Consider the following 72,089-nt stretch of genomic DNA (forward strand, 5'->3'; position numbering starts at 1 on the left):
TAGTGTGTTTCACCAGAGCAGGGAGGAAACCAGCTGAGCTCCTTTGAAAATGCTTATGAAAGTGATATTTTTAGGGATGTTGTGACAAGAGGTTATTAAAAATTAGATTTTTTTTAAATTTAATTTCTTTTCAGATAAAGAATATACTTGGGAGACAATACAACTAAATGTTCTGACCTTTGAGCTAAGGTTAATTAATGCTAATTTCAGAGGAGTTGCAGTAGTGAAGGTAACATTAGTATGTCTGTTGGAGGTCTTAAGGGGAGAAAACAGCCTTCAGATTGGCGAGTGGCCACCGAGCTGCCTCTCTCCTCTTCAACATCACCTGCTTTTTTCTGCAACAACACAAAAGACGTCCACAAAAAAAGACAAAGGTAGAGAAAAGAGAGGAGGAAGATGATATTATTCTGTTCAAATTTAGTTTAACTTGCAGCAACACAAACTAACACACTGCTTTTCAGTCAATAAACCTACATAATATTGTTGTTTGGCGTGCAGTGGCTGTCAAAAAAAAGTCCTTCAATACTAATGACAGAAAAGCCATTACAAGCATGGAGCACTAGAAACCTAACACCTGCAGGGTCTCCAGTTACACGTCCAGCACCCACCAGGTGGATGAGATGACACTACCTGCTGTTGTGCCCTATATTCATCTTTCTTACAAACATAAAACCGATCTGTTGGGGAAAGCAGCACGCACACTAACTGCAAGCATAATCACAAGCCGTTTGTAAACCAGAGGAGAAGCATCATGTCCTCTCTGCAAAGTCTACACACAAACCACGGACAATAAAACCTTCAACGCAATACCACTCGATCACAACAAATCAAAGAGAAGAGATGAGAATATTCTGCCTGAAAAAGAAATAAACTGGGTTGTTTTCAATGCTGGATCATATTCAGACCATCTAATAAAGTCAAAACAAGGAATCTCTGTATTTTCTTGCCAAGGGCATTGAAACGTTGTGTGCATTCAAATGACAAAATCAGGCAGTACTGTCTGTCAGGATTGTGTGCTTGCTTTCAACAAATGTTTTTTTTAAATGTGCCCTTTATTAAAATCCCAACAAAGGGAGAGGAATAATTTCAAGCTGTGGTACTTTCTGTTACCCATGTGTGTGTTTTTGTGTCACACCATCCTGGCTCTTGAATTTCTGATGCTGGGATTTCATTGGAATTCAGCAGCTTACCGACAGGCCCCTCAGGATCTCGGCATGCTTCTCATGCGTACACCATCTTAGTTTTCGTGATCACCATGCATAATCCTCACCGAGATCGACTCATTACAGACAAATCAAATGCTGATTTTCCTGTCTGCACCTGAGTGTAGTGTGGGATGATTCAGACAAAAGAATGAGGGACAATCATGGAGGAATGGCAGAAAAAAAAGGAGAAAGAGAGACAAAGCCAGCAGAGGATGAGGGCAGAGAGATGGGAAGGCACAAGTTCAGCTCCACACAGTCGGAGAACCTAAAGGTCAAACTGTGATTTATATCAGAGTCACAGCACCGCAAGTTTGCATTATCTGGGAACATCCATCATATATCACAGGACCCTGAAGCCCTGTCAAAATATAACCTCTTCAAAATAAATCTCCTTTAAATGACAAAGACAAAACGCACCATTTACTCAGTAAAAAGACGAGCAGAACAAGTCATTTGCCTCCTGACCTATATACGAGTGCTGTCACAGATGTTGTTGATGCCTTCTGCTTCCAAACAAGCCCTGAGGAGGAGAGAGCACAGCAGGTCAGGGAGTGTTTTCATCCCTGGAAACTATCAAGGAAGGAGGCTTACCATCTCCATGCCAATGCACAGACAGCGCTTTAGTGATAAATCTGCTAGGTTTCCATTGTGTGGCACCGACCACTAATGCCCTCCCCCCCTCACCTCAAACTGTGTCTTCTTCTCTGCAGCAATAGCCAGAAGCCATTCATATGCCTGAGCACCCTGACAGTTTTATTTGCCAGGCCGTCTTGTTAACACAGTGAATAGCAGGGCCGCCCTGTGTTATGCAGAACAGACTGGGTTACTGAGGGGACAGACGTCAGCAAGCCATTCAGGGTCGGGTTAAAACTCAACCCCAGTCTCTGTTGTTCTTCTGGAGCCATCCTCTCTTCTCCTTCGTCTGCTCTTCTCTCCTCCTTTTCTACCTCCTCAGCACTGCTTTTAGCCAACTACAGTTTCAGCTGAAGCCCTGTTGCACACAAGGAAAGGCTTTGTCCAGCGCTGGTCAACTTTGGCAAAACCTGAAGTAAACCTACTGCCTTAAATTAAGTTTTATGTTGTGCTGCTGGGTGTAGGTAATGCACAACTGTTAGGATGTCACTGCCTTTGTCGTTTGATCCATGTCTGGACTGACCTCAGTCAACAAAACAGGTTAAGTGAAACTTTTTAAAGGCACATTAGATGCAGCGCTTAAAACACACTGACATCGTGCAGAAAAGAGAGCGTCATGTGATCAGGCCGATCAGATAGCACATTCACACTCAGTGCTCATGTTAATAAGGCTGGTAATGAGTCTCATTAGCAAAAGGAAAATCAAACAAGCCAAAGGCAAACTTTAATAATTCAGCATTAGCATGTTGTGCAAGGAGAGTCTTCTTTTATTGCTAACCTGCCCAGAGCAGCCAACTCGGTTACCGAGTTACATACTGACACATGAGCAGCCAGAAAGCTGAAACTCTTCCTTTACCTGTCCCTTTTATACCCACGTCAGGGCATGCAGAGAAGGCCACAACAATGTCTACCACTTTAAGGATCCAAAAGGATGCTGGGATGTCCTGCATCTTCCACAAGACATTTAAAGTTTGCTTACAGGGAGTGTTTGGTTTAAAACTCACATTCGAGTCAAACCACATCGACAGAAAATTCTTGAGGGCAATGTTTGGTTTTGGCCAGGGTGATTTTAAATGCCCAACATTAGACTGGATCCTCTCTTCTTCAACATGAATGGGAAATGCTTGAACACACTCAGTCAGCTTACGATAAAAGAGCAGTCTGAAACACACTTAGGAGGTTAGCTTAGTGGAAGTCTTCTACAGAGGCAGTACAGAAGAGGAAGAAGAGGAGGGAGAGAAAAAGGGAAAAGAAGAAAGAGAAGGGGAGAAAAACAGCACCTGTACTTTATATTCAGTTATTGAATATTTAGAGAATCATTAATATTTCAGTGAATTCTGAGACAAACACATGCTAAAAGTATGGAGTATGGTATGAGGCTGTGTTTCATCACACCCGTCTGCAACTTATTCATTCTGAAAGAGCTCATGTCTCCCGGCTATGTATCAACAAACAATGCACGTCGACCAAATTTGCATGGGCCTACATGTGGGAAAAATGATATATGGTCCTCTGAAACTAATAGTTTCAGAAATCATCTGGAGGCGAGCTTAATCTGATGACCGAAGGGGACAGAAACAACAAGTTGTAGCTCAAATCCATTCAAGTAAAACAATCAGAGAGCATTAAATATCAGCTGAACGGTTCATGATTCATGTCAATACTCAGGTGATACTGGAGTATAAGGGGTCATTTGTTTTAGGTTTGTTATGAGGTACCACAGCACTGCTACTATGTGTCAGCAGCTACTGTTGGTCATGTCTTTATGTGGTGCAAAAGATCATGATGGCCAAATGGTGACAGGAATCAAAATGTCTCAACCCCAATGTTTAATTTGAATTCAGGAAAAAAAGATATATTTAAAACTAAAATATATCAACCTCCCGTTGGTGCTTTATGAAAAGTCAGTGGACCACACGAGTCACTGGGATTAATCCTTTATGGGACTATGAATATTCAAACCAAATTGATGGCAGTTTTTACAGTAGTTTGTGAGACAGATCAACATCCAAAGACATCAAGGCTCAAACCTCCAATGCTGATTTAGAGATTGCCAGTAAGAGCCCCACATTTGAATTACAAAAGATAAATCCTGTTTGGATGTGTAAAGGTGAGTTTCAGAAAATCCAACAATCCACATGCACCATTAAATATATTCCTAAGAGAACCAAAACTATTTTAGTTTTGCCTTGGTGAACTGAGCAACAGACAAGCATCTAGTATGTGACCAGAAGAGATTGTATGTACACACCTGCCACCTTCATCTCCCCATCAAAGACCTCAGGGTCACTTAAAGTCCACTGCATTCCAAAACACACCATTACTACCAGCATGGAAACACATTTAATTATGCTTGAGAAAGAAGCAGGAAATTCTGTGTGAAATTGGCAAGTTTTCTCCTCAGAAACAAAGACTTGTCGGAGCTATAAAACTGCCTTTTGCCCCAGCGCACAGTCCGTGTCCTCTGACAACGTTTTATTCCAGCTTGTTGGAGGGGAAAAAGTTTACTTTTTATTGTAAGGCTGCAGAGGCAAGCAATTTAAAGGCTGCATTCCTGAATCCGCTGTTGCCCCTGTAATGGTTTACTTTACAGCAAAGGAGACTGGATGGTCTTTACAGCATAGACCCTCCCCTTCTATTGTGGATCCCTATCAGAGGACAAAATGCCTGACAAATCCATGGCTGCAATGTTATCTTTGAAAAAGGTGGCTTCAAACCCAACTGACTTTTCTAACGCCAAAATACTTTAAGATTTATTTAATAAGGAAAAAACAGCATCAAGGAAAATTCTGGTGTGCTGCAGAATGATGTCACATCGTAAGGGTTGTCCAGGGGGCAAATTAAGTTAAAACTATTATACATTCCTCACACTTTTCAGTGTTGTTAAACTTATAATTTTTAACCTCTCTTTCTTAAATAATCCTCACTCAACCAGGCAAAGCAGCTTATTTCATTCCACAATTACAATGTGGGGTTTGTAATCGCCACATAATGTACTTCGGGGTTTTGTCGTTTCCACAAACTGAGCTTCAGCATGCAGCTCACACCATCGCTATTAAGTCAGCACTGTTATGAGAGTCACTTTGTTACTGAGGTTATAAGAATCAGCTGATACTGATGAACTAACAGTGTTCAACACACTCTACGTGATGTGTTTTGTATTGCATTCCTGTGACCGAGTTGCACACATTAGTCACACTCTTTCACGCACTAACCCAAACCACCTGTACTTCACAGCACGATCGCTTCTTCTTACAATATACAGTTTGTTTCGCAGCTTTATGTAGTCTCAGCTGTGAACGTGGGACTGTGGAAGAAGCAGGCTTGACTCCTTCGTGCTGCATGAATGGTCTCTACAGTAAAAACTATTATCTTAGAGCACACAGGGACAGAACAATTGCCTCCTCACAGTAGTGTGCATGGCCGACTCTATTCAAAGTACCAGGCATCTGAAAGAGTTCCTCCTGAATGCTACTCGGCTTGATGAAGAAGCACAAGAGATTTTGTTTGGAGAATGGGTACTTTTGCTAAATTGGTAGCTGCATAATCAGCTGGCTGCAGTGCAGAGTAAATTATTTTGTGGTTGTATCTCTCTCTGTGAATGAATGAAGTGGTGTGTAGACATGTTAAAAAAAAACATTATACATTCAATGCTTTCCTATCCACAGCATGACACCAGGGAATTTATGATGCATGAAGTGAAGCAATGCTGTACCTCCATTTGTGCAGGGCAAAGCCAGGACACTGTTCTCCACAGGTGAGACAGGGCTGTCCTCTCTGTGGCTCATCTGCAGCGTTCAGCTTAGGACAGACAGAAACAGAAAGTGGTTGGTTACAGTTTGCAGTAACAATACAGTAGAGAAAACACTACCTTGGGCATTAATGGTCCCACTGGTCACTGGTAGTTTCTGTGAGAGTTGTGTCACTTACTCCTTGTATCACTACAAAAACCGTATACTAAAAGTTGTTTAATGCAACACACCACACTGTATATCAGTAATGGGAAGTTCTTCATGTAACCTTTATTAACTACAGACAACAAGTAAGGCCTACATTACAAAATCAGCATTTAAAGCAATAAAATATGCAGTTTATTCTGGAAAGTGTAAAACAGAACTCATTGCTTTTCCTTCAAAAACCGCTGACAGTAACAGAGAAAACAGACATTTCATCACCCTGTGCTTTTAATGAGACTTGTGCCGGTGAGTTATTTTAACCGCTCATATGATACGTGATCTCCCTAGCAACGTGACAGAGCAAAAACGGCAACAAAACTCACAACAAACAAGAAAAAGTCGCTTGCATAATTTGGGGGAAAAGCAGGTTAAGACGTGCGCCACGGAAACCTTAAAACCTATCAAGTTTGTTCTCGCCTACCTACCGATCTGCTGGAATCTCTCCTCTTGGAACCGCGACTGAACATGACCGGCTGAAGTCAGGACAGTAAGCACACAATCACCTACTACGGAGACAAATGGCGCACAGAGGAAACTGGAGACCAGTGTGCGTTCGTAAAACAGAAAAAACAAAAAAAAAAAAAACACAGAGTCCAGGCTGCAGTCCTGTCCTATTAACCCCCGTCATTAATGAATGGAGCTGCCCTGCTCCAGATAACAGCTCCACCCTGTTTTCTCACAGCCAATAGAAGACTGGTGAAATACTTTATTTAAAAAAGGACAAACTATAATTACGTTTGGTTAAAACCACCAGTGATGCAGAGGAAAATGACGTAGTGGATGAGTTCTGTGGATGACAACAGCTCAAGGCAAATAAAAGGCCCATAATTAAGGAAATAAATGTTTTATGTCTGTATTCTCCCTCAAACACAGTTTTCAAGTGTTTTGCACCAGTTCCCTGCAAAATGTCCTTCTGCTAAAAGATTAGAAACAGTTTACATATATGAATAAACTCCAAAAACACTATAAGGTTTTTATGTCATTAAAGTCACAACATAACATAATGCTGCCATTTCTCAGATTCCTACTCCCACTCACGACTTTATGCCACCACCCCTAATTCACATTTGATCAGAAAAGATTCCTTCCTAACTTTGTTTTCCTCTCTGCTGGATCTTGTGCCATGAGTCCCTCTGGGTGTTTTTCTTCCCTGTGGTCCGACAGCATTGACTCTCTCCAGCAAGTTGCTTTTTATTTATCACCAGAGAAAAGGCTTTTGACCACAAGTGGCACAGCATTGGTGTAAGAGTGCTCTGACTCACAGGCAGCTTCTCCAATAATTACTTAGACGCTATCATTATTATTTCTAGACACACATTTAGCTTATTCAATATCCAATTATGTGGCTCTGTCAGCTACTTTAAAGTTCAGGCATGGAAAATAGTGTGGAAAGGTTTCCCGGCACAAAGGTGGGTAGTAATTCATATTTCTTTTGACACAGAGTATCTATTTGCTTTTTCTTTGCTTGAAATGAAGTGGCACGACAGCACAAATGTCAGTGCTGCCAAAAAGAGCTTTACTCACAATGTGGAGACACATAGCAATCCTGCTGCTGTGCACAGCTATTGAATGAAGTCAAATAAAAGGAGGTCTACATTCTACATTTGTTTGGCCAACATGAGACTGTATCTAAAAGTGATGTTTTAAAACAAAATGTTTCCTGTTTTTTTGTCCTTGATTAATAAAAACTCTTCTATCTCAAACTTTTCTACAGTATATTCTTTACATTTATTATGAAGAGTTGCTGCCAGCACAAATCTATATCACTTGTCAGGAGTGAGAAGAAAAACAGCACTACTGATATTGCTGCATTAAAACCATGAGGATGAGTTGAAATGAGAAAAAGTCAGTGAAACTGTGAGAATATTTCTGTTTCCTGTCAAGGACAGTCAGGCAGCCTTGATATATTCAGTTGCACCAGTGAATGAAGACAATGAAGGGAAAAACCATGTGAGACATTAGAAGTCTGGAGTCAAATGATGGCAGCGTGACAAAAAACAAAGGAATGAACAGAAGACAAATCCACACACACTATTTCCGCATGGAGATAAACACATACATTACTGTATCTGGACATCCAAATTATTTGTATGTGTGCATGCGGGCCTGAGGCTTACTGCTCAGCCTCAGTTCAAAGTCACCCCAGATTACCATTAGGAATGATGATGATAATGATGGCAGGGGGAGATGACCCTGGGGACTCATGACTATAAAAACTTCCCTCATTAAGTCTAAAGTTAAGAGTCTAAACACTCATGGCAGAATCAAAAACAGCTTTCATGCTACTTCCAGGAGCAAAACCTTGGGGGAAGTTGAATTTTTTTTTTTTTTAAATCCCCTTATTTGGTTGTATAATCAACAGTGTACAATAAGTGTTAGTACAGTGAGCTTTTATTGGTCTTTCTTTTGCTGCCGCGTGCATCAGTTCAATAAAGTGAAAAGAAAAGGTGTCTTTAGCTCCAAGACTTCTAATTTCGTGCCTTTTACCCCGCATTATCTCAAATATCTTGCCTGTGAACTCTCAACCTGCGGAGGGCTGTCAGGGCTGGTTTGGGTTCAATTGGCAGTTGCTTGTGAGGTGGTGGACATGACGTTCTGAAATGTTGGGAACATCTAGTACAGCCTCGAGCTCACAGCAGCTTAGGTCACTGGTCTAATCCTTGTGGGAAGGTCTGCGAGAGCAGTGTGAAAATAGTGTACTCATTAGAATATAGACATGGAGATACACAAAGAAGTGAAGTCAAGTCTGAGTATGGGTAATGAATGTTTGTTCATGGTATGATATTATATGGTATGATTTATTTTCCTAATAGTGGACAAATCTGATATCTGCTGTTCTAGTTTGCGGGGCTACTGTTTGAAACACTTCTGTCAAATATTGCCTACTCTGTGTTATTCACACACTTGCAAACACCTCCAAAGATAACCTCTTGCACCATTAAAAGCTGCACAACTGAGAGTGTGGTTAAAATGTTGGCAGCATTTGGCGCCCTTCAGCTACAGGAGCGCAGCTGATCACTGACCCAGAAGACAAGAGAGAAAAAACTACAGGCCGAGAAAGGATACCACCAAGGAAGCAGCTAAGATCCCAATTCTGCTGCCGGAGGTGAAAGACCACTGCAACAGTGTGAGCAGATGTTAGCCAGAGATTGCGCCAAATAAAGGATATGAAGATTTGAATCTTATGAGGAAATGAATGGCTGATTGTGAAAATTAGTCATTGAATCAGGGCAGACAGACATACCGGGAGTGAGTGTCAGATTCATTCAACATGCTTGGAGGAATTCATCTGAACGTTATGCACTGATTAAACTCTGAGCAGTGGTGCAGAGCTCTTTACATCTGGCTACATCTGCTGAGGAAAGAAGACTTGCCGTTTCTTTTTCAGGAACATTTTATGTAATCCCAAGCTGCTGACACACTGCTGTCGTCTATCTGCTCCATTGTATTGGCTGTCACAGTTGTTGTTTTTTCTGAAAACTGCCCCCTGGGATGTTTGCAAATCTACATCTGAATCACGTACTTGAGTTTAGACAAGCCCTCTGTAGCTGTTGAAAGCTCCTCTCACCCCCAAACCCTCCTTCCCTCTCTTTTCCTTTTCTCACTTTTTCCTTATCCCTGCAAGCAGCCGCTCACTCCAACTGTTGACAGACATTAGAGGAGTCAGTCTCAAAATGACTGGCTGGGTCTCCTGTTGCTACAGCTCACCTGAGATGACCAAAACAGCATGAAATGTATATCATGTAAGCTTGAAGTTAGTCACTGCTGCGTGGATGCATATTCATCCTGCCACACAGTTGGTGTTTTATTCCCCACCCCATTTAACATTGATATTAAGTTACATACAGGATGACAGGAGTCTGCTGAAGCCAAAACGTTTTACAGTTAAAGCTACAGTACAGTGTTACATTGACGCTACAAAATAGTGGTAAATGCTGCAGCAAAGTCAGTGAACTAACTCAGAAATCTGTTTTGCAGTAACATCTATCTTAAGTTTGCATGTATTAGTTACTTCTCATACCAGGCCAGGTTAAATTGAAGAAGCAACTTTGGTCAAGAATCAATTTTTAATTTGTAAGACCGAGGATGTTTAGTTATTTAAATTTAAAATGGCACAGTTTTGGTGGGTATGTGTATCATATTTTTTCTAATAGTTCCACTCACAGATGTGTTTTGCTTATTTTCACTTTGTTGGGATGGTTGACTCTGAGCAGAAAGATGGATGTGCATCTAATGAAGAGGGACTGTTTCTCTGTGCTCCTTTTAAATCTGAGTTTAAGAGCACCAGGAGATTTTGTGATTTACAACTGATGTAGAAGCAAATCATAGTTCAATATGCAACTAAAACAAGCGTGATGGAGAAACCCAGAGAATGCGTAACTTGACAATGGACTTTTTAATTTTTTGTTGTTGTTGTTGAAAAAACAGACAGAAATGACTGATGCAGACTATTTTGATAATTGTCGGGAGTAGGTCTTTAAACTACATCAAAACTGGAACGCAGATCTGACCCAATAAAGTTCAACTCGACTTCTTCATCTGAAATCTGCCCACCAGTGAATAATATTTATTAAGGAGGACCTGAGCCGACACCTGGTAGACGACCTGATAATTCACTATTATGAGCACAGACAGAGATTAGATTAGTTCCATAAAACACATCTGTCAAGTCGAGAGCCGGACTGCTGTGATAGTGTACAGCATGTAATATAATTAAGCAGAGGTATTATGGAGCGATAGTTTTATGGCCCAAACATTAACCAGACTATCATCTTTCCATGATTTGTACAGCCGGTTGTACACTCAGACGACACATCAAGGAAAAACTAGAATGAAAATGATAAATTAGTGTGAAACTCAGACAGACAAGTGTGGTGCGTGTCAGGCATTTTATTACTCTCCAATCACTGCTTTATTTGGTCTCATACATAAATCATGCTTTTCATGTGGCAGCACCAAACTCTGCTTATACAATTTATGCAGATATGACACATATATAAAAAAATAATTCATGAAAAAGGGAATATGCTGCCAGACGATTCATGTTATGGCGATATTGCGTAATAATTCATAGTCATTTATGGTCAAGGTCTATGTACATTCACAAAAAAAGGTAAAATAAATATTTGCATATAAAATAAAGAATACATAAGGACATTTTACATAGTTAAATGCCAATCATACATGTTCAGTTGACTGGTAAACATGTGGCAAATGTGTAAAAAAAAGATAAATACATTTAAATATTTAAAAAAAATCCCTTCATTTATGACACCTGAGAACTGCACTAACTGAACTGTATTCTGACATTCACAATGAGAAGTGCATTTTTTTATTTATGACCATCAGTATGACACAAACTGTTTCCTTCCCCATGTCTCTTGAACGTTGTTTGGTTGAATATTAAAACTGTGTTGAATTCCCTTTGGTTGAAGTGTGCACATGATCACTTAAGGCATTTAAATAGCACCATACAACGGCTTACAAAAACAAATATGGCTTTTTAATCAGATGTACATACATACTGTACCCTAAAAAACCTCAAATTAAAGAATATAAAGAAACATTTCTTACCTATTCTGCATAAAATTATAAAAAGAAGAATCAGCTCACAATAACATAACATAACAGATACAAAAACTTACACAAAATAAAAAGTACCCTGATATCTTCACAAAAAAGTCAGAATGCTCTCAACAGGAGCATTTAGAAATATGTACAGTTTGGACAGACAAAGATGAAGAAATGAATGTGAGGTACAGGAGGCAACGGTTTACAAGCAGCATCTGGACAGAAGTGGTGCTGCAGGGCCTGTGAGCTCAGCAGTTTGAGAGGTGTCTCCAGAGTCGGACGTTTGCATTACATCTCTACTGGAATTTCATTAGCCTGAGGTGAGGTTTTCTTTTTCTTTCAAGCTTCTCCAGATAAAATAACTGGACTGTTCTGTAAAAGCTAAAGGCTAATAGCTCTCCCTGGTCACTGCACACTACCTGAGAGATATACAGGAACACAGAGGAATATGTCTCTCTCTCTCTGATGTCTGGCAGCAAATCTCTATGGTTCTTGTAACCTATGCTTTTCTCCTGAGGATCCATGTGTTTATTATGCCTCTGTGTGTTTGTGTACGGGTGAACTTCCTCCATAGATCCAGGGTGCACATTTTAAACTGTTTCATCTCTTTATTTAAACGGACTGAACTGACTTTATCCACAGGATGTTAACATTCAGTAAAAGTACTTCCAATTGAGAAAGAAACATGGCAGCGAGGCAGCAACACAGGGCCTTTTTTTCCATTGTGTAATTGTTACAACTAACCTTGGTGCTCACCACCTAATGAGAATGTACTACAGGTCACGAGTAAACCGAGAGGAAGTGTAAGGGAAGCAGTGAAATTTTTAGTTTGCCACAGAGAGCAGCAGCTCAGTAAGTGGAAGCAGCAGTGCACACAGTCTGATAAACTTACTGTAAGAGTTGCTCACAATTTAGGAAGGCCCAAACTGTCATATCTGACACACACACACACACACACACACACACACACACACACACACACACACACACACACACACACACACACACACACACACACACACACACACACACACACACACACACACACACGAGGAACACATTCAAAGTAGTAAAATGGACACTTCACTGAATGAGAAAAATCTTTTTAAGAAATTGCTCTGTGGTCAACAGTGGCGAGCCTGGGCATCCGTACATGTGTTCATGAACCCTGCTTGGGGCAATAAAAGGTTTAAAAAAAATTAAAAGAAAGATTCATTGCCAGTGGAGCACTGATTTTAAAAGTGTCGGAATTCTCGTGGTCGATAATGAGCACTGCAACCCCCCGCCTTTCGGCCCTAACCCTAATATGTCCGCAGCGTTAACTCTAAGATGAAACCTTAAAACTAATTTAATTTGACTGCTCGCTTGTGTAATTGTAGCTTCATCCTCTCTCTTTGTATTTTTATTCAAAAAGGTTTTAAGCTTTAACAAATAACTTCAAATTAACTTTAACTTTAAGTGAAGGGAGTTGCAAAGTGTTGCAAAGTGCAGGTGTTGCAAACAACTGACCCCCGCGGCTGCGACGCTCGTCCCCACTGCTTGGAGACACCTCACTGCATTTAAACCACAGGACCGGTGACCATGACAACAATAACATAATTAGATTAAACACAAGTTATGAATCCATGGCTATAACACATGCAATGTGAAGTTCACTAAGAAAGTATCCACAATGGAAGGCACATTCTGGCAAAAATCTGAAAAATGGCAACTGTGTGGTGTTTGCTATTGACAATGAAACCTTTAAATTACAATAGAAAAATAAACTGCGAGTACAATAAATAAGACCATTTATCCTGCTATTTACAGTACTTACACCAGGTTAATTTATACTATGGAAAAAGATTCTTAAAAACATTCAGTCATTAAAGAACATACACCAGCAGAGTGGTGTAAACACAGATAGGTATTGTTAATCACACTTTTAAAGCATCCCACACCCAATGGATGGCTGCAGATCTAGTCCACTGTTATAGGCAGACTGCGGCCAGAGGACGGTGAACATTTACCACAGTAGCCTCCACACATTCCTGAAATTGTGCTGCCATCCTGCGGACACAAGAGGAATAACATGAGCTCCGTGAAATTATGCTGCTTCAGGGATTCAATTTTACTTTAAGAAAATAAGAGGAAAAACTTTAGTTAAATATAGCTTGACAGAAGCTAAATGTAAAATAATACTTCATCAGGACTACTGCTACTTATGAGTAGCCTGACAGTTTTACCAGTTTAAAACTTGTTTGTCATCAGGTTGTTTTGGTGTCTTTGAAATTAGCTTTTTCCTTTTCAAAAGGCAAACAAAGACTGAAGCCCACCAAGCAGGCTGTCATCAAGTAGGGATTGAATTAATCACCCTCAGCAACAAGCAAAACATACAAACTAATTAATCACGAGCACTTCACTAGCATCATTTGCATGTAACATAATCGCTGTTTCATACAAACATTTCAAACCGAAAAGGAAATTGCATCAGACAAGTACGCTAAAATCATTATCCCACGACATGAAAGCCGCAGTGTGCAGTAAATGTTTTGTCTGATCTTCTCTGGAGTGCTGTCTCCATCCCACTGTCACAACCGGGCTTTATTTAAACTGCCTGGAGTGCCCGAAGTGGGCCAGCTGGGTTTGGATACTGTGAACACTTTTTGGCATCTCCGCTGCACTCATTTTACCTTGCCAAAAAGCACTCTCCGGCTGGATCTCCATTTCAAAAGTGAAGAGTGGGCTGGGGTGGGGGTGGTGGCATGGGGAGGCACTTGAGAGAGCAGCTGACCAATAAAGGCCCTTTCTCTGCTAGTTTATGAGGAGAAACATCGAACCCACTTGGGCGATGCCCACTTCTGAAGTCCAGAGGACACGAAGAAGATGACGGAGGGATGAAGTATAAGAAGTAACAGGACTGAAAAGATCTGATCATCTCATCATCATTGAACAGGGATGAACTCTTTACTCTCATATTTTCCTCCTTCTGTCATATAAAGTATTTGCAAAATATATAAATGGGATTTTTGTATTTAATGTTTGTGATTGTGTGAGTTTTCCTTTTTCCTTGAACACAGTGGACATGTATGTGAGTTACCTGGGATTTTTGTATATTAGCAACTGCATAGTTTCCCTGGGAGACCCATGAGGTATCCTCCGCCACCTTGAAACCTGTTCCTGACAGGTTGATCCCAAACCGGCCCTAATAGAAGAGAGAGGGAGAGAACAATTTAAAGATTTAGAAGTATTTAAAAACACATTCAAAATGGCTTAATCTTGCCATGTGCTTTGATACAGATACTTTTCAGACTCTAATTTCCAATGTGAAACAGAAATACTATGAAGTATTCAACCATTTCCACCCTGCAGGTCCCTTTGAAAACCACAACTGGTGCCATTTTTCAAAGGCGACCAAGTACTTCTACTTATAGGGTGGTCGTTGAGACTTTTCAGAACAGGTTCAATAACATCAGTGTTCCCTGACTCATTGTTATGAAGCTGATATTTACTTACTAATTTACAGTTTTGATTAGGCTGAATAAAAATGACAGTTTTTTGCTGAAGGATATCAATATTCTTATTTCAAAGTTCTCGTAAAACTCTCATTTTCCAGCTGTTACCAACTGAATTTAACACAACCATATAAACCATCTGACCTAAGCAGCAGCAGTGATGTTACGATTCAAACAACGCAGAAGACTAGCCTCGTTATAAATTGCTAACTTTTTTTGGAAGCTTTCAAAGAACATGTTCCAAATTTATAGGAGTGGCATGAATGATAACAGCATTTTATCCAAACTAGATGTTTTGACATGTCATAGCAGGAAAAGCAAAAGGATAATTAATAACTCTGAAAAAGACCACATTCCTGTCTAGTTCCTTTTCAGGGCTCTAGTTTTATGGCTTATTTGACACTGGAAGGAACTGAGCCATCATTGATGTTATTTGCTGTACTTTTCCTGTTATGAAAAGTAAAATAATTCTCAGAACTGTTTTCATTCTCACCTGTGGGCAGCGGGCGGCACTGTAGCAGTCTCCAGCTGTAGCAAATGGAACGCTCTTGCCTTCACGGGTGAAAGCAAACTGCCAGTCTGTAGCTAAATATCAAGATAAAGCAACAAGCTAATCACTTAGAATGTGGCAAATATTCTTGAGAATTTCTGTCCTGAAATTTGTTCCTATATGTCCTCAGATGAACCTTCATAATGATAGCTTGCATCTGCCATGCTATTTACCAATAAATCCAGCCTTCGTTTTAGGGTCAGCCAAATGGCAATATCAGTGTAATCCCATCTAGTTAGAGCAGTTTCATTTAATCCCCTCAAGCCTTGTAATTGTATGTTTGCTTAAATGAACCTTAAAGACATCTTGAGTCCATTAACCCTGGTGAGCATGGACATAATTAAATAGTAAAGGAAGTTCTCATTTGAGAGTAATGTAGAGTTAACGTTGGCACAGGATGCCAGTGCGTGTGTGTGTCATCAGGGTCAGTGAGAGTGTGGGCAACTCACTGATGATGTTCATCTTGCTGAGGTCCAAGCGCACTTTGGAGAAGGTGGTGATGCCGGCAGCAGCGTAGTCTCTGCGACAGTCACAGTCTTCTCTTCTGGAGCCATTGGCAGGACACTGGGTGGGGTCATTGAGCCTGGAAAACATGCAAACAAACAAACACACACACACACACACACACACACACACACACACACACACACACACACACACACACACACACACACACACACACACACACACACACACACACACACACACACACACACACACACACACACACCAAAGATACCTTGGCTCAACTTTACACTTCCAAGGAATTTCTTCATTTACAAAGACAAAAAAAAAAAAACGCTGCCAAGAGTCAGCTGGATTTTTTGTAATAAAACCAGCTGTTATCCAGTTGGCTGTTTACCTGAAGCCAAAGATCTCTGAAAAATTCTCCCCTTCGCTGGTCGTCAAGGTGATGTACTCCTGTGGAGTCTCTGTCTGCATTCCTGCACAGTAGACCTGCAGAAAATAAAAGGGCAAAGGAGCAGTAAGAGGGGAAGTAGAGGAAGGAGACCATGCAGAGGAGGAGTGGGGAAGCAAAGGGGTGATGGAAAGGTAGAAAAAAGATGGCAGAGGAGGTGCAGAAAAGGAAAGAAAAGAGGAAAGAAAGGATAGAAAAGGAAAGAAAAATAATGGTGCAATGAAGGAAAAACTAAAACAGAAGATGGTGCGATCGCAATTACAAGCTAAAAAAAAAAAACCCACAGAAACCAAATACATCCAATCCCTAAAAAAGACCTTTTTGAAGACCAAAGAATTTATCTGAATGTGTGTTCTGAAATGTGCTGCATCTGTTTGCAACCTTGTACACTGAGCCGCAGTGCCAAAAGTATGCCTAAACACTTGCTAGTAGAGATGGATTCGAAGCACTTTGTTCAGTAATGTAGGTGCATACACAGAGAAACGTGTAAACAGTGAGCAAAATATTCTGTTAGTGTTTAAGTCACTTGAAATGTCAAGAGGGAAACCTACTTTTCAAGTGTCTTCTCCCTGTTATGGCTTCACAAACTGTGCTTTCTGTACTTGCAAGGTAAGAAGACGATACTATCTTACCTTGAATGCTTTTCCTTGAATACTGAGGATGTGTTCGCTGTCTGGGACGGGGCCGTTCGTGTTCCGGACGTCAAGACAGCTAGAAGGCAAATGGCCTTGAGGCACAAAAGAAATAAGTGACTATTCAGTAGTGTATTATTCAAAGATTTAACACGGGACAGGCACTCGGGCTGTATATACAGATGTGCACACATGCACGCACAAATTTCAGCAGTTAAGTCAAGTGTGGCAAATCACTTCATCGAATCAAAGAAAATGAAAAGCCACTCAGTCTTTGATGTCCTACGGTACCGCAGGGAAGTAAATACACTGCACAGTCAATCTTTGATGTTTGCCTCAGATCATAAATAATTCACGAAAGCCCAAATCTCTGAGATGACCGGGTCATGTTGAGCCATACCTAATACTGGAATTTTAGATGCTTTCATTTGGCTTTTATCTAACTCCCGGTAGCCTTGACCTTTGTAAAGAGAACAAGCGTTTTCTTGCAAGCACTCACAGCTCGGATTTCTGCAGATTTTTCTGGCCTCTGGCACTGTGTCTCCAGAACACCGATTGCTTTCCTGACCATCTGCCGACATGCACCGCATCGTCCTCTCCATCACTCCATCTCCACAGCTTGCTGAACACTGAAGGGGAGAAAAGAACCACAACAGTGTGATAGTAGCACTTGTAGATGACAGTCTGTCAGCAGTTTTTTATCTCCAAATTGTCAAAAAAAGAAAATAAAAAAAAGCTGTTTAGCCTTTGGCTTTGGCACAGGAAGAAGACAAAGGTACAATAGTTTTAACACAATCAGACAAATGTGGCCTCATTTTGGTAAAATACAACTGTTAAACCTCATGTATGAAAATGAGATGATCCATACTCCAAAAATTGTAGCACTTAATGTTCACTAATTCAATGCATTGTACAGGTGGAAGTTTGGGGAATAATAAAACATTGTTTAATCTTTTAATTAGCTGTAAAAAACTGGGGGAAACTAAGACAACAAACATGCATGTCCCATCTTGACAAAATACTGATAAATGACTGGACAACATGTAGGAGCACAGATTTGGCTCACCGGTCCCCAGATTCCAACCCTCCACTCCTGCGTTGGCAGGCACAGGTCCAGATTACAAGGTATGTAGCTCTCAGGGGGGGTCCCAGGGCAGTTGGACAAAGACTGATGGCCGTACTCATAGTTGTCATTCTCTACATGCACCTCGCTGCAGGAGATTAGACGCTGGCGGTAGCCCTGGCCACAGCTGGCTGAGCACTGGAGGAGAGAATAAATCGGCAGCATGAAATAACAACAGTGGACCTCACTGGAAACACGGGCAATTTCTGTCATTTCTGCATCACTGGATTTAAAGATCGTGATTTACATGAATGGCCACTAAAGCCGTAAAGTATCGCCTGTTGGAACCAAACACACTTTTTTATTAAGACTACATACTGTATTGTAGATGGCTCACAGGTTGTCTGCTCGTTTCTCACCTGAGTCCATTCCCCTGTGATCCAGATGGATTCACAAGCATGGGAGTTGCAGCTCTCTATTTCTGGTGGTCTGATCTGGTTCACACAGTACATCTCATGGACCTCCTGCTGGTTGTGGTCCACACACTGCAAGGCTCGCCGGCGGTGGCCCGATCTGCACGACTTACTGCACTGTAGGGGAGGCCAGACAGAGAATGGTGATTTAAAGTGATGCTGACTCAAATATGAGAAACACTGAGACATACCAAACTTACATAGATGCAACATAATTGCCATTTAAAAGGATTTGTTTATCACTGGTCAGTAAATTAAAGGTATTAATGCACTTCAGCAATAAGAAGGGAGAATAATCAAGCAGTACTTTTGCCACACTGGACTATGGAGCAAAATGTCAAAACAGTAGATAATAAATAAGAGGGAAGCAATGTGTTGTTGAAAGAAAGAACCTGAGCTGAGGACATGGCCAAGTCCTGAGAAGAGGTTACACAACTTGTAACTCCTAAAACTGTTTACACCACATCCAAACATTGTGTTTGATGAAAGGTCTAACCTGAAATTCAATAGAAGTGACTGACTTTAGTTTAGAAGGCTGGAGATAGACATATATGTTAGAGGGTAAAATAATCCAATAGTAATTGCAGAAATATGGGTTCAGACTGTCATTGAACTATGTCAGATTCATTTTAAACCCAAAGGTTGAAATAACAACAGGATGAAAGCCAGTTAGCCGAATCTTTCTCACTATTTTCTCAGCCAACCAGTGGTTCTATAAAAGTGGTATCCTTAGTTCAAAGCCATAGAACCACCGTAACAATGTCTTATTACATCCAGGCTTGTGTGGTAACTCAAATACAAGTACAAGTATACAACGTACAAGACATACAAGTCTCTAAAAGTCATAATCCAAACACTTTACATTTCAGTGAAGGCTCAGAGTGGTTTCCACTTGCGTCAGAGACACTCACTGGTGGACACTGTGGTGTTACGACTACAGCTCCAGCTGGCCTTCATCAAAGTTTAATATGTTGAAAACTGTCAAACAACTGAGGAACCTGGAACTCCTGTATGAGTTGTGTTGTGCTGACTGGTACAATAGTTTTTGTTTGTTTTGGTGAAACTGGTGGTGGACACGATGAAATATTCCATTTTCACATGTAGCTCGGATCTATAGGAACTAGATACATTTGCAAAAGAAATAATGTTGGTGTAAGACGTAACTACCTGATTTGTGGCATCAATGTAAGTGCATAAAACACATGGCCATGTTAACCCTTGCCAGTTAAACTGTTTTAATTACATCCAGCTGTTAATTGGGACACTAAAGCAGGGACCTCCAAACACTTCTCTAGACTAATTAGACTCTCCTTTCAGAAAGGCATTTGTTGCTGCTCACTGACCCAGATTCAACATCACATTAAGACAGTATAGAAGAAACTCCTGCAGCTACGTGCTCTAATAACCAGAAAGTATCTGTAGCCTCCAGCCTCCAGGAACAGTAAATGCAACAATGGCTGAAACTCTTGACAAAACAGATGGAAAACAAGAGTTAACTTTGGTGTTGCTTTCCACCACTGGAGACAGCTCGTAAAATAATGAAGTTTGATACTAAACTAACATTGTACAATTGTACAACATTAGTGACCGTGTTAGGTTTGTTTTTTAGCTGTCTGTTAATATGCAGTTTAGACCATATAGAATAGCTGCATGTAACGCGCTGGAGCTCATCATTGCGCTATCTACCAAACTGCGGTAATTTATTGTAGCAAACAAACCAGAGGTGCTGACCTTAGGCGAACAATTCAAAACAGATCTTGATTGCAGCTAATGACAACAAAAACAAAAAATATTACAAATGTCGTCAATAACTAACTTTAGGCTTAACCGATCACCATAATGCTGCTGGAGCGAACCAAAATGATGCATCAATACGTTTTTACTTCAAGTAAGGAAATAAAAGGTTCACAGTGCTCTTGATCTAGCTAAACTGTAGGCCTATTTATGTTTTTTTTGAGTGCTTGAAAATCCAATAATCTTTAAATTAAATTATTCAAGAGAGCCAATAAAAACAAACGGAAAAGTTGTTATATTGACATTTAAAGCGTATCGATTGATCCACGTTGGCAACTAGAAGGCTCTTTTCGAATGCTACTGTTTCCCCTGTTGAAGTTACAGCATCATGTTTTAATACAAACTCAGCACTTCCTGTGGGCTTTTATTGTAAAATATTTGCAGGAACGTGTTGTGTAGTAATCCAGAACAAATGTTCAAAATAGACATTGTTTACTTTATTAAATTAAAGCGATTAAAAAGTCAAGGCTACTTCACTGACAAATGTATGTAAACTTTCCTCCACAGTGGTTACACAGTCTTACAAACAAGCCACAACTATGTGTGCGGTTGTTTGCGTGTCACAGATGTGCTCCACTCCTTTATAAAATGGTACTACACACCTGATGATTGCCATTTTTAACTGAGCCCCACTACTAGGTCTGCACACTCTAACAATCTTTTCTATCTTTTAAACAAAAAAGCAAACTACTAAACTCAAGGCAGAATGAAAATATTCAATATTGAACCAAAGTACCGAAACTCTGAGTGCAGACTGACACTACAGACTCACAGTTGCCTCTTAACATACAAAGTGGTGTTACAAGAGGGGTCTTAAATCTCACATTATGCACCTTTAGCTCTGGCTTCACTTGCTTTAAGTTGCAACATATAGGCTAGTGTGCTCATAAATGTTTTGGATAATGAACAATTATACCACACAGGTGTGAATTTTCCAACATTTCAACCAGACTCATCCAGATTCTAATGTCAGGAAGTAGGCTTCGGCTTGATTGGGGGGGGGGGGAAGGCATCATCTGATTTTCATCAGAGGCGTGCAGCCCCCCCACACCCCTCCCATCCCGCGCCCTGCTTACAGACAGCAGCGCCTCCGACGGAAACAGCGACTCTCATACTTCACCAGATATGACAGAGCAAATTTATCCACGGCCGAGTGAGGCAGACAGAGCACACAAAAAAACTACTTGTCTCAGCACACACGTTGCAGTGTTTATCCGTGCAGGCAGACAGAGCCTCCTCGGGCTTACCGTCTGCCAGTCCCCTTCTCTCCACCGGTAACGGGAGGGACAGTCAGCGAGCCGGCAGCTCTGGCTGGACGCCGGGCGGGAGCGCTGAGGACAGCCGGTCCCCTGCGGGCTCCGTCGGTCTCCAACCTGGCAGAACACCTCCCGTCGCTGGACGCCGTCGCCGCATGATGCTGAACACTGAAAGCAGGGCAGGTAAGAGCTTTGAAAAGTCCACTCAAACTTTATTACTCCGTTTATTGTTTTACTTTGTGTCTAACACTGTAACAAAGAAGCGTAGTGAGTTTAATGACCTTAATCTTTTAACTATTTTATTTTTATGTGGGCTACTTGACAAAAACTAATACCTGTTCCATTCTATTCTATTATAATTCATACTGGCCTCTGAGTTGTATTTTAGAGGTCACTTTGTCCCCCTTTGTCTTTGATTTTTTTTTTGACTTATCATTGATTATTTGAATATATAGTCAATCGCTACTAAATAAAATGTTTATAAAATAAGTGTTTTTTTTTTCATTTAACTGACAAAAGAATGATGTCTATTGGCATTTCATTTGTTTGTTTTTTAATGTATAACTTTAGGGTAACTGCAACCAGGTCTCACTGTTCATATTTTAGCTGTATGGTTCATATTTAATAACGGTTTTACAGAGATGTGAAGAAATTGAAGTTGGAGCCTGGAAAAGCAGCCGGTTTGTCAGTCTGTTTCTACTTTACTACAGAAATGTTTGAAATGAAAGCATGTCTTTTATGCTGTAATCCAGAACACATTTCTACGGAGAACCAAAAGAAAGAGCGAGGGCTGAAGAATGTGTTTTATAATCTGTCAGGTCTATTCAGGCCGTTAACCCATGACTGAAACAATCACACGAAATAACGCACATAATTTTACTGATTCAGCTTTAAGCTTTGTATTTGATGCTTTTTGAGGTGATATTTTACAATCATGTTTGACTTGTCTTCTTTCAAACAGATACTGTTACCTCAAAATAAACTCACACTGCACTGATGTTAATGTAAGGCTGTTGGATTGCATGAAATAATCACACATTATTCATATACAAATGAGGTGAAGGAGGGATTTTTGTGGTGCATTGTGATAAAAAAAATAAGACGGATTAATTATTTTTTTCTGTGTCCTGGAGTTTCTACATGAATCCATAAAAACACATGATCTGCAACATTTGACATTTCCATTTCCATTCATATGTAACCTGAAGCTGTTGAACCCCTCAGGCAGCCTGATGCATCATGCTGTACTTGACTAAGAGCCTCGTGTTGAGTATGTTTTTACTCGTGGCATGCGTCCTTCTCCACAGCTGTTTAGAGTCGACACACATCCTCTCTGACGTATATGGAGCATAGATGTGTCTCTGTGCTTGGATCGGTGGGATGAGATAAAAAAAAAAAGAAGAGAGCAAGAGACAGACACCAGGAGGAAAAGAAAAAAAGAGAGAAGCACAAGGCAGGTTGTCCAGCAGCCCAGGTGCACTTTGTGAGTACGTCTGGCATGATGACGTGAGAGAATTGCCTCTGGTAGCGCATTCACAGAAGATGGCCAACATGTGGTTCCCATTGGAGGCAAAAGACAGAGACAAAAAAAACAGAAGATAGTGTGGTTGGAAGAAAAAGTGATCAATTAGGAAAGGCAACAATGAGGGAGAGGATAAAAGAGACAAAGAGGAGAGGAAGGTGAGGGCCAGAGGAAGAGAGATGAGAGGGGTTGATTTATTCTGGAGGAGCAGGGTGCACATTCCTCCTGCTGTCCCACTTACTGTACTGTGTTACAGCTCCGGCATACACCAACTCTGTTTTTTGCTGCCTCAAGCCAGAGCTGCAACGCCGTCAAACCGCCATGTGTTGTGTAAAAGCACCGTGCCTTAGTTAGTGGAGTGGCATGGTGCATAAACACAGTGAGGTTCAGCTGCACATTTTTCACACATATGGAGTCATTTGGCAACAAGCTGGTAAGCATTAAAGTGGAATGAGAGAAAAGAAGCCAACATGTCTGGCAGCGTGAGAACAATCAAAAACAAAACATGAAGGAGTGTTTTATGGCAGGGCCACAGGGTCCTACCTCTCCCCAGATGCCAGTCTTCCACTTGGGGCATCGTCCACCTCGGCAGCGCCTCTGCCTGCTGGGTTTGGGGGACAGGTGCTGGCAGTTTTCCTCCGTGACAGGACGGCCGGACCCGGTCACGCAGCTCACATTACGGGATTTGACACCTCTCCCACAGGAGGCTGAGCACTGCAAGATGGAAAGAAGGCGGTAAAGAGAAGATATAAAGTTATGTTTTGTGTTAAAAAGTCTCAACCGATGAAATTCAGATGTGTTTGTTTCTTTTTTTTAAAGGAGGAGGGTTAATTTGTTCAATCTTATGATGAACTGGTTGATCTTTTATTGACTCAAAAGAAACAAATGAGACCCAGTTACATGTGGGTAGATTGTCCAATAGGAAAGCGTTCCCAGTCACCCCGGCAGCAGTTTGTTTCACCTCCGGGTTCACCGAGTTACTGGAAGTCTAACTCGGTTTGACAGGCGCGCACACACACACACACACACACACACACACACACACACACACACACACACACACACACACACACACACACACACACACACACACACACACACAGCGGCGTTACATGAGGGAGTGGAGCAGGGCTGGACTGTGCTCGGATAATCAAAGGGGGCGTTGCATGTGGGGATGGATGGGAAGCGACAAGCTCAGAGTTGAACGAGTACATGGCCCAGCGTGTGGTTCTGTCCTGACCAGCAAGGGACTGTACTGGACAGGAACACGCCGTGACCTCTCACCTCATTCAGGGAGGAGGAAATGTAGGAGGGCTCATGAAATGAGGGTCTACGAAAATGCTTATTACCCTTTATTAATACAGGCAAACCTCAATCCCAGTTGAATCTGTAATGTACTAGATTTATTGCAATTGTGTTGTCTGTAGAGTGTTGACTGAATTATTAAATCAATAAAGACAAAGATTAAGTTTTGCTATTTCCTCATGACATAAAGAATATCAGCATTGTGTGATTGTTTTGAGGATGTTGTGCTTAAAGTTGAATAAAAATGACACTGACTTTGTGTGTGCTTTGTGTGTTTCTTCTTGGAAATGCACTCATGATCACATATGGGTGACTTTATGGTTTTTATAATAGGTAACTGGGGTACCACTGACTGTACCAACAGAAACAGTATTTTTAATGTAATTGGCTGACATGAATGCAATAAACAATTGTTTTAGGTGCACTGTGAAGTAAGTGGGTAATTACAGGGGGAATTGGGCTTTCCAGTAAAAGGTTCAGATCATTAAAGTAGACATTTACAGTCCAAGGCATTCTTCCACACATATTTACAAGGGCTTTTGTGCTGGTGCACTCTGCTGAGATGCCCTCAGAACACCTTGGGATTTGGTACAAACGGGTCAAATAAAGATAACAATGCTGGGTTCATTAACTTTACCCACAAGTTATTTTACTTTATCCATTACACTAACACAAATCCTTAAACATTTCTACTTTGTCACATAATAAAAATGGAAAATAATTTTATTTAGGTAAGAGTAATGCTGCTTGCAAATTTTCACAAAGCCAATAAGAAATCTGATCTATTTGAACTGACACCTAAACAGTTCAAAGGATGTTTGCCATCTTTGGCGTTTCAGACAAACATCCATCCACAGAAGCAATGCTTTGGTCTGCACTATATGGAGTGACGCCCCTCCCCCCCCCCCTCCCTCCAATGTCAGCGCAGTGTTTGGGAATTCTATTGAACACAATTTTTGTTTTGTTTTTTAAACCTAGATCACAGGCAATTTCCCAGAAGTCTGCCTGTGCTGATGGGATGACCTGAGAAGGGGCCCCTACGCAGATCAAACGTGACCCTTGACCCGCCAATACACCACTGCATTGTCTTGCTGACGCCTCCTCTTATTCGAGTTACTGTCAGCGGCCCCCACAATGGTACGCTGTCACCAACCAGCTTTAGACCACAGCAGAGGGGCCTGACGGAAAGGGGCAAAGGGTCCTAGCAACCTCATAGCCGAACACACGTCACCAAGCATCCAAGAAAAAGCCTGGGTATGCATTAAGAGTGAATGAGCATAGTAAATGCATTAGGAAGTATACTGAGGCACTGTCACACAGGACAAAGATTTACCTTGATGGAGACGGCTTTGAACTGACACGGACGGTAAAAACATGGGTTGCTGAAAGAGGTCAACAGAGGCCCTGACTGCGTAAAATAACAGGGATATTGTTCGGTGACTTGTCTGCTTTCATTCAGGGAAAACACCCCACTGAATAGACGAGCAGGGAGGCAGCTTGCTTTATGCTACATAAATCTTTTAGCCACAGCCAAAGGTAAAGTACTATATGATACAGTCCACATCCGTATCCACAAACACACTAATTACCATGAAGCTTGAGTGATGCGGAGTTAAGCATTTCAATGCAGGGCTTAGCAGCAGGAGTACGATGTTGCAAGCAACAAGGCTATTAGCATTAATGAATGTTGTTAAAAGCCGGTACTTGGAGTGGTTATCTCTGTCTCTGCCTTTTTTTTAACCAAACAGTGGCGTGCAAGCTTAAGTTTCCCCTTCCCTTAATTCACAGTGACCTCGGCTGGGTCGCTGCATCAAAACAATGCTTTGATTGAGTAAGAATGAAAAAAAGCCTTTGATAGTACCTCTACTTCACTTTAATCGTAACCTTTTCTGGAAATGAACAGAAATCCAACAAATCCATAAAAAAAATTAAATATTGACATAACATTATAATGAATGAACAATAAATACAAGTAATTACATAAATATACAGAAATCTTCTTGAAACATAGACTAATACTGCCATTTGTGAATAAGAGACATACATTATACTTATTTCAAGAGCCTGTTGATATGGTGGTTGTGCTACACTGCTATTTGCACAGAGGTTGACCACAAGGAGTCAAATTGCTAAGACTGAAATATGAAACTAAACAGGAATACTAGGATAATTCACTATTATGTGTTAATATTGTGTTCTACTGATTGACTGATTCAACCTAGATTTGATTTGTACGCTGCCTTACAGTCACACATGGGAGTCATTACAAGCAATAGTTCTCATTAGTAAATGATGTGTGGTATAAAATATATTCACTGCTGTGTTAACAGGCCCTTAAAATAAGGTGTGATGTCAGTACATACATTTATGACCAGGAGGAGTCAACTGGGTGGGCTGCAGGCAAAAGTTGCCCCTAACCACAGATTCTGGATCAGTTGTAAGCATTACAAGGTGGGAGATGACACACACACACGCCCCTCAGATCTGTGTTTAGGGCCATCAACTGCACTGGGTAGCCTAAACAACTCATGCTTAATCTTAGCCAGCCAAAATCCCTCCAGTGCAAGGGAGAGAAAGATACGGCAGGGGGGCAATCATAACAGAGACTGAGGTAGACACATTAGGTTGGCTCAGAGTGAGAGCTCTGGATACAAAACACCATTAACTTCCCCTGTGGTCACAGGTATCACATGTACGACAATTTACAGCCCCATTCTCTTAAAGGTTAAGCAAGTTGTTTGATGGACAATCAAAGACAGTTCAACATTGTTTCATCAAATCTGTGATACACTTTGCATTTAGCTGATCGACCTGACCAGTGCACAAACTGCTCATGGAAAGAAATAAAAAAAAAAAAAAAAAAAGTACAGAAGAGGCAGCATCAGTTAACAATGTGCCACAATAAACACCTAACCAACCAAAAATGTGATGTTTAATATGTATATCTTCTATCTCTCTTGTTTGGCCAAAGCACCACTGTAGTGTATGTTGTAATTGTTTAATGGCTAGTTGAGTTGTGTTTTGTTTTAAGTGAGGTATTGTTGAGCATAGCATAGCATATTTAGCAACTCCTAGTACTTACTGTACAAAGCAAACATTAACTAACACAATATAAATACACTCATATCAAGCACCTTTGAAGCACAGAGCTTTCAAACTATTGTTTTGGCCACACTAAGGAAAATTGGGGTCCAAACTCTCCGCCAAACTGGAATAAAATGGCTATTAGTTCTAACTACCACAAACTCAGTGAGACACTTCATTTCACAGTGTTAGTATAGCTGCTGTTTGTTGGTGTTTACGGGTGATACTGGACGTTTCAGGCACTTTTGAGTTAACATATGTTTGTTGCTCCGGTGCCTATGACATTATGGGGCAACACCACGGTTTAATGGCAGGTGCTAAATACATAAACTGTAAAATAAAGTGTCTCCATAAGATTAGTAACTTCTCTAAAAACCACATGTGCCTTGAGACAAATTGAATTCTTGATACAATAGCCATTTCAAAGATATAGTACAAAGATGTAGTACACAGCCCAGATACAGTCCTATGGAAGTCGGTGCTTTAAATGTTCAAAACAGAACCTCGACTATAGTGTGTTGCACCGCATATTTGGAGATTATGGGCTATTCTTTGGATAATAAAAGAACAAGGTATCATATTGTATATTCCTGATATACAAAAACATTCATCAGTATTTGTATATGAACAATGATTGGCTAAATGTGCGAATACAAAGAGCTAAGACACAAAATAAATGACTTTTTTTTTTTTTTTAAAGTTAATGCTATATACAAGAGATAAAAAGGAAAAAAAATATCTTAATAAATTATCTTTAAAAACAATATTTTACAAAACTAACTTTGATTGTGATACAAAGTGATCCTGAATTTTTTTCAAAAACTAACACAAGGCTCAACAACAGTTTGATGGTAACTAGGACTGACAAAATATAATATTCTTATGGTTACAGCTGTCACTGAAGTATTTTGTGATGTTGTACTTTTTTTTTTTTGTTGGCATATTGCAAGTGAGTGTGTCTTTGCCATTCAAGTGCAACAGAAATTAACTTTCCGAATGTCTTGAGGAAACGTTGACTGATCGCAGGCACCAGAGAGGGAGCAGGAAATGGAGGGGGTTAAAGGTAAAAGTAAAGCAGCAGGAGTGTAATACCTCCACTGCTAAAAGCACCATAGTCATCCTGCCCCTTTAGAACATTTGTAAAAGCATTAAGACTACAGGTATTTGAAAATAAGTGAGGTTGAAAAACAAGGTATAGAGTATTTTTTATGAGCGTACCGAGCTCCATGGGTCTGTGCTCCAGTGCGGGCTAGACGGGCACGGCTGAGTATTGCACTGCTCGCGATCTGGCGGCTTGTCGTGGATCTCGCAGCTTAGATCGTTGAAACGCTCGCCGTTTGGACGCTGACACACCACCAGCCTTGTCTTTATTCCACCGCCACATGGCTTAGTGCACTGAAGACAGCAGGAGAGAAGATGTTGTGTTTTACAGAAGAGTATGAGGAAAAGGGTTTCAAGTTTGTAGAAAATACTGGTGGAATTTTTTCTGTGAAAATAGACAATATCTAAGGAATTTTCAATGATAATCCCAGAGTTTGGAGTTTTCTTTCTAAGCGAGACCAGTATCTGCCAAAGAGACTGCAGTAGAGCCACAACAAGGTGACATGGTGTCTCTCTTACCTCTCCCCAGTTGCCATAGATCCACTGTGGACACGGCCCTGACTCACAGGATCGTTGCTCGTTGGGTCGGCTGCGATCCTCACAGCTGTTGGCAGGGTAGCCGTTCTCATCCTGGCACACTACTACACGCCGCTGGAAGCCACCTGCACATGTGCTGGAGCACTAGAGACAAAAGAGTGCACACTGTCAAAAGAAAAGCTCCCAAACAAATGCTCGGTATGTATTTGCAAATATATGTATACATATATATATACACACATATATATATATATATATATATATATATATATAAATATATTTACATTTCATTTGGAAACAGACAGTAGTTCATCATATTTGGTTCAATGCATACAATATGCATTTTAAAAGGAAAGTTCACCAGTTTTTATGTGTATGTCAGTCAATGTAAGCAATTTATTTGGTGTCTCTGGGAAGCAGCTGCTACATTTTAAGTTTATTTTAACACCAGCAACATCCTATGATGAGTACAGTGATGTCGTTGTTGGCCTGAAGAAATACAGGCTAATTGAACTGTCTGAGTAGCCAGGGGGCGCTCTAGATGCTTCTCAACAACAACATAAAACCTTGTTGTCTTTACTTTTACTGCATCTCATTACATTTCTTCCAGAAAAAATGGCATCCTAAAATATGAGCGCAGTCGTGATAGACGGCAACATGTTGTGTTGTTGGGTTTACAATAGCTGCCAACATTAGAGTATATGATCAATACTGGTAGCTTCCTGATGAAAAATAACCTTTCCTGTATTTAGCTTTCTGTAAACAATTACATCTGGCTGCCACAAGGAGAGAGGGAACCTAAAGGTCTGGGGGTTAGGTGTCAGGGGCTCGCATGCAGTCCATCCTGGCACATGTGGGCAATGCTGGCATGACTCAGGAAGCAAGAAAACAGAGGAAAACCTCAGCTTTCCCAGTCAATAGAGCACACGCTGAGGTGTGTAGAGCTTCAATTGACTACATTTATTATCAACACTGAGTGAACATCCACAGAGAAAGCTGAGTTTTACAGTTAATGGATCTATGTGTTCTGTGAGGTATATACAGTATCATATACACACAAAGCCTCCATACAAATTCAGACAATACTGAGAGACGTTTTACATCAAACTACTGAACATTCGCAGTGCTATATTAAAGTCCATATTCTCAGGCCAGAGGAAGGAAGAGTCACCAGAAATAGCTTTAACCACTTCCCAGAATTATTCAAAGGCCAAAGTTATTTTTGTTCTGAGGTTGTCACTTATCCAGATTTAAAAAGAAAACAGTTCAACAATACAGAGAAAGAAATCCATGGGGTGGGGTTGGCTGTAACATCCAAATGGCTAAAGTCTCATCTTAAGAGTGCCTGGCTAGTGGAACCAAGTCTCACTTAATCAAGGTCTGTATCAGGCTACAAAAAAAATTGCACTAAGAACATACAGATTCACAGTCTGTTAGAAGAAATAGCTGAATTTTCTATTTAAATTTAGTATTTAAACTATGCTACAACAAGATGAATGCAAAGAATACTGGTTATCATGAGCAGAAATTAAGTTCGGACACCTTAAAAGAACAGTATGACATTTTTAGAACTATGCTTACTTGCTCTCTTGTGGTGAGACAAATAAGGATTTATTCATCCGTATGTCTGCATGGTAAGTATGAAGCTACAGCCAGATGATAGTTAACTTAGCTTTGTTAATATTTGGAAACATGGTACAGCAGCCTCGCCTGGCTTTAGCCAAAGGTAACAATATTTGTCTGCAAGGACCTTTAAACTAACGTACTAACATGTACCATTTGTTCAATCCATTTACAAAACAAATTAGCTACTGCTTCATATTTACCATATAGACATGAAAGTGATATTGATGATTTCCTAAAATAGAAAACTACTCTTTTAATAATGTGTCAGTGTTTAATTGTGTGTTTGTTCAATAAATACAGGCCTACATTTAATGCAAGAGCTCAATATGGACGGTGACAGTATGAAATTAAGTGTTGCAACACTGGAGTGGATTACAAAGAGACCAGGGAGAAGGTCAGTACTGTCAGCTCACTGATCAAAGAAACAGATAAACAGGTAAAATTGTGTAAAGAAGAGCCTTAAAATAGTTCCAGGTGTGGACAACTTGACAAGTTGACAATTGACTGAAGGATTCTGTGAAAATTTGAAATGTCAGGCCTCAGATAAATGGTTGGCTAACCAGTGTGTTGTTATGATTTTGTGTGTAAGATGCCTCACCGCGCCCCAGGGTCCAGTCCGCCACTGGTGGGATTGGCTACGGGGCAGGTTGTTCCTGGCGCTGGTGTTTGGTGAGGACGGTAAAGGTCGGGACTCACTGGAGCGGGACGGGCATTGAGACATAGCACAGTCCTGCTCGGTGGTAGGACGATCATCTGGGTCGCACTCACTAGCATTCACTTCCTGGTCACTGAAGTTGACACACAGCACCTGTCGTGTCGTCTTTCCCTGTCCACAGGTTACTGAGCACTGAAAACACAAACACATAGTGTGGGAAGAAATTCAAATGCTGTCAAACAAAAGGTTCTGCTATTTTCTTTCTTTTCATTGTATTCTATCTTTATCTCACTTTTTTGCCTTCCTTTATTCCTTTTCCTCAGACACCTTTTCATTCTGATTTTATTGTATCTCTTGCTACTCAAGGTTTGTGACCACAAATGACACTTGACATGAAAATAAAGAGTTTCAACTCGAGGTTCAGCTCTCTTTGCCACACGATGGTCTGGAAGAAAGCCTGAAAGACTGTAGCTGCTGCTTACAACCGACTGTAGATCTCAAAATGCCAAGATACTAAAAACATTTCACCGGGGGCAACAAACTGCCACTTTGGTAAGTAATTTTCTTCCTGGAGGCCAAAACAGAGATGCACAATAGAACTATGTCATCTACGTAAAGTTGTAATGTTGGTGCCACCAAAGTGGAAAATCTGCACAGAAATTTCAAAAACAATAACCATGACAAGGCTCATCCATACAAAAGGTCCAACACCAACTTAACACAGGCTTGGCTTGGTGTATGAAGATACAGACATAGCTTTCGTTCCACTTCAGCAGGCTGTGGTACTGGCTGACAATGTAGTATGTCCTTGAAGGCCTCAAGTGCATTTTCTTTAGGAAAATAACACAAGGCAGATCTTCTACCAAGTACTAATGGCATCTCCCTCAGCTCCTCCCTGGTAGAGGCCACTTTCTGTTTTGCATAAGGTGATCTATTATACTTATGCAACAGCCGTCTACTCAAAAACTAGGCCTGGCATTACACTATCCAGAAGTTTACACAGCTTGGTCACAGTGTTTCACATGATTAGAGATTCTGTAAGACAGTTTTAAATACATGGAGTTGATGCACAAGATGCGATACTAAATGAAGCTGTCAGACAACACACTGTAAACTGTATAGACCCTGACAATAACAAAAATCTGTCATATTGGAGTGTTGTTTCAGTGTTTGTTTTGGGTTCTAAAATCTAGTACTGTGTTTTGTGTGTGTGTGTGTGTGTGTGTGTGTGTGTGTGTGTGTGTGTGTGTGTGTGTGTGTGTGTGTGTGTGTGTGTGTGTGTGTGTGTGTGTGTGTGTGTGTGTGACTAGGATAGGATAGGATAGGCCTCTGAAATCTTCTCTAGCCTTGGGTTAAATTAGTTCCTTCCGGGGGTCAATGAGTGCCTTTGGCTTGGTTGTACATGTGTGTGCGTGCATGGATGTGTGTTTGTGTGTGTCCTGTGTATGTGTATGGTGACCAGACCTGTAGTCTGACTGTACTGTATCACCAGGACTGTGATGAGAAACATCTGTAAAAAAGACTGGAACCCCTTCACTTCAGCCCCTTGTATCTCCCAGCTCGAGAAACTTGCGCCTCTCTCCCAATTCCTCTCTCTCTCTCTCTCTCACACACACACACACACACACACACACACACACACACACACACACACACACACACACACACACACACACACACACACACACACACACACACACTCTCCCTCCTTAGCCTCACTGTAGCCCTCCTCCAGGCCTCGATCCATACTTGCATTCCAACTGCTATCCTGTCTCCACATCCGCATTCACACTAACATCTACATAGCGTGTGCAGACTTTGACTGTCAGTGTAAGTGAAAATTAAACTAACATACGCTGAAACAAATAAATCCTGCAGGAAGAAAAACATCTGCATGGCAGCATTAATGACAAAATTTAGGTTGATAAATAATGCTGTCTGTGAAGAAATAATTATTAATTCAATAGGAAAATTCGTTTCCAAATTTTCACTGATTTGAAACTCCTCTACAACACTGGGCGAGTTTATGGAAATGTTGTTGCAGCAGCTTAACATTTTCAGATAATAATTAACCGCTGGGTCATATGTAACTGAATACATTATGATGCCTGCTGGTTTTCTTACCACTGTCCATTCCAGCACTTTCCACTGTCCACAAGCCACTACCGAGCACACTTCCCTGGCAGGGGGTTTTGGTAGGTGGGCGCATGCCGACTCCTCTGCTACACCACCCTGGTTGTCACGGCAACTAACGTAGCGCATCCTTGTCCCTTTGCCACAGCTGGCACTACACTGTTGTGCAGAGGAAAAAAAAGTTAAGGTGCTGGATACCAACTAATAGACAAACAAATTGAAAATGTGACAAGGCAACCAACCTGGGTCCAGGAGCCAAACCGCCACTGGGTTTTGTGGCCCTGGTGGGAAGGGACTTTGGTCCCTGGGGGAACAGGGTGGCTGCTGGGACACTGGGCCATTTCACAGTCCTGTGGAAGAAGCGACACACACACACACACACACACACACACACACACACACACACACACACACACACACACACACACACACACACACACACACACACACACACACACACACACACACACACACACCCATTCATGCAGTGATTAACAAAATGAATATACTGTAACAACATCTGTCCCTGACCACAAAATACCATGAATATCAGAGATAGCTCTTCTGACATGTGACAGTCATTAACAACTTAAACTATATTCCTTAAGCTCTACATTTGAGAGTAGTTATGTTTCCCATCAACCCTTTCCCCCCACCTTATCAAAACAACATTAACAGGGTCCGCCCCGTCAGTTCAAACTATGGATTGTGGCAGTAAGCCACTCAGCATAAAGCCCTGATCCCTGTCATAACAGGTCATAGTGGAGTGGTATTCAGGGCCCCAATGCCCATGCTGGCGTGGTTGTAAACTCCACCCCTAATCCACCCTCTTGTCCCTCACCTTCCGCCCTTTCCTCTTTTTTCCCTCATGCCCTCTGGTGCCCTCTGACCCCCTGTCTTTAGGAATGAGGGCCTTAATCAGGTCACAGAGGCACTGAGTAGACTACAAATTCCACACTCTGCCTCTGAAAAGAAACAAATAGGGGCAGCGCTTAAAGTTGCTCTACGCTCACTTCCTGTCGTACTCGCATTTTGCGATGGTTACTACAGCTTTAGAGCTTTTAAAAATTATAGTTCTCTAATACCTGTGCGAAAAAGTCAAGCAAAGAATCTCTTCCATCCTCCTTCAACTCAAACATCCATCCATCTATCAGCCCCTCATTTTTAAACCCTGCTTTGGTGGTGGGTGGTGGTGGTGGGACTAGCGGCCTGGTGGCCCACTTCATGGCTGGCTGGTTAGAATCACAACGAGGTGGGGCGACTGCTTCAGGGTCACTGGTCACCGGTCTCTGCCGGCCCAAGCACCGGAATTAAGAGCTGCTGCGACTAGAGGGGGGCCTCATCCTGAGTCTGCATGCTCAGCCCTATGAAATGGGTTTACGCCCCATGCTGACCAAACAAAACTCTCATTCAGCTCAAAATACTGTAAGTTTCTTTGGTGTTTCTGTGTCACTTTGCATGTGTGTAACACTTGAAATACAGATATCCAAAGAGACACTGTGAACAATTAACCTGAGAGAGTGAAATTATCCAACATCACCTTGTCAGTCTGCATTACAGGTGGGAGGAGATAGAATCCAAAAATTAAAAAAAATATGGCATGACTTTCAACCAGTCTGCTTTAAATATTAGTTATTATCAATCAGGGTGACATCCATTATTTGTGAATTTTTTTTCAAATTAGAATTTAAAACGGCTGTTTTGAAATGAAGGCTGAGAGTGAATATGTGCAGACTTCCATTGAATGGGTTGGAGTTACAGTTAAGTTGGTCCATTTATCACTCACCTAGCTAAATTAATAAACAAAAGTTATGGTATTCCATTCAACATTACCAATAAGAAAAGATGAAGTTGTGATGGCAGTGAATTGATAATATACAGTTCATGTAGTCTTGGTGAGATTAGTGCTGCACGCTCCCTCCATGTGTTCTTTTCTTTCTCTCCTCAGGTGTTTCTGTAATGTGTAGTTGCCCTCCCTTTGAGCCCATTGAAGGGAGTGTCGAGGAGAAAGAGTTCTCTCTCGATCATTTGCTTTCATTTGTGCTTTTTTCTTTCTACTGAGGATAGAGGTCCTGCAGTCCTATTTTTGAGTTTTGGTTTGTTAGTTTATCTCGGTTAGTTTAAGGAGGGAAACTGTGGGTCCAACGGCACATTGCGTGGCTACAAGGAATCTCCCCATCCTTTTGTTCTTTTTGGCCAGCCTCCACACTCCTATCGTTTGGGTTAAATTTTGATGATGTTTGTTGCAGGTCCTCAGGTATGGCATCCTTTTTGTATGTTGGTGGTCGCACAGTTGGGCCAAATGTTTTGTTGTGGCCCTAACACTAGCTAGAAAACACATTAGTTATAAAAGCTATACCTGCACTGCAAGTAATCTCTGAGTATTCATGAGATGAAACTGAAAAATTAATGAAACAAATCAAAATTATATCATCCTTATTTGTGATACCACTACATTATCTTCTATAACACTCTCAAGTAAAATTAGGGTATTGAGACAACCAGTGATCAGATTTAAAGTTTTGGAGTGGAGCTTTGGATCAAACTCTGCTGTAGTGCTTTAACAACATGTCTCAGGCCGTTCCTGAATAACTATAAAGGCAGAGACACACATAACGTTTGCTGGGACAAATATGAATAAGATTTGAATGCATCGCCTGATTACACCACTTCGGAGTCTGGGTCAGCTGATGTTAGAGGTTAACAGATACAAATCATGTAGTGTGTGATATGTAAAGACTCTCATCTCTTCAGATCTAGTTGCTGCCACTTTATTTTATGTTTGATATTTGTTGCTGTCCTTGTTTGTTTTGGTATGAGGATGGATTTACGGGTTGGGAGTCCACTTCTAGAACATCCAGTAGTTATTGCCTAGTCATTCAGTGTGTTGTCTAGTGTACTCATTCAGTCATAAGGTGTGTTTCTCTTCCCGGCTGTTGAAGACTAAAATCTATGCAAATTGGTGGAAAAAGTCACAAGTCTTTGTAGGTTTCAGCTACTCTTTAGGTGTGTCCCAGGCTTAAGACAAACATGGCATCTGCTACACTGAAAGTGTCTTAATGATACTAAGATTAACATTCAAATAACATATGAGCTTGGAGGGATCCCATCTGAGAGTTGTGTGTCTCTATGTGAGGATAGGGAGTCCAGTATAACTTTCCCCTCACCAGATCAGATCAGATAGCTTTATTAAGACCAGGTTGAAATGAAATGTGTGTTTATCTGTGTCAGTGAACATGCGAACATGGATGCTTTTCTCCTTCTTGAAATTCAACCATGGAACAACAACTGCTCTCACAGCAAGCAGGAGAGAAAGAGATTGTGCAGCAAGAAATTAAAAAGATAACACATTCTTACCTGGGTGTCAGTGGGTCGGGTGGCAGCGTTACATTCAGTGTCATCCATAACAGCACCATAAGAGCCGACCACACACTTTACTGCTCGCATCTGGTAGCCTGGCCCACAAGAGGTAGTACACTGGGTTCAAAGAGAGAGAAATAAAAAAGGAGGAGTGATGGGGAAACATTAGCAACGGTGAGCCAAAGAGAAAGCTCAGAAAGAGACAAGGAAGGCAAGCAGAACAGATGGTTCACTGGAGCCAATAATGCAACTCCCACACAAACAAATAAAAAAATTAAAAAAAACTTTGAGCGAGCCTTAGCAAAAAGAGGCTTTTTACAGATACGAGTCTTAAAGATCAAATACATGAGGAAGCTCGTATACATTTCACTGGTGTAGTTAAGTCAAAGGGTACTACCCCGCACTTTTCTTCTGGCTCACTGCCTTCACTGAAACAGGGTCAAACTTGTGTGGCGGCAACTTCAGCAACCATTTGACCACGCTTCATTAAACAACTTCAAATATACCTTAACATGCACATATCCTCTGATGGGTGGGGGGTTGGGGGTGCAAAAATATCTAAAATTTTTGGGTGTTCAGTTCTCTTTGCACAGACACAAATGAGACACGCTAAGAACTGTATGCAAGACCCTATTAAATGCTTTGTAGAGGAACACGGCTATACATTGTCCAGAGCTGCTTTTTATATTTACTAAAGCTATGAGAAAAAGGTACTTCGTTGTTTTGGAAGAGGTGCTCTGTGTGTCTACACAGAAGAGAAAGGGTCAGTGCTAAATTATGAGCTTAGCTTATCTGTGTTCTTCCCATGGTTTACATCTGGGGAGAAATAACAGCAAACGCAGACTGCTGAGGTGCTTTCCCATCAACTGGGTTGACTTCTTTATTGAATATACTGTGTGAAAGCAGAGGCTGATGATCAAGATAACTGGAATATTGTATTAAATGTCCTGGAAAGAGCAGCAGTTCTTCCACTCATGTCCAGATCTGCTGGAGTGCAATTAATCCAACAAATTGATTAATCAACGTTATGAATTTCTGACTGACCCAATTTTGCTGGTAATAAGTCTGTGCATTTGCATGTAAAAAGAAAATAAGAGGAGCTGGTTCACTGCTGCCGAGACGGACTGTATCTGTGATCATGACTGCAGACCTAGGCTGATACAGCTGCCACTGTGGTTGTAGCCATTGCAGGCTGTGGTTGTTACGTTTACGGCTGTGTGTGTATTCCTGAATTCCTGTGTTTTGTTGGCAACACATTTGTCATTGAAGCACCACAGATTCAAACAATAACAGCCAGACATCCATATCACTATAGACTGAACCCCAGCAGCAGCAATAGTCACAATGATAACCACAACTTCACCTGTCACAACCAGGCAGAGCAGCTGCAGCTGTGCTCACAAACAGCAGCTGGATACTGTCTGAGAAAAGTGTCACATCATCTCTCCTGTCTACAGTATCTTAGGAGTGTTTCCCTTAACTGGCAGTCTATTATAACTGTGCTGGAGCAACACACCAAATCTTCATTTGGATCAGAAGGAATGTGAAACATAGTATTCCCCATTACAATTCCAGCTGTGACCTCCCAGGGGCTCCATAGTTCTAACTATTGAATGCTCAATAAATTAAAATCATTAATTGTAACATTGAGTTTAGGTAATTTGATTATTTATTGTCTATCAATTAGACAAACCACTGCATCACCACTAACCCTTTTATTACCTTACAAATCTTTGACAACCTGGTATAATACAGTAGTGTCTTCTGCCTACTACACATAACATAAACATAGGGGTAACTCACCTGTCCCCATGGTCCGACCTGCCAAGAGGCACACTCCCGCTGCTGGCACGTCTGCACTGACTCAGGTTTAGAGGAGCCGCAAAAGCGATCATCGAGACGGTCTTCGCCAAACTGACACCACGTCTGACGGTGCTTGTAGCCTTTCCCGCATGTCACGAGACACTGGAAAATACACATTTCAGGTTATATAGCTATAGTATATTAACAGTGGTTGCCACCAGCATTGAGCCTAATTCAAGTTCACAGCAGATCTCTTGGTGTTGTGTAAAGCAGGATATACAGATTTCAAAGCAAATCAAATGGGACCAGAAAACAGGGCGAGTGTGTTTATTTATGTGTGAGTACAGTCCATATGTATACAGTACACTGTAAGTGTTTTGGCAGCACCACACGGGAGATCTGAAAAATTCCTGGAATGCAGCCCACAGCTTTGCAAGCTCCTTGCTCTACCATGTGTAAACTGTGCAGCAGTTAAGAACGATCTAACCCTGCAATCACCACTTTCCCAACACTCATTTGTAATGGAAGGAGGGGAGGAACTCTCCTAAAGCTGAGACATGCACAATCAACCCTGGGTTTTCAGATTTGGCCCAGATCACTGCTGGCTTAAAACTACAGTATTTACACAAGAGTCTTTTTTTAAATGTTTTTTTACATTGAGTAAACCTTGCTACATTAACACAAGGATGCCTTCTGCACAGATACACATGCACAAGCCTCATGTAACTGTGTACCTATACAGAAACTCACAAATAACAGAACCATCATTTGTCCAATGTTTTTTCTATGCTTCACATATTATTGGCAATGAACAGAAGATATATTTTAATTTAAACATTCAGTGTATGTGTTATCACCTTTAAATATATCCACTTCCTTTATAGCCACTCCATATAACCAGTAAATATCAGTGTGGTCCTCCTCTAAGGGCACAGAGAATACAGTAAGTGCTGAACTGACCTCAGACCAGTCGCCAGTCTTCCATTGTGGACAGAGGAATTCATTGCAGGGCTGGACAGTCAGCTTGTCCCTTTGACTGCATTTGCTCTCATCACCGCCGGCCTCAGCTGCCTTTCGACACACTGCCCCTCGACGGCGGGTGCCCCCACCACAGCTCTTGGAGCACTGCAGGACCAACGTCCACAAGTGTAAACACATGTACACAACCCGAGGTAAACTTTGACAAACATCTGGTCTGTGCTCAAACACAAGCCCCTACAATTTCCTACAACAATTGTACCTCTGACCAGGGCGAGTACTCCCACCCACCCGGGTTACAGTCTCCGTGGCAACCTTCCTTGTCATCAGGCTTGCGCTGACCACTACAGTAGCGATCATCAACCTTCTGGGTCTTGCCGTCTGTACGGCTGATCTTGGCGCAGTAAATTTCCAGGGTACGATATCCAAGACCACACTGGGCTGTACACTCACTTTTACGAGCCACGTGCCATCTGTGTCAAGAGGGATGAGGTAAATCCTTTTCAGAATTTTGAAATGACTTGTTGATGGGTTCATAAAGGCGCTTAAAGGTGAGTTAAATACAGACCTGACTTCACATTCAGGGTTGCAGGGCTCAGTGATGACAGCAGGTCTAGCTGTACCGTGACACCTCTGGTCCGACACCACCACCCTGTCTGACTCTCGGCTACAGAGAATCTTCCGCTTGCGCTCTCCTGGGAGGACACAAACATCCAGGTTTGTACAGCAGGTGAACATCAATGTTATATGTATGTTATATAATAATCAAACCCAAGTTAAAACGTTACACCCATCACAGAATTTGTCTGCTGTTAAGTATGCAAGGATATGCACAAAAAGTTTGTTTTAACTGCTATTATTCTGCTTTTAAATAAAAGACAGCTGTCTTTGCTAACCCTTTTTTTAAAAGTTGCAATAGAAAGTGGTAAGAAAGAGGTTATCGGTGTCGACGCAACATCTTAGCTCATCATCAGGATTGCAATAAATACCAGCAGCAGTGTGTGTGTTTCACCTTGGCTCTTGTGTTGAATCACAGTATAATACAGAGATTTAAACCTTATGTAGCTCCAGGTAATTGACTCTCTATCAGTACCTCATGGTACCAGGTTTTGCAGCTCAGTGCTATGAGAGCTGAGAGCATTACATGTCAGCTGTTTATCCTGCTCTGAACTGTGAAGTTCGTGGTTTCTCTTTACTGTTGGTTGTTCAGGCAGAGTGGTGTCAAAAAGTCAAGAAGGAGATTTTTTAAACAGAACAAAGTGAATCATGGCACATAACAGGTTTTCAAGTTTACCTGCAACCCGCCTCCGCACGCCCACATACTCTGACATATCCAGAGTCATGCCAGAGAGAGTAATCGGCCACACCGTGCTATAAAGTTGAACTTTAATCACTTGTTTGAAACCTGTCAGGTTTAACCAGACAATCCTCTCTTTCTACGTCCCTGGCTCAGAGGTTTCCACATCTCCTTTCTCCATTCCATCTCATCTTTACTCACACCACACCATTTATCATTGACCTCTCCCTGCCAACCACATGTGCCTCCCCCTCACCTTGGCACAGGCGGCTGCACTCCTGCCAGGGCCCATAGGCATCCCAGAAGAACTGCTGAGGCTTATCCTCTATGGGGATGTTAAACGAGTACCTGACATCTGGGTTGTAAAGGCTCCCCACAGACAGCACCTGGGGAAAATGTAGGCAATGTAATATACATTATAATACAGTAAGATTATGGGTTTTTAATATCATGGATTACCCACATCTTTCAAAGTAAACGTATAAACTTTTCGAGATCAAAAGATCAAGCCTGCGGAACCATTTACCGTAAGTTTGTGCAGTCTTATCTTAAACCTTCTAAGTTATTAAACCAGTCCATGTTTGCATCTCCTGCATGGGATACTGAGCTGCCGTGACGGGACAGTTTACCTGGACAATGATCTCCTCTTCGATGCGGTCAGTGCAGTTGATCCTCTCAATGACATGGTCAGAGCCGCTGTACTCGATGATGGCATTTCCTACTTTGATTTCCCTTTTGAACATGCTGACCACAAACTCTCCATTAAGCAGGAACTCTCCACGGCTATTGGATATGGCTACAGGGAGACAGAAACAGTTACTGTACTTCATCCCACTGAAACAGAAGTCGTGTTTGATGCAAGATAAAAGTATCTTTGCTTAATTGGCAGAAAACAATTGAACAAGTGTGAAAAATGTTGTGAAAATTACTGGGTTTATGAGAGTAACTGGCTGCCATAAAAGGGCAATAGCTTGTAAGGGAATGCAGCACAGTGTCTCAGAAACACAGTGGCTAACATTTTAATTTACAGTAAGGTGCACGCAGCAGCCAGCAGTAAAGCCTTATTGGGCTAAAATAATCCTCTGTTCCAGAAGAAGTCCCATCCAGGGGCGTCCTGTTCTGCTCAACAGCCAGTCTTCTGCACTCATTCACCCTAATGCGATTATGGAGCTAATTTCCTGCCTTTACTTTCCCCGCCATTTCACACGTTGCACTAATATGACCGTGGAGAGTGGCATTCATTGCAAGAAAAAAGAAAAGACAAAAAAAAAAAAAAAAAAACGCCCCTACTTTGGGCCCCAAATGGCTTTCCCTATATACACACAACAACAACCCCCTCCTCTGCCCACCCCCACCCCACTCCCACACACAAAAACAAACACACACATGCACAATTAGGAGAGACATATATAAAGCCATGATCAGAAGTTTGCATGATAGAGTATAATCAACCGCTGCACACAAACAAACATGCACAGAATTATAACAGCGAATATATGCAGAAATGGATACACGCACGCTCAATCACACACACACACACACACACACACACACACACACACACACACACACACACACACACACACACACACACACACACACACACACACACACACACACACACACACACACACACACACACCACCCTCAATGGAATGGTACCCAGAGGGGCTAAGTTAGAGTATTAGCACAGGTATATGCACTTGCCATCGAGACACACAAGAAACACAAAAGCTTATAAACTAACTGACCTTTCTGGAATGGCACCCACAGGCCTACGTTCTGGCTCATTAACGGATTAGCATGCACACAATATGCCAACTCCTTAGGTTTGCAGTACATGACTTTACACTAAAAGCTGAACGCTGTCTTCCACAGAAACAGGCAGGCATGCGAGTCAAAGAAGATGCTTTTTTATCAGCACACGGCTTGTGAAATGGCCTGAAACAGCATGAAGGGAAATGTTGAAATACAATACAAAATAAATTCATTATGCTGGATGCCTTACCGAGGTAGTTGTCATCCTCCGGTTTCCCTGAGTAGCTGTGTTGACGCACATCTATGTTTGTAGCACCGCTTGGTATTCGCACGACTTCATTATAGCCTGCGAATGGCAAGCAGTGTGTTCAGATCATTAGTACACCAAGGTCTGAACCTGCAAGTGAGCACTGCACTCAATGCAATTTATTTTAAAGCGTCAACACAGATATAAATATGTTGTAATATAACAGAATCCATAACAGTTGCTGCCATTTACACATACTGGATGTCGAGTGATGAGATGATAAAAGAGGTTGTGGCTCACCGTAGCGCACAATATTGAAGGTGCCTGCTACAGTTTTGCAGGAAGAGTTATCACCTCCACACACGCCACACTTGTCCCTCCTGGCTTTAGAGTTCAATACATGATCGCATCCCGCTTGCTGCTCAGCAGATGGGTAGTGGGCCAGGAAAGGCAAAATATACAAGAAAAAGGGGTTCATATAAATGGTATTATTTAAAAAAAGGGACAAAAATGAGAAAGATTGATGAGGAAAACAGGGAATAAAATGGAGGATAAAGGTGAGAAAGAGGAGAAGGAAGAGAACAATGCAGTGCTATGTTGCAAAAAAAGGGAAGTTGGATTGATTTTTTTTAAAAACGCAATACAAATATTCCCTTAAACTAACTCATATTAATTCTAGTCGCTTTGCAAAAGTTCAGCACTAAAATATTAACATGTCAAGTAAATATTTATCCACCTGACCATTACCTCTTTATTTCTGAATGAAATACAGATAATCAGAAAGAGAATCAAACCCAGTGACCCTTAAGATAGTTACATATGAACTTATTGAGTTACAGCCATATCACTGACACCCATTTGAAATAAATTTCCATAAAAAGAAATGGAATGAGCCCTCTGCATATCACTGAATGAAGCAAGACTAATTTTTTATTTACTAAACAACATGGATCAAAATCCTCTTGCCGGAGCAAGAAGGGTAATTTGATGAACAACAGTTTAACCAAAACTCTCTGTCACAGGTTTGAGGCAGTAAACGGTCAGGTTTGGCAAGGAAGTGAAACACTTTCTGAACATATTTACTGTAAGGACGTAGAACTGATTAAATCCACCCCACAGAGTTCCTGCACAAGAATTGCCCCTGTTATAGTGATGGTTACAAATTGACAGATGGTTTTGAGTGTTTTTAAATCAATAGGAGTTATGGAGCTCACCCTACACAGGCCCTGGACACAGATGTCATTGGTATCGGGTCCACATGGCGTGCCATCGATGACCCTGTCCCTGAGCTGATAGTAGGCTGTGCTGCCTGCCACCCTGCAGAACAGCTTACACCTGTCTTTCATCAGAACTGAAAGAGGAGGCAAAATACAGACAAATACTTGATACTGATTGAAATCCATATAAGGCTCATATCACGTCTGAGGCTAACAGAAGGAGCAAGAACTATGCCAGTGACTTAACAAAAAAGAAAGAAAAAGAAATCTCACTTCCGCTGTACTTTGGCACCCAGCGAACATTAGGAGGTAGACCGTTGATGTTGAAGTGCCTGCCATCGAAAGCAGCACACTGTTCCTCCCTGAAGTCCTTCTTCTGCTTGGAGCAGGGCTCAGAGTTACAGGAACGAAACTTCATCCGGCGACCAACACAATACATTCCTCCATTCCTGGGCCTGACAGGGACAACATGCAAGTAAGTTGCAATCATTGACCTGAATGAGCAAATATTCTAAGTTGATGCTTTAGTAAGCATATTTCCCTACAGTGTAACTCTAACGTTCATCAATCTGCCCGATCTTTATGTCCAGCTTGTAGCCCACCATCAAACACCTACAGTATGTCATTAGCATTGTTTTCCGATTGAAATTCTTTCTCGTCATGCCCCAATTTTTTCTATCTGTCCATTAAACCAGGACGGAAGGCAACATTCAAGGAGGCAGAGTGATCTGTGTATTTATTAGGACACAACCCTGTAAAACCCTCTGTCAGAGAGCCTGCTTTGATGAACACTAGCTATGGAAAGAATTCCCTTAAGGAGGTTTGATCTATGGAACATTGACTTTGGCAGCTAAGATGGGAGACAAGGTCCACTAGGCATGCATGACTACAAAGAAACAGACTGCTCACACGGGTCGGTTGCATTCGCGCATGGCAATCTTTATGCCTCCGCCACATGTCCGCGAACAGGTACCGAAAGGACTCCAGACTCCCCACGCTCCCTCCACAGGTGTGGCGTCGTGCTCTTTGGCTATACACAGGCCGTGTTTGCAGTGCTGTAAGGGGAAAAGGATGGAAAAGAGAGAAGACGCATGAATGACAAGAGCAAAAAAAAATAAAAGGAAAGGAACAGTGAAAATAAAAATTGCTATCCATTGAACTGACAACATATATTTCTCCACTCCAAAGCTTTGATGCTAATCTGGGAGAAATTATACAATGTAGCAAATGGAAAATAGAGGAACTGAAAAAGACATTTCACAAATGTGTCTGGCTGGAGAATAGACAAGAAAATATCACGCACACAGTCAATAAATATATCTGAGCTCAAAACAAGAGGATAATATTACGCTGTTCAACTAACAGACGTCATCATGAACGTTTAGTGTGGTGTACTCTGGCATGGCAGGGGATGAGAGGCGGGTTTAAACACAAAACAGTTTCAACATGTGTGCATCTGTATTTCTCTGGACCTCTGGAGATCGGCTGGCGTTGCTTTCATGTCCTCAGTCTTAGTGGCAGGAAGCAAAGGGGTTAGTGAGAAAGTCCTAATTAAAAGCTACACCAAGAGAGTCGCCTCGAGAGCAACCATCATTCACAGCTTCACGTCGCCCCACTTATATACCAGCCATGTTCAATTACTGAAGTTTACACACGTGTCAACATCGAGTTCATTTTTGGCAAGTGTTTGGAGACTTGTTTCCTTTTGTCATCCCGCACTCTATATTATAACGCCTGTGAACAATTTTATGGTCATGAGTCACTGGAAAAGTAGTAAAATCAAAACAAAAAAAGGAAATGTGGTGAGGATTGTTGGATCATAACCGAGAACCATATGAGTATTACACCATAGTAAAAAGCAGTGGTTCTCAACTTGTGGATCGTGAACAGAAATCAGGTCGCAGGGACATTTTAAGTAGGGTTGCAGATGTGTGTGTGGGAAAAAAAATACTTTTGAAGGATGTACGTTTCCCTCGATGCAGCGCACGTGCAGTCGGTGTTTGCTGTCAGCGTTGTTTTGATAGTAACAACCAAAACTAACATTGTCACATTAGTAGTTAGTTCTGATTCAAACCTTCGTAAACAGGTTTAGGGTTCCATCACTCTTTTTTATTTAATTCAAGATAAGACTGAGTTTTTCTTTCATATTTAATACAGTTTAATTTAGATTTAGATTTAGAAACTTAATGAGCATCACCATTTTTCACTTGTTCAAAAAGCCCCTAATGTCCCTGTAGTTCAAGATAAGTCCAACTTTGTATTTCAAAGTTTTTCGCCCTAGTTGCACTTTTGTTATTGTTTTTTGTTTATTTCGTGTTTTTAAAGTGCATGAGGGTATTGTGTATTATTGCACTACTTTTTATAAAATTAATTTGGCTTGCAACTCAATGACTAAGGGGAAATTTGGGTTCTGATGCTCGACCAGTTGAGAAGCACTGATGTAAAGGACAATAAGTTGAGTGCTAAAACAACCCAAACTTTTGCTCTATTTCAATCAGTTCAAATGTCACTTCCCTTTTTCCTCCTTTTTCTTTTTTTTTTTCTATCAATAAAACATCTTGCCCTTTTATTTTTCACAACCTGATGAGCATGTAAAAAGAACGTGTCTATAAGCATCTGTCTTCATTCTACATGACACTCACCTTTCCGGGAGAACAGTCAGTGCCGTCTGCCCACGGCATATGATGGGTCCTGCAGCCCCGCTGTGCTCCCTCTGGACTCGTGCACCACAGCCTCCGACACTGTGTCTAATAAACACACACACGCACATACATTAAGTGTTAATGCAGGAAAATGAAGAAAAAAAAAACAGACAATCAGAGTAAGACAGGGCACATACGTGTCAAGTTTAATCACCTCACTGTAGACAACTGTGGTAATATACAGACATCCAATTTATCATACACTATCAAACAATATGCCCAAAGGTGACTCCATACACCAAATCTGCTGCGTCATCATCTCATTTGCCAGGTGTTTCTCAGCCAGTGAGTCGCATGACCTTTCTGTCTGAGGGAAAACATGAGCTGAGGAAAGTACTGCCGGGTGTCACATATGTTTTAGTAACATTTCAGCAAAATTAATGTAAAATTCAACAAGGTAAATATGAAATTAATTCATGGTTCGATGATCGATTTGAGTTTGATTCCATATTTGAAAAGGTTTTTAACCGTATTTTTGTCTTGCACATACTTTAAATATTGTTTTTGTTTGCTTGTGTTTCAAAAAGGACTTCAACATGTTGTTGAGTGCAACAAGTGACATTTTAAAGGCTTCAAATTCAGCTGAGAACCTCTGCAGCACTTGATCATAACTCAACAGGCTTCCCCTCAGAGACCCACATGTACAACATGACAGTTCAGAGTCACACGCCGACTCCACTTACCATATAAGGGCACACCTGCGTTCCAGGCCCAAATATCAATTCACATTGTTTATTGACATTGTATATCCGCCCGGGCAGCTGCTGCGAGAGACTGTACGGCCTAGAAATGGGCTCGTCGAGCAAGCACTCACCATATCCTGTGCTATTAAGAAATAAAAGTAAAATGACTTAAAGAAAAAAAGAGAAAAAAAACAAGAGACACAAACAGACAGAAACCACACTCAGTACAGCCGCAGTGGTCATTTTTTCTTTACATATATATCTTGACAGACTTCTGCTTATGTTCAACCACTTATATGAATTAAGGAATTGTGTTCTCAGGGATTCAGGGAGATTTTGCATATTGTATGGAAAGGGATTTTGAATAGTATCACACTTCCTCTTTCCTACAGAAGGAGTTCTCTGGTCTTTCTCAGTGGGTTGAGGAGCCTTTGGGAGAAAAGAGCCTAGAGGCTGCAACAGCCCTGACAAATGATGACAGCTTCCTTTTATTACTTCAAAATGTGACTGCTGCCACCAAATGTGGAAAACGACATGCAGTGTATATATAAACTGCACAGTCTGAGTGTTTTTAAATGCATAATTTTCAAAACAAATATTTAGCCAGAGTTTTAAAGGTCATGTTTACTATATTTTCCTACACTCTACCAGATCTAACCTCTATATGCATGCTTGGAACAATGATGAAGACAAAACAGTATGACATACTCAAGGAACTCTGTGATGTACTTCCTGCTACACTTGGACCACATCCAAGGGTTTGTGTTGTAGTTCAGTATGGGAGCCATCACATGCTGCTGAATCTTAACTCCGTCCTCTTTACACTTGTTACTGTCATCGTGAGGCATGTTGAACCTAGCAGAGAGAAAATAGAAACACATGTTCAAGTATCACACAAAATGTTACATGACCAAGACAAGAGTGTCGATTTTTTTTCATTCTTTTTTCTAACAGCTCTGCTAGACCACTGTCTGGCTAACATACATGTAACAAAAGCCAGATTTAAAGTGATGAATGCTTTTGTATTGTTTGTGACTGGCACTTTCAAGTTTTATTATGTTTGGGTTTCTCAAACCAACATAGACAAATAGTATTTTTTTAAATTTATTCAACCACATGTTTTAAATCTAAACACTGAATGTATATTTCCACTGTCACTGCGTTATTGACTTTGGGTATCGCCTTCAAGGTTGGAAGTGAAAATAATGCAGAGCATTTGTGTTGCCTGCCTGTGGGGAGTTTGGAAAGAAACCAGCATGGTATTGAATTATATGAAAACTGTAGACAGAAGAAAAAAAAATTGGATGTGAAAATCAGAGCAGATTAGAGCAGAGCAGAGTGAGATTAAGGGACACGTTCAAGCTCCTGCCGGGTTATAAATACGCTTCCAGTTGATGGTGGATAGGTACAGCACCACACTGCCTCCCACTAAGCTCCCCACCTGACAGGTACCATACAACACTGAGCTTTACCGCTAAGCAGTCATCAAGCATGTTGTCACCGCTTGATGCGGATAAACATGGAATTCAATAATCCCACCTTTTGTTTAGTAGTAAGAAAGAGCATTTGTTGAGAGACGATGAGGGCCGTAAAGGTCCGTAACAGTCTCCACCGTAGAAGGCTAGCACCCCCAGCTCGGGCTGACGCAGGACTTTGGAAAATGCAGAGTGTGCTGAAATGCCAGGGTCACCATGTAGTGGTCTTTACTTCAACTCTGAGAACCCACTTTACACACTCTTTTCCCTCTCAATATGAAATGCAGGCATACCTTTTTGGGAGATGGGATCAGAGCGTGCACAAATGCATCATAAAATACTGAATTCCCATCTTCGGTGAGGCATGTGTGCATTTCTACAAAGACCTGCAGCTCTGCGAATGTCTAAAGAATGAACTAAAGAGGAAACTTTCACTGACTTGGAGTGATGACAGTATTTGAGGCAAACAATCAGTGGAAGCATGATATGCTTACACATGGCCAAGTTCGTGGGCGATGGTGAATGCCGTGCTCAGTCCATTGTCCTCGCTGATGCTGCAGCTCCTATATGGATCACACACTGTTCCCAACTCTGCAAGTCCTGAAAAATAACAAGAGACTCACTTCACTTTTCCTGATTATTTTCTTTTATAATCACTGCTACTCTATCAGCACATAAAAAAAAAAAAAAAATCCACTTACCTAAGGTGTCACACTTATCCCTCACTCTGCAGATGTCCTGCCTGTGGTGAAGATAAAGCTAATGGGTCATGGTCAACGGCACACAACAAAAGAACACTTCCACATCCTTCAGGGGATTTTCCTTATTTAGGTTCATTTTTAAACAACAGTTCCCTTCATGAGGCATCTGGTTCAAATTTAAGCCTTTGATCAATCATTCTGTTTATACACTTATTAGAAATGTATTTGGTTCACAGAACACTTAGATATTTCAAAGACTTAAAAGTCTGTTTAAAGTTGAATTTTTCTTGCACCTGGTGATAAGGATGGCAGTGTCGTGATGGGAGTGGTGGTTATCATCTAGGATGTTCTGGCTCTGCTGCCAGATGCAGAAGTTCTTTAAAGTGGTCTGTGCATTAAAGGAAATGACTGGACCATCCTAAGAAACATGCAAAAAGAAATAATAACATTCATAGCAACTTCTTGTTTGTATGCAATTATAGATAGAATAATAAATTTAGCAATCTTACCAGCTCATTGCTTATTATGACTAACTTTACAATCACAATGTTAATCAGGTTTCCAATGCTGGGGTCCTTGTAGATGGAAGACACCTGAGTAAGGAAAACAAAACATGAACTCAAACCTCTGAATGAAATTGTTTGATGACTAACATTAATATATGAATCGGTACGAGTGTTTTCATTAACTTGAAGCAGCTGAGATGTGACACAGTATATTTATTGGTAACTCTATCAGGGACAGCCTTCCAGCAGTTTCTGGGAATTTGGTTGATTGGAGGATCAAGTTGATAATAGCCTGTACCCCTGTGGAGATAGCAGCCTTTGCCAAGAACAGAATATAGGCCATCTCAGCCTCCCCCTGAGGACTGTCAGCCCCAGATGCCTGCGGAAGCTGGTATTTGAAGTGGCCGAGAGTATGCGGCCTATGTGACATACCTGAGCTTATTTTTTAACATTCATCAAAGCTGTCAGACAGGTTCTCCTTCAAGCTGCCCTCTCTTCCCCTTGGCCGTTTGAAAGTGGTGTTTACCCCTGCCCTAGGCTGCCCTTTTCCCTCCCACGACCCTCTCCAAAGGCCGCCTGACTGACTCGCAGCACAAACAGCAAAGCCAAACAGGTACGTTAAGCGCAACAATGTGTACATACACAGCTGCACTCTGTTTGTAAACATGAATAAATATGCCCATTTCCATCTCCCAGCCAACAAACATGCAGAGCAGAACTTACTATAGACATCAGTGTGAGTATGTAGTGCTGTAGGTTGCTGCCGTGATGCTCCACCATTTTGCTGTCGGCCACCAGCATGACCTCAACAAAGCGAGGGTAGGAGAGGAAGCGCTTTGATCTCCTGTGAGGTCCTGAGTCACCGCTGCTATCATTTGATGGTCTAGCACTGCTGCGCTCTGATCTGAGCAAAGCGCCGTTGGCCAGGCCGGCCCTCAGTGACTCCATGTCACTGAATATGCCAGCGGTGACCACAGGGGCTGCGTTGGACACAGTGGTGACCCCAGCCGCTGGCCTTCTCTTCAGCTTGTGTCTCTTTTGTCTGTGTTTGTGTCCTAGAGCGAGACACCAGAACAAATGGAGAGGGTGTAAATATACAAAGATAAGACGCAGGGCTGATGGGAAGTACATTCACTCAAAAAAAACTAAGATAGGTATAAATCATTGTTTGTTAAAAGGTACATAATTAAGGTATATTTGCCATTTATAGCTTTAAAGATGGAGTTGTGTGAAGTGAGTTGGCTGTCTAAAAGTGTTGAAATATGTTGCTGCCTCTGTCTTTCTTTTGTTTATTGTCAAAGAGTGCACTGACAAATGATCACTGCTTGGAGTTCCTTTTTTCTCTCCTTCCACTTTCCGAGGAGGGAATACAAGAGGGCAGGGAGTTCATGCTAGGTAAACCTGGCACCCGGCCATAAAAGAAATGGTACAAAAATTGCTGTGCACACACCAAATGAGGACGGTTCAACAACTGGGCAGCAGAACTTCAACACTGAGGAGATTTTCGTCTGATTTTAATCATGACGTGACAACACAACTGCTGAATGCCAGCTTTTTTTTTTTTTCTTTTGAAGCAGATCACTGTCTGGACTACTAGCAATGCAACACTGACTGTAACAGTGAGCTGGGATACTGCATACTGATAAAACCACTTTAAGTGTATGGTATTTGCTCAAATTAAAACCTTACAAAGTAGCAATGAACTTTGTGGAAGGTTAAAACATTCTTGGCCAAAAAGGCCTTTCAGTCAAATCTATGTTCCTTCAGGCTATGATAACACACACACACACAGCCACATGTACTGTATGACCGAGTCACATACACACACATTTACATACCCGCTGAAACCAAACATCTGCAGAAAGATCTCCAGCAGACAAAGAGGAAATATGTGCACATTTATTTTCTTAGTTTTGATTATTTGACTGCTTCAAGTTGGCATCACTTTGCTATTATACAATTTACACTGCATCCTCATGGCAGTGGGTCTACCCAACTTTCTTATCAAAGGAGCAGAGGAAGTACAAGAGTCAACAGGAAGTTCAGTCAGTAAGCTGAGATGGGATGATACAAGGGTGAACTTCCAAATGATTTTTTCCTGTGTGAGAGTTGGACAGCTTCCTCACTTCTGTGCTGCAGCTGCAGGCACTGTACTGTTCAGGTTATGATATGGTATCTAAGCCAAGATAATCTCGCACAATACTCCCACTTCAATTTCCGATGTTGCACTTCTGATTATAGGCTATTCCTCAGAAAATGTCCAAATTACATTTTATCGTTATATTATTTATAAATTGTACAAAAATATTATAATGCTTCATCAAGAATAACTTTCCTTTTCAGGATTGTTTTAAAATATTTATTATGACACTCATATGTTTTAAAAAAAAATGTTTTGTCTCCTGTCGTTTAAAATCTACCTCAATATCAAGACTCACCTAAAAGTTTTGTTTGTGTTAACCAGATACACTACAGTACATATGATTCTTTAGTACCATGGTACAGTTATTGTAATAGCTCAATAAGATCAGTTACTATTGCATAATCGGTCCCTGTTACAACTGATAGCAGCGACTTTAAGGGTGATGCAATGACTGCATCTGATTACGTCTGTGGGAACCAATTTAAAGGTCACATGCACACACAGACAGACATATGGCAAATTCTCTACTTGTAATCCGCGTGTGTTGCATGAAAATACTCAAACAGTTAACATGCACATGAACTCACCAAGTGCACACAGTTTTTAAAAAAAAAAACATATATAGCCCCTACTCAGAAGCAACTGTTTAGCTCCAAAGAGGAGACTGGGTAAGGGTGGACTGGAACAGATTCAGATCAGTTGATTAGTGAGAGCACCAATGGATGAGCACTGGTTGTAGGTACTGAGCTGTGCTGGTGTGTGTTGGTGTTTGCAAGCATATGTGCAGAGACATTAAGGTTGCACCATCCAGAGTATGTGTGTATATTGTTGGTCTAAACTGCATTCATACATATACATCATGTAAAACGCCGTACCTGAAATGTCACAAGCTGAGGTCTCTGAGGTCTCCCCAGATGTCTGTTTCTTGGGTGCACTCTTCCTGTATACGATATGAGGTTTTGTGTGTTCCTCTTCATAGTGTTCTCCTTGATAGCTGTGTAGGGGCTCCACAAAATACTCCCCTTCTAGAGACCTGAAAGTGCCGAGCTGGGCAGCAGAAAGAAATGCATGGCAGTTACAGTAAGTCTCCAGCTATTCATTTTCTGTAAATACACATTCCTTTTAGGAATCAAGATGACAGAAATCAAGCAATATAGCTTAAAGATCTTCTTGCAATGAACTCAGTGAAATGTCACACCACCCGTAAACAATGCCAGCTTTACCTCTAAAAACTTACAGCAAATAACAGTGGAATGCAGCTAATTCACAAAATCGGAGAAAATAAGCAACACTGAGAAACAAGAGCTTTTGTAAATAGATGAAATAGGTGAATTTGCATGCATGTAAGAATGGTCCCAGAACAGGAGGAAAAGGATAATGGTGAAACCTGTGATGTCTGTCTGTAGGTTCTTGGCATGTGTACTAAAAGCCTTGTTACATGTATTTAGCATAGCATGTTTAGCGTGCCTGGGTTTCTTGGAGGTCTATGATGTCTCAGATAAGGTAGATGCCAAGCCAAGCACATTTGACTTGCTGCTCATTTGCTGTGGAGAGCCATCATGGCAGTTGGGGGGAGGGGTGGTGGTGGTGGTGGTGGGGGTCCAATTGTGTTTGGCACTAGTTACCCTTATCATCCCTTATAGTAAAGTATGACAAATATGAAAAACATTAAATTTTGCTGCATGTGCAAAACTGTGCAGAAGGGTAGTGCTGTTCTTCAACATGTGACATGAAGCAATACATCCTGCTTGCATTTTCTTCAACAAGACATTATTCCCATTACTGTGCTGGGGACCTGCACTTTGTTTGACCTGCAGTTGGCGAGGCAAAAGAAAATCTCACTGCAAGTTTCCCTGCAAAACAAAACAGTGTCACATTATTGTAGGATGTACAGAAATAGAATGCGATGAAAGGAAGAATTGCCTGATTTATAAATGTGCCCTCAGAGGTCCTGAATAAATAATAAGATATGCTCCATAAATGTCAACTCAACTCCCTAAAGCTCTGTGCAGAGCCGAGCATTCAAAGCATTTTAGATTTGATTTGTCATTTGGGAAGAAACTGACCCCACTTACTCATATCTGTCACTTCACTGGGGTTTCTATGTATAAACTCTGAGTGCACTTTCCTCCACGCCAAAACTCATGCTTCAGCAAGCCTGGGAGTTGGACCGATTCGTGATGACGTCAGTGCCACTCTACTCCTGCTGTACGAGCGTGCGTAAAGACGTCACTGACTACCGGGAGACCAGAGAGAGACATGGGAGTAAGATGTATAGTATCCAGTAAACTTGACTGCAGCCAATAGACTTGGGATCCTCGCAAGTCAGCGCAGTTGTTCGCTATTTTGAGAGCTCCGTAGTTTGTTAAAGCGCCCTACGACAAAGTCATTAAGTTTCAAAGTTATTTTTTCAGTTATTTGTCTTCAAAAATCAGCTACAGCTTCACTAAAGTGTGTTCAAAATATTTATACAATTTAATATTCTCTACAAGGGTGTGCGCAATTGCCCACTCTTTTTTAAATGCAAACAATAACGTATGACTGGTTATATGCACGATTGTACCAAAAGCAGGATGCGCGCAAAGTTTGAAATGGATGTTTTTTTCTAAGGCGATGGTGAGGCAGCTTTTCAGGTCTTGTATAAGCAATAATGGCCCCTAAACACCCATGGTGGGAAAAGTAAAACAGCCGGTCGTAAAAGTCATCACATGCACGGCGAGGGCCAACAGTGCGTAAAAACTCACCAGTCCGGAGCACAAACTGATGACTGCGGCATGTTCTGCGTGTGCATTTACATGTCCTTTATAGAAGCAGTGCCTTAACTCCGTGTCCTCCTCCTCCTCCTCCTCCTCTTCCTCCCCATCTGTTGCAAAATCCGTTACGTTATCTCCTCGGGGTACTCCAAGTATTGTCACAGTGTAGAGAGGTGCGATAAATCCCGAATCCAGAGTGAGGTTGAGGTGATAGTTCTGTCCGAAAGCAGATATCCTGTAGTGGATATTTGGGGAGGCCCAGTGATCCGTGGTGTTGCCGGTGCCCTCGTCCAAACTTCGTCTTTTCCTCTTGAAGTGCACACTGGTTGGAAACTTGTCACCGGCTTCATTCACGCGCACCGGTGTTACAATCTCATAAACGCCGATCTCCTCTTTTACTGCGGAATAAAGGCAGAAGAATAACAGTACAATTAGGGATTAAGTAGCAGTCCGACTGTATTAGTGTTAATAAAAGAGTCCAGATGTGTTCAGATTAGATTGTGATTTAGATATTAGTGTCCTCTTTCTTGGAAAACCTAATGTTTTACAACATTGCAAGGAAATGGTAGTCAGGCATCTAAACGCTGCAAGTCATGTGCTTGGCTGAATTCAAAACTCATTCATTCTCTGGCTTCAGAGTTACAAAATTACTCCATAAGTGAAAAGTGCGGGGACTGTCAGCATACTTTACCTGTGCTGGAATTCAAAAGCAAGCTCCCCGTAGATGCGACTACATTCAAGAAATCAGGGAATAGTAGGAACCCCAAGCCCCAGAAGAGCACATGCATGATTGTCCACGGTCAGAGGAGAGAGGCAGCCTGTATTCCTGTAGTAATACTGTATTCCTGCGGTCACTCCGGGCTTTCCGCCTCCGGTCCGCCTGCCACATCCAATTTTATTATCCTCGACTCTTGAGTGGATGGTCTCTAGCCGGTGAAGTATACTGCTGGGACGTGAGCGCTTCGCGGATTCCCTGGCGAACATGCATACTGCAGAGAGGGGTGGGCTGCTCAACTGCGATGGGCTCCGTTAGCCCGTGAACCAGCTCTCTCCCCAGCTGGGGGCGGGATCAGCCAGGCAAGGTACACACTGGTGCTACAGTGAAGCCACTTCCGTTATATACCGTGGTGACAAGTGATCACAAACACACTTTGGGAGATATAATATGATCCGTTTGGGTTGTTGATTTTAAGTTAATATGCAGAATCCACACTCAGCCCCCGAAAAGCTGACTGTATAAAATATATATTTATATGTGTGACTGAATTTTAAATATAACCTATAAAATTATATTATATTATATGTCAACATGTACATGTACATGTTGACACACTGGCATACTTTAATTAGCTTTTAGGTTAATCGGGTTTTAGAGGGGTGGCCAATTGCACTGTGTGCAGAGCAGATCAGTGACCATGACAGTGAGGTGGGGCCCATATAGGAAATGCCTGCCCCGGGGCCACAAGCAAGATAATCTGGGCATGGCTGTATACTTAGAAGTTCATGGGATCACAGGGTGACAAAATTCAAACTGGCAAGCAGTATAGCTATATACAGTCGTGATTTGAGGTCTTAAGTAGGTGCTGGAAAAGGTATTGTGTGGGGATAATGGTAATGGTTTTATGAGCTATAGTCTCCTCGGCAGAACAATGCGACAGGCTGTATGGAAGCCTTTGTAGGTGCCTTTGTTACGTGGAGGATCAAAGACTCTATCCAGTCTGCCTCCTGCCCCCCCCCCCAAAAAAAAAAAAAAAAAAACACAAGTGCACACACACACACACACACACACACAGAGAATACACAATTTTTTCTGCAAAACAATTCCAAATAGGCACATCCTTTAATATTATCGGAGGCAATATTATCTCAATAGAAATATATTTGTGTTACCAGGAATTGCTGTGCACATACTGTATTTCCCTCTTAATACTATGGGGTAACAGTTCTTTAAGTGGGAAATAAGGTCTCCAGTAATATGAGGGGGGGGGGGGGACCTGCTTGATTTAAAACGTTTTAAATACTTAAATATCAATCTCAATATCCATTCAGTCAAACTACATTAGCCACCATATAGACCAGGGCACAGTGGAACCATGTCTCATCAAATGGAGCTACGTCTTAGAATGATCTGTCTTTTTCCACAGCCTACATTTTGACTTGTCAAAGCATGAAAGAGCACAGGTGTGACTTACACTGTATTTCAATTAAGTAAGTAGTGAGTGACCATGCACAAAACGTGGACACCTGGAAGGGACTCATCTAAATGGGATGCAGTCATTATTAGTATCATTAAATACACCTGTGCTTTTCCAACGCAAACTCATTCCCAGTGCATTGCATAATGCATTACCCAGGGCATCAAATACTGATGTTTTATCAAAGCCGTTTGCGTCTAATATGGATGCACAAGGTGCCGTGTGCCTTACATGTAAGCACCAAAAACAATGTGATTATGGTTAGGAAAAGATCATAGCTTGGGTTAAATGTGCCCGATCGCCATTGGTATAGTATAGGCACAGAAACTACTTGGTTAGGATTTGGAAAAGATCATAGTTTGGGTTTCTTAAACGAACTCCAAGCTAACTTTTCCTTTTCACAGACTCACACACTGGTCTGCAGGTGAAAATCCTGGGTTTGTTCCATCCAGACATCCAAACTCCTCCTTAAACGGCTTTTCCTCCCTTTGTACCCCCCATCTGAGAATAAATACGGCGTGGCTAATCCAACTGACATATTTGCCCCAATATACCGGTACAGTAAAACTACCAAGGTGATACAGTATGTCCTGTTTTTTAATATACTGTTTCACCATAAAAAACACTAAACTATCGCGATGTAGACCAATATGTTATATTGATGTCATAAAATAGTCAATGTAGAGTAAAAATAGTTAATCGAACATACCAACAAACTACAATAATCACATATTAACAGATTTCTATTTTAACGTTTCAAAACAAAGTCAGTGTTCATGTACAGAATAAATTCACTTATTAACAGACCAACATTTTTGTGTTGTTGGAGAACCAAAATATGTCCAACTGTCTCTGAGCATTAATAATTGTCTTTTTTAGTCACTCAACATTGATCTTTACACAAAGATTCCTCATAAGGTTTATTGTTTGTTGGTTTGGGATAAGTCCTTGAGAATTTACTTGATTTTAATTGTTTATAGTTTTTTCACAGTCCTATATGATATTACCAAATCTAAAGTGTAACCAGAGTTGGCTCATTAACATGTTTAAAATCTACACGCTACAATAAATTTAAAGTATAATTCATTGTAGTATCTGCTTTATTATCAACATGTATATTAAAATCACAAACTAATTTAGAACTGCCTTATTTAGCATGAATGCATGACAGAAATTCTGAAAATGTCAAATTATACAGACATAATTTTGGGGGTCAATTGATTGTTACTACTAAAAGTGGAAGCTGACACATCAGCGTTGCACTCAAAGGGTAAAAAAGCATCAAGGACTTCATAGCTACTTTTTACAGATCCACAGTATACTGCTGCTGTTCTCTCACATTTCCTTCTGATTCATGAATGGAAGAAAGCATAATTTGCAAGACAGGATTCATTTAGTGGTGCTTTTGCATTTACTGTCTGTCACGGTTTTGCCTGTCATTCATTCATTCTGGTTGTCTGTGTTCTGTCCACTCACTCTCTTGTCATTTCAGAGCCGACCACTCCCACCTCCCCCATATCGCCTGACCTTCCCCTCCTGCCTAATTAACTGCATCTCTGCAGTATGTACTCCCCCAGTTCACCCCTAAAATATGTTCGCCAGATTGTCTTTGAGCTTTGTGCCATTGCTTTCTAGCATTCTTTTGACTGTTTGTACTCTGCCTAATTTTTTATCCTGCCTCTTATGCTAAACTTGATTTTACCTGATTATCTGGCTGTCTGGTTTTTGCAATCTTGTGAAAATGGTTTTGATCATAAGAAATTCATTTTAACTTTATCTACTTTACGTAACCACTGTGTCATGCTTTTGGAACCTTTAATCTGAGCCTTAAAATCCACACAGAGCCAACTTTTGGTCAGAAAACTGATCAGATGATCAGTAACAGGATTATTGATACAAAAAGTTTAGACCAGGGATTGAAATCATAAAACTCATTAAAATAATACAAATCCTTCAATGACCAAAGAGTAGGATTTAGTGGCATGTAGCCGTGAGGCTGCAGTTTAGCAGTCTTCTCATTGCCCCTACCGGTCCACATCCTACAGTGGCCTTCATTGTGAAAAGGTGCTCTATAGAGTAAGAGTTTAGTTTGTTCTTCTGGGCTACTGTAGAAACATAGAAGTTTGTGCTAGGTTGGAGCAGCCGGAGGAACACATCCATGTCGTTACTCCTCTCAGAGCCATAACACTGCAGGCATCCCGCCCCACATGACCTTATGTGGTGATAAATGCTAGCAGCTGGCACATGGCTTTACAGCTCATCTGTTGTGTGCAATCAACATGTATCGCCATTAAGGAGGCTAGATGTCAACATGCAGGTGCATAGCTAAAATCAAGTACCTCATATGAGATGCCTGCGGTGTTCAAAAACATAGAGAGGAGGATGCATGCCTATAGGATCTTTACTAAGTAGAAACAAACCAAAAAGCTCTGTCATGTTAGAGCATTTGAGATCGCTGGTGGTAGTAAATTAAACACACTTGAGGTCCTAAGAATCCCTTATGTCATCACTTATGAGAACTCCCAAATCTCCTAACCTTTGCATAGGAGCTGGTTTTCTTCCTATGTGACTCTTGTTATTTGGGAATTCTTCCTCGGGTTAACACTCAAAATATCAAAACGGACAGCTGCAGGTCACAAACCCGTTTAAATCCAACGTTCCTTTCACAATTAGTTCCTTTTCCCAGAATTCTTCATAAAACGTTTTTACAGCGCAGGAGTCACAGGTAAGTAAAAACACTTGGGAGAAATTGCACTTCGGCAGTGTTTTCATGTGCAGCAGCTACAAGTGAACCATTTACATTTAATGTGTTGTTGTAATCTAGGTATTGTTGTTACAGACACACTATTTAAAACTAACATGCCAAGTTTCTCAATGAATGTCTGTTTGAGTCACTGCTTAGGTGTGGCAATGAAAAAGCATTTTAAAAAAGATACTTCTCCGCCTTAAACTGTAGCGTACGGCCACCGTCATCAGCGAGCTGATCTGGATTCCATGCTTCTCAATGGTGCCGTCACTACAGTTGTGGATGCCTGTGTACAGTATGTGTGTGTTCTCAATGGACGGTGGTCATTGAGGTCATCAGAGTCACCCTTCCTGAGTTGTGTGCAGGCAGCATCATTCAGAGCAGCTATCAGCAGTGTAAACTTCACTTCCCCTCCAGATCAGATAAAAGGCTGATAGGGAGCGGAAAGCTTGAATGAAGTAGCCAAGCCTGGCCTGGGATTTGGAAGAGACACACTTTAATTGTGGAGCTTTCAAAATCACAGTTTACTCTGCCTCACCCTCAGCCCCCCACCCTACTGGACTTTCTTGGCCCACTGAACTTTTCTTCATTACAAGGCAACTAGCTCTGTGCAGAGAATTGGAAAGCAAACAAGTATCTTATAATGTACAGACCATTTAGCTACTTAATGCCATTTGTGTTGTACAACTTATAGTGAATAGTAAATGATGGACACTATGAGTGGAAAATTAAAGTGGGAAAAAGAAGTTGTCACGTGTTCACAAAAAGAGAACCTAAATGCGCGACACTTGAAAGAGCAAAAAGGCAACTTTACATATAACAAATGGTCTAAAAAAAACAACAGGGAAACCAATTCCAGGGCGTAGGCTGAGGCAGAATTCAAAGTCCTGGCAAGGTTAAGAAAGCCAAGAATCTAACCAGAAAACAGGACATTGGAAACTGAGGCACTAAGCACAGTAGATAACAGTGACAATCTGGGAACAGATTGCCTTTTTCTAGCTGGTGGTCTGCAGCTTTGCTAGCGGCTATGTGAGGCTGTACTTATTGCCATGGAGGTGCTTTAAGCTAAATACTTATCATCACACTTGCGAAGGAAATGTTAACATGTTGATGTTAAGCAAGTTGCATGTTTGACATATTTACTGTCTTAACTTAGTGTGCAAGGATGCCCACGTTTGATAATCAGCATTAAAAACAATGTACAGCTCAACTGAATGGGAATTTCACTGCTATTTAGTCATAAACCAAAATATCAGACAAATTACATACTAATGGTGCCAAATGAAATGTCAAGGACTCATTACATTATGGCAATTCTTCTGGAAAGGGGCGTGGATTTGTGCAGCAAATTTAATGGCAATCAATCCAATAGTTGTTGAGACATTGTAAATAAAACCATGAATGTAAATCTTACGGTGGCATGCCAGGGCATCCCCAAAGTCAGTAGGATTAATCCCCTTGGCAACGTCAATTTCCCTACAAAGTTTTATGGGAATTCATTCAGTAGCCGTTGAGATATTTCAGTTTGACCCAAAGTGGTGGCCCGGTAGACCACCTTTACCATCCATAGAGTTAATGCTACCAGCAGAAATAGAGAAAGACAGCAAAAAGGACACATAGTGAACTGTACCCTGCAACTCGACTAAAATCATTTTTTTGCTGAGTTTTTTTCAGTGTCTTGTAAGAGACACCCTGGCTTGGTAACTCTTTTGTCGTTTGTGATTCAATGGGAAGAATTAAATTTAGTTTCTTAATTCAAAATGTAAAAACTTCTGAAATAATTAACTCAGACTAGTATTTGTTCTCTGCACAGGCAAACAAGTTGAAAGGATAAACTGTCCACATTTTAACATCAGGATTATGTTGCAACAAAATTCGAAGGAGGGCTTTCTTGAACCCCTGCCTGTGCATAATACATGTCATTGTAACAAATGGGGTCCTGTAGAAAATCGTTCCCGAGGCGACAAAGTATGATTTCTGTTGCTGCACACTTATTGCGTCTTTCAGCATGGGACCGCAGCAGTAATTTGGTAAACATCCAGAGACACATGGCCTCCTTCAGACCTGCAGGAAAACATGGACAGCCACACACAAACACATAAAGATGGATACACATGTTTGAGCTACGTCACATGCCCTTACTCTTTTAATTGGCAAAGCAGACACCAGGCGCTGAGAGCTGTAAGGGAGGGAGAGAGGGACGGAGGGAGGGAGGGGTGATTCTGTAAATGGGCTTTTTAAGATGGTCTTAGGCAAGTTTACATTGGGTGAGAGCTGAGTGAAAAACAACGCTCAACATCTGAAGTGTAATTAGGGCTTTGGAGGAGCTTTTACAGACCACAAGATAGGGGTCTGGACTCTGCCCAAGTCGTACAGCAGCTGTCAGCAGGTCGCTCCAAAATCAGAATGCTTCCCAGATTCTCTGGCTCTCTGTGGAATGGCAACAATAGACTTCATGCCAGGGACCAAATTAATCACTCCCCAGATTGAAGAGAGGAGGAGGAGGAAGTCGTCAGAGTTGGAGTGCATTGTAGCCTGGGTACCAGTGTAACACAAAGTATCCACACTGCAAGGAGACACAAACTCTGTGGCTCTCATTGCTTCCACAAACTCCCTTGTTTACAGAAGAGTGGGCTAATTGAGTCACTCTCCCTTCACTAAACCTTTGTAGAGGGGAATGTATTCTTTCATAAAAATATTATGTTGAGTGCACTTAGTGAAGGTCCAAATTGGTGAGTTTGGAGGGTCAAGGGCACTGTTAGGGTTAATGATAGCTATGTTGTTGAGGGGTGCAACTAACCTGTTCCCATGACTCACCAGGATCATGATATTCTGTAGTAGAGGTCTTATTTTTCAGTCTTGATGCCATCAGTGTGCAGTCCTACCCTGGCCCCAGCAAGTTCCCCCTTCAGCTCACTTGGCATCCAATGCCTCTACAAAAGGACGACAGGATGACCTAATCACTCTCAGCTGCAGGAGAAACTAAAAAAAAACCCCAAAACAGAACGATATCGTGACACTCTTTAAACACCTGACTTTTTGTATGGACACAGCACAGCTGGAATGACAACATGATTGTAGAACAAAAGAGCAGAACGAGGGGCTGCACAGGGAGGAGGAAGATTATCGGTTCTCTGCTGCTGAAAACACAGTTATTTAAAATTCCTCTTTGACTACGACAGGCATGATCCTCGGATTCTCTTTCACCATCTGTTTCATCCAGAACCAAACAGACATGTTTAATAAGGGAAAGGTAGTATAGATTTACTCACATATGAGAGCCCACATGTGAATTCAAAGCACACGTGATTTTTCATCGCGTGTTTTTGTACATGAAAATGTTTTAATTGCAATGCATGTAAAAATGACGCTGTATCTTTGTACATCATGTAAAATAAAAAATAGAGGCAAGTGGCAATTCAAAAATAAATATTTGTTGGGAACAAAAAAGACAGTTTTTCCCCTATAACTCATTATTGCCCCTTGAGAGATACTTGAGCTGAAAACTGTATGCACGGTACCACAGTTTAGATTACCAGCCTGGGATCTTTACTTCTTCAACCCACACATCCGTGTACAGTAAGATCTGTTTCCCCTCTGCTTCATCTACTCCTTTGTCATATTGGGTATAGTTTAGTGTTCTGGGTCAGGGACTCTATTTTATGGCTGTCAGAGCTTGTAGAATAGGCTGGCCCAGGTCCTGCTGGCAGAGCCACTGTGTAAGTGGGTCATCTGGGACCAAGAGGAGCTGGTGAGCTCAGTATAGCTGACAGGCACACAGCAGTTAGCACCAGGACCCAACTGGATGTGAGGGGTGGGGGGATGGGGTGGGGGGAATCTTTAACACAGGGAAGGCCTGCAATAACACAAAGAAATTTACAGAAAAAAGACCAAACAAAAAAGGTATTTTGTAGATGCAGACAGATGGGCTCTGACAAAACTGAGATGCTTGCTTACACTACAAGGCAGAGCATATACAATAATGTGAAAAGTTCTCCACATTATGCGGTAACAAATATAAAAATTACCTCAAAATGTCACTTGGAATTTTTCCATCGCTGATCCCAGTAGCCAAACGGAGGTTCTGTTTCACCGGTAATGTTTATTATCTGTCTTGGTCTAATCTTTCACAAGCCACTTAGGATTATCGCTTAACAAAGAAATAATTTTTCGCCAAATCAGATTTTATGAATCAATAATCGTATTATGGAGTTAACACAGCAGGGTGAATGGCACCAAGCAAAGACCATGCCGGCTTTGACTGACAGCAAGCTTGTGCTGCGGAAAGTCCAAAAAATGCCCACACACACACACACACACACACACACACACACACACACACACACACACACACACACACACACACACACACACACACACACACACACACACACACACACACAAGCCAGTCTCACAGTTGCAAAGCATAATGCCACAGAAATGAATTCAAATTTAAGCAGATCTTTTTTGATGTTATCCCATTTACTAAATATCCTGAACATTTAGTTAAAATGAGAAATTATTTGCTAGTATGAAGTTTTCATATTATTCTGATGGAACATAGTTTTTGTGTAAGGAAAAATATTTTAAACAGAAAAGAAAATGGTGCATTTGATGAATTGATCCCAGCTCTAAGAACTCAACAAATGAGCTATTTTTCACAATGTGGAAGAGCCACAGGGACATTACTCTGAACCCCTGGTGTATGCCATACTGCAATTACGATACCCAACAGAATGCTCAACAAAATGTACAAAGGAATTTGGCGTACACAACACTCAAACAATGCATCCTTTCAAATGTAGACGTTTATTTACAAATGAAAGGAAACGAGAAACGATTCATTTGATGTTAGCTTTGTATTGGTTTTTCTTATTGGCTCCAATAAATTGACACTTGTGCGAGTCACCTCCGTAATCATTTCAGGCTTTTCTCAAACAGAATGTGTACAACATGCAGCTATTCTTTTTTGCGAGCAGAATATTCATGCTGGGTTAGATATGTCATTGCACAAAACCTGGTCATCTGAAAATTATATATTACACCAGTCACTGCAGCTCTTGTATAAACTGGTTCATTCATTGCCTTTAATACAGCTGCTGTTGCACTCTTCTTAATCCCATCAAATAACAAAAAAAAGTCAGATTTTCAATTTAATGAGCCTTCCTACCATGAGATGTGGTCAGACTCTGTGAAATTGGAAGAGAAAGTGAAGGTACGTATCACCTAACTTCATCAGCAGGTTGCAGTTTCACAGGGGGAAGCAATCACTTTCATGAGTAAGTATTCCAAGTCACGTCACTTGAACATCAGCGCTTGTGTTACTTGCGTTTGTGTGAGTTTGCTAGGTGCGCATTTGCATTTTCACCATAGACCTGAAATTTTTGCAGAGAACGCACATTAAATTTTGAATGGAAATCAGGAATTTCAAGGAAATCAGCAACGGAGACTCTTCAAATGCCTCAGAAAGCCCATGGCAATAAAGAAATCAGCTGGGCGAGGTGTTTTGAGTGAAATTTATGTTTCAAGAAGGGCAGAACGTCACTGTCCAAGATGGAAAAAGGTGCATCAGGTCAGGAGCAACCAGGTGGGTTTTCTTTGACATTCATGTGGTTGTGCACCATGAATTTGTTCCTGAGGGTCAGACTGTTTATGCGGAGTTCTATTATGACGTTCTGTGGTGTCCATGTGAAAACATTTGATCCAAACAACCTAAACTGTGGCACGATGGCACTTGGGTTTTCCAACTGTACAACACGCCCGCTCATAGCACACTGAAAGCGCACAAGTTCCGTGCCTACAACAACACAATTGTCACTTGCCACCATCCCTACTTGCCAGATTTAGCGAAGTTGAAGCTGAAAGGTCGCGGTGTTAACACTGTGGAGTAGATCCAGTGAAAATCACAGATGGTGCTTGATGTGGTTACAGAACAGATTTCCTGGGCGGTGTTCCAAGCATGGGAGGATCTCTGGGAGCAGGTGTATCACCGTAAATGGAGACTAATTTGAAGGGGATGGTGGCAAAACTTTAATCGGGTACAGTTTTTTGTTGTTGCAGGGACAGTCTTTGAAATTTTGGATTGCACCTCTTAATTTGTTATTGATTTCTCACTCTCATGGGATTAAGATCATAACTGGGATCCAACCAACCTTTGGACTTTTGTATTTGTACTTTTCTTATTTATCTTTTTATTTGTTGCCTGTGTAACAGAATAGAAAAAAAAGACAGATTTGACTCTACAATGGCCAAAGGAGGGTGGATTAGATATTCTTTGTGCTATGTTGCAACAAATACTAATCAGAAAGTTAAACACTGAAATATACAAGCCAAACACAAAAGTCTGTAGATGTTGTCGCATTAATGTGGACAATAATTCAAATCTTGGCTATGCCAAGGTCCTTCTTCTTTTACTGTCCCTCTGCTTGTACTGTTTTTACTTATGAAGGTTTGTGCTGAAAATACTGTTGTGATAAGTACAATGTGTCACAAACATCTTGCTGTCCACTGGCCTTTGGCCCTTTAGACCATATAGCAACTCTTCTTCTCTGTACATTTCTGTTTAGGAATGGATGGCTTCAGAGACACAGGAAATATCCCATGTCACATGGTGAGGATTCCTTGAGATTATATCCCGAGGAAATAATCATTCCTCTGCCAGATACAAAAGTAAGAGCACCAGTCTATGAAGGAAATTGGGTACAGTAGACAGTACTGCTCTGTTGTAAGGAGATTTAAGAGGTTATTGGTTTACAAAAACCCACAGTCTAAAGATTTGTCCTGTAAAGCCCATGCAGTTTAAGTAAAAGGTGCAGTATCTGTGAATATAATCAGTACAGTTTCATACTTCATGCTTCTTATTACACTTGCCTACAGATCCACAGGGGGAGGCAAGCAATCCAAAGAAATCAGCTTTGCTCACAGTTGCTCTACTTTGCTCCTCCTGTCATGTTTTTCACATTTTCTCCCACTTGGGTCACCCTGAGGTTCAGTTTCAATCCTATTTGAGCGTTGTCGTCCCATAGCTGATGTCACATCATCACACATCAGTTTGAGCTTTGTTCTCACCTTATTCAAGTCACTTCGGGGACTTAAATTCTGTGTCACACCTTTGGCCAAATGTTAGGATGGTAATTTAACCTGAGTCACAGTATTGTTATAAAATTGTTTTTGTAGTTGAGTAGGAGGGATCAGCAGTAAAATCAAATCAAGACATTTTAAAAGTGTGACATGCCTGATGGATGATATCAAACATCCAGCTCAATGGATCAAATTACAGCATGTCAAACCTTAAAAGAATCACAAAAAATATATTAAAGCTGCTGGGACTTCATTATGTATAGATATCCCTCATAAACAAGCACACCAGAGCACTTGGTGTTTTGTAGACCTGAAGGAGTCAAAGTATTTTCATCAGCGAGCCAAAATGGAGGAAAAATTCATCACATCCTTCTCATCTGCTCCTCATTCTTAATCACATCTTTTCAGGTCAGGGTTAGAAAGTACAATCATGTTTTAATATTCCAGGAATGCTCACTTTTGACACAAAGACTATGCTAGAAAGTTAAAAGCAGCATGTGATTGAATGAAGTTGGGAGAGGCAGAGTGCTGCCCTGGTATTGCCTGTGTAGGAGGAGTAGGACTCTGTTTTTGACATTAGTCAAGGGTAACTATTTTCATAAGCAATGAACAAAAATCATGAAATATCAGTATGGTATGGATGATGAAGGTTTAGACCAGGCTAGAGAGTCCTACCGCAATCAGCTAATAGTGGTCAAACTTAGACCTGCTTCTAATCAGTGTAGAATGGCCAGTCCGCCTACTGCACAGCTGGATATCCACACCAGAAAAAAAAAAACCCACTGGACTGGATTTTTGGCAAAGGAAGAGCGGTGAATCTGACGTTACACTGTGTAGGAGAGAATTGAGCAGCTCTGCTTACACACTTTACAATTTACACACAATTTAATGCAAAATAATCTGAGAATCAAGGCTTCCATAAAGCCATTGTTGAGAGAAGTGGGCAGTTGACAGAAGCCAATTTAAAAGGAAGAGAAGAATAACCTTGGCCACTAAAAGATGAAGATACTAGAGCCGAGACCGATTCTTTTTGGGCAACCGATATCACCGAAATGTGGTTATGAAACACTGGCAAGGATATGTAATAGAGACAGGATTGTTAACAGTTAAATGACTAAACTCTGTCGTCAAAAGTTACATCAGTGCACTGAAATGGTAAACTTCACATGGGGTGTAGTAATTATATATAACTAAAGATGAAAATAACCCCACTCAAATAGAACAATTTCTAAATGACCTGAAACATCTATTTATGTTCTGTCGAAACAAGCTTTCACATCAGCGCATATTGGACAACACACAAGCCGATAAACAAATGTCTGTGATAGGCCAATATCACCTGATAAAATTGGAGAACTGACATATCAGTCAGGCTCTAGAAGATACTCTGCCACTGTAAAAACATCATTGTGCCCTGCCCTCCAATTGTCACAGGCAGACAGGCTGATCAGCAGTTATTGATATCATTGTACTAATTAACTTATTGTCAGATAACATTTTTGAAACAAAAGATTCTAGATTTTATTGAGAAGCAGACAATGAAAGCGTAGATTCTCATTCTTAGTTGACACTCGTAGATTTCGGCAGATGAAACGACAACTGTCGCTGGCAGATTTTATCAGTTAACGCTGTTATAATATTTGTAGAACTTTTCCAGAGCCTAGAAAAGCATGCATGACATCATCCCAAAGTAAAATCTATGGGCCAAGAGGAAAAGTATGGGCCTGGCCTGTTCTTTTTTTCACTTGCATGCTCGACAAGCAGTTATTCAATCAAGTGATTGTTTAGTTACTGGAATATTTTTGTCAATGAAAAACAAATGATAAAATCTTATTTTCTGTTATTCACAATCATTATAGAAGAAGGTGACTGAATTGTTCAGGCAGAGCGTGCTTCCCTCTCCTTCACATGTAGGTTTCTAAACTGCTCTCTCCTCTGCCTGCTTGCAGTCTGTTGGACATCCTGCTGACACTATTTTAGCCCCTTTCACAAGGGTGTGCTGACCACAGCCTGCCTTTGTAGTTTGTATACTAAATGCACAGTAGAGAGGGATCCCTTTTGGGCCCGTGGTTTCCTGAAATGATCCATCTGCAACTGCTCTGCTCTTTACATGGCCTGAGGAAAGAGGACAGGCACAAATAAAGTGGATTCATATACTGTACGGACCTCAACAAAGAATTCATTCATTTTGTCGTCCTGCTGTGGACAGAATTACTTCGACCCATAAAAACATTTTTATGGGTTTCACTCACAGTAATTAGCATCTCTTTTTGATGTTTAGGAAAGTCCTTTCTCCTAAAATGAAGGTCTGTTTTTTTCAAAATGCTGAGGCAAAGAGATCAAGGTTAGCTCAGCAGTTTACTTTCTTTTTTCCTCTTTCTTTCCTCTTTCTTTTATACTTTCTGTCTATTTAAACCAACTGCCCATCTTAAGTACCTATGGGGAGTCATTGCAGGTGATTAGGATGTTGGGGTGTGGGGTGTGTGTGTGTGTGTGTGTGTGTGTGTGTGTGTGTGTGTGTGTGTGTGTGTGTGTGTGTGTGTGTGTGTGTGTGTGTGTGTGTGTGTGTGTGTGTGTGTGTGTGTGTGTGTGTGTGTACTAGCAGAGTGCAATGTCATGTGGGTAAGTGACCATGGCAGAAACAAACGCTTGACTTAAGTGTATTGCAGTTGTAACTGGTGTACGAAATGAACTGACAGGAGAGCGCAAATCCAAAGGATATTTTTCAAATAGTCATCTTGTCTGCAGGCCTCTTGTCAGTATTTTTAAAAGTTAGGTAACAAGCACAATCATTTCAATTGCTCCTTGAATCCAACAGCCTCGTTATTATTTCATTCAAAAGCGAACACAGTATGGAGCCCAAAGTTACAAACCTTGTCATTATGTAGTGCTCAAATCGAGAATTACTTCACAACCACAACAAAACAATTCCAACTCACGAAAAGAGTACGTGCAGTGATGCACCAGCCAAATTCCCTCAACACTGTTAAAACCGAGTAGTGTTTGAATAAAACCAGCAGATACTGTAATTGTATCATTTTATGACGGCAGAAGCATAAACATGTCAACCCTCGTCCCACGATTGGCTTTGCAAGAAGCCACTTTCATTAAATAAAGCACTGTGTTTTATTATTTCTGATTTATTTGCCAAGTCAGTGGGGGTCTGAGAGAGGCTTGTGCTGCTGAGGGGGGGACACTGCTGCATCAGTGTCAAAAAAGACTCCAGTTGACCGCACAATGAAGTACTTTTCAGACTGATCATTTTAGTTTTAAAGCTGTTGATTATCTGTAACAGTTCAAGCTGAATAGAAAACATTGAATGTCACAAAACATGAGCCCACAACGAGAACTGCAGCTCAGCCTGGTGCTGTTTCCTCTGCCTTGTCAATGTTTGCAAACTCCACTCAGTACACTCCACAGAGTCCGAGTGGCTTCACGAGGACTGGTCCATCAAATGAACAACAGATGGGCCTAATTATATAATTTCCATCTCATTAGTTAAAAGCTTTTAACCTGATGATTCCTTAAGCTTGTTTTTTTTTATTATTATTATTTAATCTGATAAGGCAGCCACTCAGTGCCCTGCAGGGTAAAGGTAAGGTATGAGCCCTCCCACCTCCCACCTTCAAGATTATCCAGCTTCTCTCAGACATGAAGGCATCCAAAAAGAGTCATTTAAATCAGCTTAAACAGATTTATTTGGATGTTTTCATATTTTGTCCATGTGAGTAAGAGTATGATTTTTTTTTTACAAGGGAAATACTTGTGTGTGTCGTGGCACTGCTGTTGCCACAGATAATGATCTAATTACAGTTTTCAAATGATCATTTAAGGCTTCTTTTACAGATTTGTTTTCCCACACTTCTGTTGGAATGACTCTGGTAAAGCTCTTTGTGTGCCCTAAATGAAACCATGGATCCATCAAACGACCATATGTTTTCGGTCTGTTTCTTGTGGAATTAGTTCACTGTGGTATTGTCCAGCAATGTCCAAATTATTTAAAAATATCATATCTATACCTTCACTATCTATTTTCTTTGATCGTTTTACATGCAGCCTGTAACGGCACTATGTTTGTGGATTTTTAGACGATCTAAAAATGTCAGTATTGAAGTCAATCATTATATTCAATCAAGAAAATAGGAGAAGATGAGTGCTGCCAGATGAGACCACACATCTCATACTTGTGTGAATATGTGTTGTAATGCAATCAATTAAACAGATCAAGCATTTTCCACACAGGTTCCATGTGGGGCTGCAGATACTGACATCAGTCTGCTTTTTTCTGTCTCTATCTGGTTGTATTAAAAAAGTCACAAGTGAACCTATGGCATGTGTTTCAGATGCTGAGATAAGCAAAATTGCAGATCTAATAAAGCAGTAAAAAAATTAGAAAAAGAGGTGCAGTTAAAATCAAAGACAAGACAGAGAGCTATAAATTATGGAATTGAATTTCACTATAGCCTCTGTTCTGCAGGATCTCATCAGTGTAAGCTTTTAGCCAGGCTCCCATTTCCAGTGTTGTAATCAGTGTTTATATGAGAGTGTCCTGTCCCTGATATGGGTTGGATGTGTTTGCCCAGGGGAGTGAGGACTAGCCCCCTCCCATCCTGCCCACTCAATGGAAATCAAATGAGAGATTACATCTTCAAACACAACCAAGTATCATACTACTACACACACGACCAGATCGTAAGTCGTAAGTCGTGAGGAAGTCTCTATACTTGCCATATCCTTTCACAGGAATCATCACCCACTGCAGCCCCCACCACCAGCATCCCCACTATCGCCGCCCCCTTTTGCCTTTTGGCAGAAGTGATGGTACTGCCGGTGAACAAATCGTTTCCAGCTCAGGTCAGATTCGGCATGTTTAATCTGAGGGAAGTCCAGATGTGCCTCACAAAAGAAAAAAACAATAACACATAAGCAAACGGTG

General features: G+C 41.2%; 1 protein-coding gene across 1 annotated transcript; it reads right to left on the reverse strand.

The window, feature by feature from the left end:
- Positions 1-13,324: 13,324 nt before the first annotated feature.
- Positions 13,325-56,044, reverse strand: adamts9 (ADAM metallopeptidase with thrombospondin type 1 motif, 9). Its single transcript, XM_069712675.1, has 39 exons — positions 55,824-56,044; positions 55,124-55,530; positions 53,255-53,426; positions 50,960-51,291; positions 50,240-50,323; positions 50,024-50,148; positions 49,731-49,771; positions 49,524-49,629; positions 48,263-48,409; positions 47,555-47,696; positions 46,812-46,916; positions 45,079-45,224; positions 44,443-44,624; positions 44,167-44,303; positions 43,253-43,370; positions 42,956-43,051; positions 41,577-41,743; positions 41,204-41,333; positions 40,219-40,345; positions 39,913-40,123; positions 39,633-39,797; positions 38,673-38,834; positions 36,867-36,986; positions 33,752-33,859; positions 33,501-33,668; positions 31,320-31,568; positions 29,078-29,239; positions 28,676-28,852; positions 23,612-23,782; positions 21,538-21,714; positions 18,443-18,613; positions 18,027-18,221; positions 17,460-17,589; positions 16,961-17,055; positions 16,272-16,366; positions 15,859-15,992; positions 15,353-15,444; positions 14,445-14,549; positions 13,325-13,414 (listed from the first exon to the last, which is right to left on the reverse strand). Exons 1-39 carry the CDS (start codon positions 55,918-55,920, stop codon positions 13,325-13,327), a joined length of 5,838 nt encoding a protein of 1,945 aa, XP_069568776.1. The 5' UTR covers positions 55,921-56,044.
- Between the last annotated feature and the right edge of the window lie 16,045 nt (positions 56,045-72,089).

Source organism: Brachyistius frenatus, unplaced genomic scaffold, assembly GCF_029030835.1.
Source record: "Brachyistius frenatus isolate BFR_SWC_R1_liver_20210118 unplaced genomic scaffold, ASM2903083v1 Contig_4, whole genome shotgun sequence".
Taxonomy (NCBI): Eukaryota; Metazoa; Chordata; class Actinopteri; family Embiotocidae; genus Brachyistius; species Brachyistius frenatus.

What these genes read in the sequence shown, in the direction of transcription:
- adamts9 (XM_069712675.1), bottom strand. Translation starts at nt 55,920, where the DNA reads ATGCATGTGCTCTTCTGGGGCTTGGGGTTCCTACTATTCCCTGATTTC. An exon ending in AGACTGGCGACTGGTCTGAG is followed by an intron (nt 38,835 to 39,632) that starts GTCAGTTCAGCA and finishes TGTATTTTCCAG; the next exon opens with TGTCTCGTGACATGCGGGAA. An exon ending in CCCGACCCACTGACACCCAG is followed by an intron (nt 33,860 to 36,866) that starts GTAAGAATGTGT and finishes CTTCTTCCACAG; the next exon opens with GACTGTGAAATGGCCCAGTG.